The 68,862-nt window shown below is 39.8% G+C and overlaps 3 protein-coding genes across 3 annotated transcripts; all 3 read right to left on the reverse strand.

Annotated features, from left to right (window-relative positions):
* Positions 1-620: 620 nt before the first annotated feature.
* LOC138871702 (uncharacterized) lies at positions 621-1,545 on the reverse strand. The gene is made up of 2 exons (XM_070149599.1): positions 1,061-1,545; positions 621-681 (listed from the first exon to the last, which is right to left on the reverse strand). The coding sequence occupies exons 1-2, from the start codon at positions 1,543-1,545 to the stop codon at positions 621-623; spliced, it is 546 nt and encodes a 181-aa protein (XP_070005700.1).
* A 48,297-nt stretch (positions 1,546-49,842) lies between these two features.
* LOC138871703 (uncharacterized) lies at positions 49,843-50,421 on the reverse strand. Its single transcript, XM_070149600.1, has 2 exons — positions 50,071-50,421; positions 49,843-49,983 (listed from the first exon to the last, which is right to left on the reverse strand). Exons 1-2 carry the CDS (start codon positions 50,419-50,421, stop codon positions 49,843-49,845), a joined length of 492 nt encoding a protein of 163 aa, XP_070005701.1.
* Positions 50,422-50,661: 240 nt separating this feature from the next.
* LOC138871704 (uncharacterized) lies at positions 50,662-51,709 on the reverse strand. The gene is made up of 2 exons (XM_070149601.1): positions 51,205-51,709; positions 50,662-50,828 (listed from the first exon to the last, which is right to left on the reverse strand). Exons 1-2 carry the CDS (start codon positions 51,707-51,709, stop codon positions 50,662-50,664), a joined length of 672 nt encoding a protein of 223 aa, XP_070005702.1.
* Positions 51,710-68,862: the final 17,153 nt, after the last annotated feature.

A 68,862-nucleotide genomic window follows, 5' to 3' on the forward strand; every position in this document is an offset into this window, starting at 1 on the left:
CCTCGAACGGACATAGAAAAGTACTTGGGCTAGTGAAATGGTGTGGATATCTACTCCGCATGTCCGACTCAGACCCCCAAGTAACTGCCTCACCTCGATGGGCTGACCTCTCCACTATACTCGAATTGAAGGATAACTCTTTGACCTCAACTGATGAACTTTCTGGACTAGAATAGCCATCGGCTCGTCCTTGTAAGTCAAATCCTTGTCCAACTGGACAGAACTAAAATCTAACACGTGGGACGGATCATCGTGATACTTCCGGAGCATGGACACATGGAAAACCTAATGAACCGCTGATAAACTAGGTGGGAATGTGAGCTTGTAAGCCACCTCACCCACTCTTTGAAGAATCTTATCACACCTTACATGGGTGAAACCTGGAGCAACACTCTCTCTCCGACCATGAATGCAACATCATGAACTCTACAGTCGACATAACTCTTTTGCCTGGACTGAGCTGTGTGAAGTCGATCCTGAATAATGTTGACCTTATCTAGGGCATCTTGTACCAAATCTGTACCCAACAACTGAGCCTCCTAAGGCTCGAACCATCCAACTGGCGAACGACACCGCCTCTCCTATAATGCCTCATAGGATGCCATCTGAATGCTTGACTATTAGCTATTATTGTAGAAAACTCCGCAAGTGGCAAGAACTGATCCCAAGAATGTACGAAGTCTATAACACAAATGTAGAGCATATTCTCCAATATCTGAATAGTGCCCTCGGACTGTCCGTCCGTCTGAGGATGAAATATTGTGCTCAACTCAACCTGCGTGCCCAAATCACATTGTACTACTCTCCAGAAGTGCGAGCTGAACTGCGTACCTCGATCAGAAATGATAGACACGGGCACACCGTGAAGACGAACGATCTCGTGGATGTAAATCTCAGCCAACCACTTTGAAGAAAGGTAACTGCTACAGGAATGAAATGCGCTGACTTGGTCAGTTTATCCACTATGACCCAAACTGCATCGAACTTCCTCTGAGTCTATGGGAGTCCAACAATAAAATCCATAGTGATACGCTCCCACTTCCACTCAGGAATCTCTAACTTCTGAAGCAAACCACTAGATCTCTGATGCTCATACTTTACTTGCTGACAATTAAGATACCGAGTTACATATGCAACAATGTCCTTCTTTATCCTCCTACACCAATAATGCTGTTGCAAGACCTGATACATCTTAGCGGCACCCGGATGAATAGAATACCTGGAACTGTAGGCCTTCTCAAGAATCAACTCACGAAGTCCATCCACATTAGGCATGCAAACACGACCATGCATACTCAAAACTCCATCATCTCCAACAGTAGCCTGCTTGGCATCACTGTTCCACACTGTGTTCCTAAGGATAAGCAGATGAAGGTCATCATACTGCCACTCCCTAATGCGCTCAAACAAGGAAGACCGAGCGACTGTACAATCTAGAATACGACTGGGCTTAGAAACATCCAACCTCACAAACTGATTGGCCAAGGCCAGAATCTCTAATGCAAGCGGTTTCTTACCGACTAGAATGAACGCAAGGCTACCCATACTCACTGCCTTTCTACTCAAGGCATCGGTCACCACATTAGCCTTCTTGAGATGATACAAGATGGTGATATCATAGTCTTTCAATAGCTCCAACCACCTCCTCAGCCTCAAATGGAGCTCCTTCTATTTGAATAAATACTGCAAGATCCGATGATCCGTGAATACCTTACACGACATGTCGTAAAGATAATGCCTCCAAATCTTTAGCGCATGAACAATGACTGCCAACTCTAAGTCATGAACATGGTAATTCTTCTCATGAACCTTCAGCTTCCGCGACGCATATGCAATCACCCCGCCATCCTGTATCAACGCCGCACTAAGTCCAATATGAGATGCATAATAATATACCGTATAAGATCCTAAATCTGTGGGCAACACCAACACTTGTGCTGAAGTCAAAATAGTCTTGAGCTTCTAAAAGCTCGCCTCACACTCATCTAAACATATGAATAGGACACCCTTCTGGGTCAACCTGGTCAACGGGACTGCAATAGATGAGAATCCCTCCACAAACCGACGATAATAACCCGCTAATCCCAAGAAACTCCGAATCTCTGTAGCTGAAATGGGTCTAGGCCAGTTCCAAACTGCCTCAATCTTCTTAGGATCCACCTGAATGCACTCTACTAATACAACGTGCCCTAAGAAAGCGACTAAGTCCAACCAAAACTCACATTTTGAAAACTTAGCATATAATTGGCTATCTCTCAAAGTCTGAAGTACAATCCAGAGATGCTGCTCATGATCCTCTCGTCTACGGGAGTAGATCAGGATATCATCAATAAACACAATCACAAAGGAGTCCAAAGAGGGTTTGAACACCCGGTTCATCAAGTCCAGAAATGCTGCTGGGGCATTTGTCCGCCCAAATGACATCACTAGAAACTCATAATGACCATATCGAGTCCAAAAAGCTGTCTTAGGGATATTGGATGGCTTAATCCTCAACTGATGGTAGCCAGACCTCAAATCAATCTTTGAAAACACTTTAGCACCCTGAAGCTGATCAAATAAGTCATTAATCCTCGGTAATGGATGTGAGCACGTGATTTTTGCCCTATGTGAATTACTCCCATAAATTCAAGAAAAATAAAATTTTCCCATTATTTGCAATTTCGTAGATTTTTATAGCATTTTGTTAATTGTTTGCATTTGTCTGTGCATGTTTAATTTTATTTAATTCATGAAAATACAAAAAATACATTGCATTTGCATTTGGGATTTATCTTTTACTTTCAGATTAATTAGTAAATTAGTTTGTTTTATGAAATATGAAAAAAATCACAAAAATAGTTCATTTTGCATTTTTAAGTCTTTAATTTGGAATTTTATAGTTTTTCTTTAAATTTAGGATTTAATTAATTGTAAATACTATGTTAAGTAATTAATATAATTTGGTAGGTTAATTTAGTTTCAAGAGTTAATTTAGGTTTTAATTTTAATTTGAAAAGAAAAGATTTTGAAATTGAAAAAGAAAAAGAAAAGAAATTGAAAGAGAAGTTTGATTTTGGGATCTTTTTATTAGATCTCCCCCAGCCCAAATCATTTTTCCCTGAAACCCGTTCAACCTGGCCCAAACCCGCATCCCAACCCGGTCCGCTTTTTATTTATTCAAACAACGACGTTTTTGTCCCTCCTCATCTGAGCCGTCGATCTTACTTGATCGAACAGTTTGGAACTAGCTTACTTGAAAGTATTTAACTATCCAAATGGTTCCTACGCCCCCCCAATGTCATCTCTCTTTAGTCCTCACCTTCTTCTTTAGAGAACGGAACCCTAGCGCCGCCCTAACACTCCGGTGGCAGCGCCGCCTCCAATCCGTTCCAAAATCACACCCCAAAACCCCCATGGCCTCCTCATACCAAATCCAGTATCTCTTTCCTTCGAATCATCATAGAACCTTTCGAATCTTGAATCAAAGTTTGAAACCCTAAAATCCCAAAATCCCCAAATCATCAAATTTCACCGAAGGATTTGGGTCGAAATTGATGTTATTCGTGTGTTTCCAATGGGAACACATGATTAATGTCAATATCGGCTAAAATCAAAGGCGTTGAAGATCTTTTCAAATTTTTACTGTCCAACCGTCTCTTAGGTACTTGTTCTTTTTCCTTTTTTAGTTTGTTTATCTTTTCTTCACTTTTTATTTTTATTTCTAGTTCTTCATCTTCTTCTGCTTCTTCTCCTTTTCTTTCCTTTTTATTTTTAAAACCTTTTCCTGCATGTCTGTTAATTCTAGCTCATTAGTTAGTTTTAAAAAAAGAAATCAGTCATTTAGTTAGATTTTTGGTTTTGAAATCGTCCAAATTGCTTCTGCTTTTGTTTCTCCTTAATAACTAAATTGATGTCTAATTTTGGTTTGGGCCTTCGGTCATTTCTGACCCATTTTCAAGAGCAGCCCATTCATTTAGGTTTAAGTTATTGGGTCAACTTGACCCATACCTGGTAGGCTGGGGTAATTGACAGGGGTTTAAGGGGTAGTTTAGGGAATTTAGGTAAAAGAATCATTTGTAACTAACTCAGGAAGCTTCCTAGAAGGTGGGTTTGGAGTTGTTTTGAAAAGCTAATTTTTAAACCAAGGACATAGGAGCAAAAACGAAAATTTAAAAAGGAGTAAAAGGCAAAAATTGAAGTTTATTTTTGCTCCCTAAAACTTTACTACAAAGATCTGTTGCTTCACTCTCAAGTTAGGGTTTTAGAGATTGAAAAACACTGGAAAAAAACTTTAGAAACTACTGAGTTTTCAAATGCAACAATACTGAAAAATTGTTGAAAATTAGCTTGGTTTTTGGTTCTTTGGTTTCCTTCGGTTAATTAGAGCTTCTAAATTTCCAAATCGAGTATCTGGGGTTCTAAATTGGTTGAGTTAGTTTGAAAGTTTGATTGATTTGCTGCGTTGGTACTGTTACATTGCTGTTGTTCTGCTGCTGTTGCTAATTCTTCATTCTCTCTATTTTTATCTTTGATTTCCAGGTATTTCTTCAAACTATGAACAACATGTGAGGTGTGAATATGTGATTCAAATGCGAAACATGACTGAATACAAGCTACTTTTAAGTTTTACTGTCCTTGCTTCTTCCCTTTTAGTAATTTGTAATAGCTTAATCTTATGCTTGTTGTATTAGCTCCCTCATGTTATGGAAATGGTATAAGTTGAACTACTGCTGGTTCTTTCTGTTTGATTCTGTTGAGAGTATAATGTAGCTCTATAAAGGCTACAATTAATTAATTTGTGGTTCTTACCCCTTTTATATGTTTGATTTGGTACATGAACAAATTCAATAATATGTCGAGGTATTTTGATTTCCAGTTGGATGCTTAGAATATTACTATAAAAGTCGTTATGTAGGAAATTATGACATTAATTTCAGTTGTTTTAACGAGCAGTACTTCAATTTTAGTTTCTCTGCATAATTGCATTTTAACTAGACAATGCACTTCATGTTTGCCTTGCTGAAATTGTTCAAGTATAATTGGGTTTGGACCACTGAAAGTCAATTTAGAGCCCAAGGCTCCTGAGGTCCAAGTTTATTTGGTTCTATGGGGATTTGAACTTCAGTCCCATGCCTTTACATTGAATTCGAGATCTGTTTTGGCCTTAAATTTGAGGCCACTCAAAATGGAGATTTGCGGCCTGCAGTTTTCTTTGGGCTTATATTCGAGCCCAATTCCTCTCTTGCTTTGATGCGGATGCTTTGCAAAAACAATTAGGCTTGCTGCCAGATTGGTTTTTTTAAATAACCAAAGTGCTGATTTCTTTTAACACCAAGCCTTATTTTATTAGTTTAGTTTGGACATTAGCTTAAAAACAAATTAGAAATGCCCTTAGTCTTTTAATTAGTTAACTAGGTCCATTAATTAGTTGAGGTGTACCATAGTAAACAACACCAATAGTTTATGGCCCTCATGATTAAAATAAGAAATCATGTGAACAATTAGATTTGAGGCGTGCCATATAAAGTAAGATATAGTTTATGGCCCTCAAAAGATTAGTTCAGGCATTCTTTAAAATTTGGACTCGAGGTGTTCCATGTCGAATAAAATCCCAAAACTCATGGCCCTCACTTAATTAATTTTAACTCTTTAGAAACCGAGGTGTGCCATTAGTTGAATTTTTCATGGCCTTCGCAAACTTGAAAGTGCGTAGTTGCTTTAGGCACACTATTTAAATTAATTTTCTTAAACTCGGGTGTGCATTTCATGTGACCCAACTCCAATTCTCAACAACGTTAAATAAAATGTGTCGTGGACCGCGAGTGCATTTTATGTGGCGTGATTTAAGGCGTGTTTTAAATAACGTTGAATCTTCCTAAAAATGATTAAAAGCGGTTAATAAGTTAAAATATACCATAGGCTAAAACATGTATTAAAATCAGATAATAGGCCAATTATAATAGTTTAAGCGACCGTGCTAGAACCACGGAACCCGGGAATGGCAACACCTTTTCCCGGGTTAACAGAATTCCTTACCCAGATTTTTGTGTTCGCAGACCATAAATAAGAGTCAACTTCCTCAATTAGGGATTTAGACCGGTGATTTGGGACACCATAAATTATCCCAAGTGGTGACTCTGAATTTGAATAAATAATCCCATCTCGATTGTCACTTTAATTGGAAAAAACTCTCCTATCCCTATCTCGGGTGGTAAAAAGGAGGTGTGACAATGGATACTTGCTCTAGATAGCGACTTTGCTCAATTGCCGGTAATATATGCACATCCTCATCAATCCATCTTTCTTCTTCACAGACAACGCGGGCACACCCCAGGGCAAGACACTAGGTCTAATGAAGCCTTTATCAAGAAAATCTTGCAACTGCTCCTTCAATTCTTTCAATTCTGGCGGGGCCATACGATAGGACGAAATGGAAATGGTCAGAGTGCCCGGAGCCAAGTCAATACATAAGTCGATATCCCTGTTGGGTGGCATCCCCGACAGGTCTGAAGGAAGCACCTCTAGGAACTCACGAACAACTGGTACTGAATCCATGGAAGGAACCTCCGTGCTAGAATTGCGGACATAAGCCAAATCAGCTAGACACCCTTCTCAACCATATGTCGAGCCTTCACATAAGAGATAACCATACTGGTAGAATAGCCATAAATCCTTTTCCACTCTAATCGAGGAAACCCCGTCTTGGCATGACAATCCAATATAGCGTGATAAGGTGACAGCCAATCCATACCTAAGATAACATCGAAATCTACCATATCGAAAAGTAGAAGATCTACACTAGTCTCAAGACTCCTAATGGTAACCACACACAAACGATAAACACGATCTACAACAATAACATCTTCCACAGGTGTGGACATATACACAGGAGCTGGAGTGCTGAATGAAACAGCATGGGAGGATGGCCTATACCAAAAGTACCCCTGCCTCCAGATGAGGCACCACTAAACCCATCGGAATGACGAGGCCTCTTGTCAGACCCCTGACCTCCCCCATGCGAGAACCAACTCGACTCGCCTGGTGACATTAGCAGCCACTTAAAAAGAAATCTCACTCCCGGCCTCCTTCGCCATCTGCAACTTGATAGGCTGAGCAAGTTCCTCAATAAACCTCCTCACCCTCCTCTCTCTCTCTCTCTCTCTCTCTCTCTCTCGGTAGGAAGCAGACAAATAGAATGATGGGCTAGATCCACAAAATGGGTCTCATACAGAGTGATAGACATACTGCCTTGCTGAAGACGCTCAAACTACCTGCGATAATCCTCTCTCAGTATGACCGTAAGGAACTTCTCAAGATATATCTAAGATAACTGGTCCCAAGTAAGAGCAGGTGAACTAGGTGGTCTGGTCGATACAAAAATCCTTCCACCACCTCTTGGCGGAACCCATCATCTGAAACACTGCAAAATCGACCCTATTGGTCTCAACTATCTCCATGTTCCGCAGCACCTCATGGAAGTGGTCAAGATAATCATGTGGGTCCTCAGAAGGTGCACCACTGAAGTGAACTGGAAAGAGCTTGGTGAACTTGTCCAATCTTAATAACCCCTCAGAAGACATAGCCGGTCCATCACTAGCTTGTGCCGCAACAACCGGCTAAACTACCCCAACTGGCTGGGCTGCTGGAGTCTGATACTGGGGAGCCATCTGCTCCGGAGTATGAGTAGCGGGAGTCTGTGCTCCTCCCCAGCCTAATAGATGGCTAGTTCCATAGGAAATGTATCGGCCTGAGCCACAATCTCCATAAGGCCCACTAAACGGGCTAGAGCGTCCTGAAGCACTAGGGTGGCGATGAACACTTCCGGGACCTGAGTTGGTCCAACAGGCACAGTCTTGGCTGGAACCTCCTCATAAAACTCCACCTGAGGATGTACTGCTAGTTTTGCTGCTTAAGCTCTAGGCTGAGCTCTGCCCCTACCTCGGCCTTTGGCATGACCTCGACCTCTGCCCCTCGTAGGAGCTACCACTAGAGGCTGTGGCTGCTGCCCAGATGAAGATGTAGTGCGTGTTTCAACATCTATGAGAGAAAAGTACAGACATGTCTGTCCGATCCTCCAGACTCTACTAAGCCTGCTCGTGACTTGTGATACCTAGGCAACCTAGGGCTTTGATAGCAACTTGTCACAACCCGGAATTCCCACCTTTGGGACCGTGATGACGCTAAACATTTTACTTGCTAGGCAAGCCAACGTTAAAGGATTCCTCAGGCCAATTTTTGTCAATTTCAATAACACGATCAATTAAGCCAAACAGAAGCTAAATTTGAGTGCGGAATAACATAAAAGCCCATAATATCTAATACAATCCAAATCTGGTGTCACATCTCACGAGCTTCTAGAGTTTCTACAAACAGGGTCTGAAATAATTACAACTATTCTGAAAAAAAAGAAATAGCAAAATAGGGAAATAGGAAGGGACTTCAAGATCTGCGGATGTCAGCAGATCTACCTCGAGTCTCCAACAAGAAAATCCAAGCTGCTAGGCCTCACGAACAGCTAGGGCCAATACCAAAGTCTATACAAGAAGTGCAGAGTGTAGTATGAGTACAACCGACCCCATGTACTCCGTAAGTGTCGAGCCTAACCGCGAAGAAGTAATGACGAGGCTAAGACAAGACACCCATGTAATAAACCTATGCAGATAACATTATACGTACAAGATAATAATAAATAAAAGTTAAACATGTACTATTGGGAGGGGACATGCGAAAGGGGTACAAAGTATGATAATTGCAACAGAAATGATAACTAGAACAGTCAATATGCCTTCAACCAGTAAAATGAATAAACATAATGAATAAAACTGCACGGCATCACCCTTCGTGCTTTTACTCTCAACCTCACAGTGAAACAATAATAATGGCATGACATCACCCTTTATTCTTTTACACTCACTTTCATCACAAATCAATGGATATGGCACGATATCACCCTTCATGCATTAACTCTCAAAAATATGGCACGACATCACCCTTCGTGCATTAACTCTCATAATATGGCACAGAATCAACCTTCATGCATAAACACTCACATACGGCACGACATCACCCTACGTGCATTAACAATATCCCTTACTATATAACAATGGACAAGTAACAATAGGGAGATAAGAACAAGCCTTACGTCAACAATGGTTCCACAATACCAATCTCAATTTTAGAAACAATACTCAATTATCACAAAAGCCCATAAAACGTGGTAAGAAAGATCAATTTAATAAGTAACTAGTCTACGCATGGATAACATGGTCAAAATAAGCAATAAATTACAAGGAACAAGTCCCACCTGCATGCTTTAACCCGAAAACAACACATAAGTACTCGTCACCTCATATATATGTTTTAACCAACATCTAAACATGTAGAAAATAGACAAACAAATCCTAATCCCTCAAGTCAAGATTAACCACAACACTTATCTCGCTCCAAGGATCAACTCAAAGCTCAACCACAACTTTGCCTTTCAAACAAGACTCCGAACTAATAAAAGTCAACTCCCGGGCTCACTTGGTCCACACTCGAAATCCGGACCAACATCCGATTACCCATTCACCCCGAGCCCGGGTTTCAGAACCAAAATACAGACCCAATATCAATAAAGTCAAATATTGGTCAATTTTTCAAAGTCATTAAGCCTTTAAACCTTAAAATTTCAACAAAGTGCGATAACTCGGGTTAGGGACTTCTGAATTAGATTCCGGGAATACGCCCAAGTCCCAAATAATGATACGGACCCACCTAGACCGTCAAAATATGTATTTGGGTCTGTTTGCTCAAAATGTTGACCGATGTCAACTCTAATGGATTTTAAGGGAAAAATTTCATATTATCTCTGTTACATCTCACGTTTTTCGTACATAAAATTTCGTCTTCACTAGATTGACATAAACTAGGGGATGAGATGACATTGATGTTAGCATATTTATGCTATTTATACCAAGCAATAAGTAAGTGCCATGAAGGAAGGGTTACACGAATTAAAGAAAATGAGTTTCGTTGAAGGTTGTCGAATTGAGATAAACTATCAGTCGAGCGATAATACCCGATACTTATGGACTAGTATCATGCAAGGTACCATATGACCATGATAGTTGATGTATAAGGTATATTAAAAATAAGTAAAATTATAAGTAATTTGAGATAATTGTTAATTATGTTAGTTAATTATTGGGTAGCAGGATATTACCTAATTAGTAATTAAACTATGAGACTAGACAACCCAAAACGTGGCAATTAGTTAAAGAAATGACTAAGAGTCATTCTTGATTAGGTGGCTAATTCTTACAACAACACCTATTCTTAGTAGGTGGCATAACATGTTAGTTATACCTTTACTTAATTTTAAACATTTTCCATATCAACACACCACCATTAAGAAATGTGGAACGTTAGCTATCCTAAAAATTTTCAACAAGTTTCATTCAAAAATACTCCAGTCAGATCCTAAGCGTTATATTAAGCAACCTGATTCTCGCAACCAAAAGGGATCCAACAAGGATTATTAGCAACGTAAAATTTTGCGGTTCTAAAGCAGTACGGTGCAACCTTTTCCCAAAAATATTATACAAAATTTTTTCCTACTCCATGTATATTAAGGCTGAACTCTTCTTTCATTTTGGTATCATCTCGTCATTACATAAGTTTGATAATGAGGCATAAATAAAATTCATATCTCGAAATTTACATATATTTTGCTAGTCTCGTAAGTTACAATATTCTCTTTATCGGGACTTCATATTCATTTGAGTATTTCCTTCTTTCAGTCAAGAGAGTAGAGAGTTTATATATATAGTATTAAAGTATTTTCATTACCATCAAGCTATAATCGATGGGCAGGCCCCTATTGGGCAACCTATGATTAGATGGTAAGTTATATACCGAGTCTACTGTGGCCGAACACCTATGAACAAGCCCAATTGGTTGAGATACGGAGCTAAATGGCCAAGCGCCTATGAACGAGCCTACTACGGCAAAGCAAATATATATATATATATATCGAGCTTTATAGGGCTGGACAGTTATTTTACTCACTATATTGAGAGAGTTGATTCAGTATCAGCAGATGAGCATATCTTCAGATTTTCTTTGACTCTTAGTTGCTTTCAGTTATTATACTATCAGTTCAGTTTCAGCTTTCAGTATATACATACTCGGTACATTATTTTTTATTGGCGTCCCTTTTTGGGGGCGCTGCATTTCATGCGTACAGGTTTAGATAGACAGACGGGTAGACCTCCTCAGTAGGTGTTGCCTGAGTTCAGCTTTATCGGTAAACTTCCTGTCTTTCGGAGTTGCCGGGTCTAGCAGTTTGGTGTACATCTTGTGCATATAAGTAGATAGGTTATGGGTAGGTCGGGGCCTTGTTCCGATCACAGTACATCTATCAGTAGAGGCTTGTAGATCTATCTTGTCAGTTAGTGCAGTATGATAGGCTTGTAGGCCTTGTACGTATATTTTGTTGGCTTGTCAGTTGTAGTAATCATGACGGCACATTTAGTCAACGTTAGTCTCTATTCAGTTTTACATTTTGCATCGTACATTATCTTGTAATGTGGCTCATGGCCAAAGTGTGACATTACATGTTCAGAGTCTCTTAGTCGCAAGTGGTACATAAGGATAGGTGAGACACTGGGTGCCGGTCTTGCCCCCAGGCTTAGGGCTTGACAAAAGTGGTATCAGGGCAGTTCTGTCCTAGGGAGTCTACAAGCTGTGTCTAGTAGAGTCTTGTTTATAGATGTATGGTGCACCACATTATATAAGCAGGGTACTATAGGGACTTTAGGAGTTGGTTACCCTTCTTTCAAATCTAAATCGTATTGTAGCACTGAGTTATAGGAAATTTGAGTTAAACTTACATGTTGACATTTGCATGCACAAATGATGGTAACTAGGAACACTACGACTAGCTAGAGGAGGGAAACAACAGTAGGTGAGTGGACTAGTAGGGAACCCCCAGTAGATGGGGCCTAGTCGGAGTCCCAGGGAGAGACTCCTACCCAACTATTATCGGCTCCTCCGCTACCTGAGGAGATTCCTAGGAAGACCGCACATCCAGTTCCCCATCCGCTTCCATCAGATTAGGACATAAGGAGTGCGGTGCATTTTTTGGCACAGTTTGTAGCTATCGAACAAAAAGCTAGGGTACCCGCTAGTATAGGACCTTCCGAGGGATCTGGGAGTTTAAGGGTTCGAGAGTTTATTGCTTTGAGTCCCCTAGAGTTCACGGGGACAGATCAGAAGGAGGACCTGTAGGATTTCATAGATCAGCTTCACAAGATCTTTCGGGTTATGCATGCCACAGAGAAAAATGTAGTTGAGCTAGCAACTTTTTGACTCCGAGATATATCCATCCTTTGGTACGAGGGATGGGAAAGGTCGAGGGTACGTGATGCACATCCAGCTATTTAGGAGAATTTTTCAAATGCCTTTATTGACCAGTACATATCGTGGGAGATCCGATAGGCTCGAGTCAATCAGTTTCTAGCCCTCAAGCAGGGCAATATGAGTGTTCGAGAGTATAGTCTCCGTTTTGACTCATTGGCCAGATATGCACCATCTATAGTTGCTACTATGTGGGACATGATCCACATATTTATAGCAGGGTTGGCCCTAGAGTTGACTGAATCATGTGCCACCGCTACATTACAGGATAGTATGAATATCTCTCAGATTCAGGCATTTGCCCAGAATATAGAAAAGGGTAGGCATCGGCAGCAGGTACGGAGAGCAATGAGTCAGGGCAGCAGAAGAGGATGAAATTTGCGAGGTCTCAGGAGCAGTCTCAAGGCAATTACAGGCCCTAGTACTTCGAACGACCACCTATACCTCTGCCACATCAGCTATATGGTTATGGGTATGACCGCTATACTCAGTCAAGACTAGGTGAAAGCTCCCAGGCATCAGGTTTGCAGCGACAAAGAGGTTCGGGGCAAACATGGCCATTCCTGCCGCGATGTGCCATCTGTGGTAGAGGACACTTGGGCCAATGCTGAGACGGTTTCGATGCGTGATATACATGTAGACGTCTAGGGCATATGATACGAGATTGCCCAAATAGAGATTCTGGGGGTATGGTACAACTAGCGAATTTAGCAACAGGATCAACTATATCCGTGCATCCTTCAACAGGATCAGTCTTCGGCTGGTAGAGGTCGAGGCAGAGGTAGGGGATCCAATTCGGGTGGTAACCAGAATCATATCCATACGCTAGCAGATCAACAGAACTAAGAGTCCTCACCGGACGTTGTGACAGGTATGTTGACCATTTATTCTCACTATGTTTATGCCTTGATAGACCCATGATCTACTTTATCATGTATTACCCCATTTGTCGCGAGGAAATTTGGTATAGTGCCTGAAATACTAAGTTATCCTTTTGCGGTATTTACACTGGTCGAAGAATCGATTAACACTAGACGGATTTACCGAGTTTGTACAGTGATAGTTTGTGGTCGTCAGACCTCAGCTGACCTAGTTGAGCTATAGATGTTGGATTTTGATGCTATCATGGGCATGGACTGGTTGGTAGCTTGTTATGCCACAGTTGATTGTCGAGCAAAGATAGTCGGATTTTATTTTTCGGGTGGGCCAGTCCTTGAATGGGTAGGTAATATAGCGACACCCAAAGGTAGGTTTATTTCCTCTCTGAAAGCGAGAAAAATGATCGCAAATAGGTGAATTTATCATATTGTGCGAGTTAAAGATGCAGATGCTGAGATACCTACACTTCAGTCTATTCCAGTAGTCAAAGAGTACGCATATGTATTTCCAGATGAACTTCCAGGTATTCCTCCAGAGCAAGAGATTGATTTTGGCATCGATTTGCTTTCGAGAACGCAACCAATATCCATCCCTCTGTATAGAATGGCACCTCCCGAATTAAAAGAGTTGAAGGAGGAGTTAAAAGATTTACTGGAGAAAGGTTTTGTCACACCTCCTTTTTGCGCGCCTACCCCGAAGGATAAATGTGTGAGGGAGTTTTTCCAATTTAAGTGACAATATTCGAAATGGGATTATTTATTTAATTCAGAGTCGCTACTTGGGAAAGGTTTGGCTTTTGGTGTCCCAAAATCGAGGAAATTTTCGACTTTCCAAATGAAGTCTGCGAACCAGAAATTCTAAGTAAGGAATTCTGTTGACCCGAGGGAAGGTGTTAGGCACCCACGGATCCCGTGGTTCTAGCACGGTCGCTTAAATTGTTATAATGGCTAAATATTTGATTTTAATACATGTTATAACTTGTGTTCTTTTATTAGGTTTAAACCACTTTTATTATTATTTATTTTTTATGGAATTGCAACGTCATGAAAATGTATTTCGAACCACGTCGCAATCAATGCGCCCGTAGTTGTTAATTAATTCCGACTCCGTTGAGATTTGGATTTGGGTCACATAAATGCGCACCCGAATTTAAGAATAAAAATTTAATTAAATCGCGCCTAAAGAGTCTAACGCATTATTATCTTTGGGGAAGGCAGTGAAATTCACTAAACCGTCCATCCCAAATTCTAAGTATTTTATTATGACCAATTATTGAGGGCCCCGCAATTTACATTTTTGTTTGGCAAGGCATGCCTCATTTTTATTTTAGAAGGATCGACCTATAGTGACTACATTTTCTATTTCGTTCGTCTCTATAATGAAAGAAAAAGAGTTCTAACTTATTTACATGATCACGAGTTATTATAGTTGAGTTTCGAAAGTGAGTCGTTTAAAGAGTTTACATGGGCAGCGCATAAATGTTCTAAATACAGACAGTAAAAGAAAGAAAAGACTACATTAAACTACAGCTTCAAATCTTTCCCACTTTTTGCATTCATGCTTTGGGTAGCTTACAAGATGTACCAGTGTATCAGTTTGTGTACCTGGTATTTGGAAAGCAAGGAAAGAAGATGAAGATCAGTGAAAGCAGCAGTAACATAAATACACAGCAACAAACAGGTTCAGCAACACAGCAAAACCAGTAACGACCAGTAGAATAACCCAGTAACAGATTGAAAAACCAGCAGTACCAGAATGCAACCGCAGTCAAAGCAGAAGAGAGACGGATACAAGATGCAGTAGTTTACTGATTTTTAAATAACACTCAAGGAAAAAACAGCCTGAAATTATTCAAGTAAAAGTTCAACTTGTTTTTCTCTTTTGCTCTCAAATTCTGATTTCTCAAGATTCAGTCAACTCTCTCAACTTTCTTTTTTCTTCTTCTATCCTTCTTTCCTCTAAGTCTCTCCCCCAAAGTCTCTTCTTTCTCCTCCTAAAAGTCTCTCTTTTTGTGTCAAAGAATGACTCTATTTATAACAAGACTCTTGTCTTGAACCACTCAACCGAAATATTCCCATGATTGCATGCTTTGTTCCCCACTACCTTAAACAAATGAATTATTCCCCACTATTTTGTGTCTTGTCCCCCACTATATTAAACTAAAGAGTTATTCCCCACTCCATTATGTCTTGTCCCCCATTATATTAAATAAATATATCACCTCCCCACTAACTTATGTCTTGTCCCCCACTACGTATTATTTAAATATTATTTAAATATTATTTAATACTTAGTGGACAGAGCACTCATTAATTATTTTTAAGACTCCTTTAAAATCCCGAAAATGCCCTTGAAAATACTGAAATTACCATTCTACTCCTGAAAATACTGTAATTTACCATTCTACCCCCATCAGCTATATCCAATCCTCCTAAATCAATTAACCAAAATATAGAAACTATAACCAATTTTAATCAAATTCAATCAACAAATTCAAACTAAATCTAACAATATTACAGTCAAGACAAAGGATTCCAGTCATCAAACTAACATATTTCTATATTAAAAACTAAATCCTTTTAAATTAATAAGAACAAACTGAAGAAATAATTAATTGAACTTCAACTTAAAACTAACAACATTATAATTAAACTAACAATTTCTACATAAAAATAAACAAGAAAAAATGGAACAAACTGAAGAAAATAACAAAACGATAAACACGAAATTAATATCAAACATATATGATTTCAGATCCGAAAATATCAAACAAATTACGAACAGAAATGAAACTTAAACCAACTAACCGGATCGGAATGACGATGAACTCGAACGAACACAAATCTTCCCGGAAACAATTATCGCACCAAAATAACTCGACGCCGAAGACGACCACGAACGGACCATCGAAGAAGATGGTCATTTGGTGTCGTTTGAAAAAAGCAGTTGCGAGGAGCCTTGGTTTTGGATCAGATGCTCGACGAGGCAGCAACAATGCAGCAGAAGCAGATGCTTGACGAAACAGAAGAATGGTGGTGGTTTGGGCAGTGGTGAGCGGAGGCAGCCATGGGAGCTCGAGCTCGAGCTCGACGAAGACGAATAAAATGAAACAACAGCAGTGTTTGGATGGTGAAGCAGAAGAAGCAACAACGGTAGAGCTTGGGGCGGAGCGACGACGAGCGGACATGGCTGGAGATCGTCTGGAGGAGGAAGATGGTGGAGGGTGTTCATGGCTACTTGCTTGGTGGAGCAGCTGGTCGTGAGGAGGAAGATGATGGTGGTGGTTTGGTGTCGTCCATGGCTGGACGTAGCAGGAGGCAACTATGGAGGCGACGAACATGGAGCTCGACGAAGAAGGCAGCCATGGGAGCTCGAGCTCGAGCTCGACGACGAAGAAGAAAGTACCCTGCTTGGCTTTTGGTTTGGAGTTGTGTGTGTGTGTGCTTGTGTCAAAGAAGACGATGCAAGGGCAGCCATGGATGTGGCGTGAGGAAGCTTGGAGAAGATGGAGAGAAAGAGAGGGTGGGGGTAATGGTTTTTTGGTTTACGTTTAGGAAATGAAATGAAGATTAGGAGGGGTTAAGTCATTTGGGGTTATGGGGCGGACCGGGTCGACCTGGATTGAAATGGACCGGGTCATGGGGAAGGTTCGGTATCTTTGGGCCTGTGGTTTGAAATTGAAGAAGAGGCCCAATTCTGATTTTCTTTATATTTTTTGCTCTATTTTCTTTTAGTTTCTAATTAATAAAACTAAAATTCTAAATTAAGTTATAAACTAAATTAACTTATCAAAAATACTAACTAATTCCTAGCAACATTTATCATACATAATTAGACACCCATTAAAACAAAATTGCATAATTTGACATTGAATGCTAAAAATGCAAACGATGCATACTTCTAATTGTAAACTTAAATCCTAAATTCAAATGTGATGTATTTTTTGTATTTTTATTAATTTAACAAATAAACATGCACAGACAAATGCAAACAATACAAGAAAAATAACACAAAATTCACAACAATTGCAAACAAACAAAAAAAAAATTATTTTATCTTTTTTGGAATTTTTGGGAGTAATTCTTATATGGGGCAAAAATCACGTGGTTACAGCTGCCCCTCATTGTCCGAAAACACGAAGAGTTTTTGTGCAAAGATAAAGTGAGCGATTTTTGCCCATCCGAGTACTCCGTGTGAAGCATTCTTTGAAAAAGATTTAACCGAACCTTTGCTTCAAAGGTTTCCTACATATCCCTGGCTAAAGGGGAATCAGGTCAATGTAGTTCGGGAAGTTATGGTAGCTAGGACTACCATGGGACTGTAATGTTGCTGTTACTGTTGTTGCATGCTGTTACTACTGCTTTACCGACTTCCTTATTTCATCCAAAGAAAATTAAAACTAAGCTAGCTATGCCTATCAACTACTAGTTACAAGATTCCTATCTATAATTCTTTTGCAACTTGATCTTGAGTCTTAGCTGATTCTGCTTGTAGACTTTGATCTGAATCTTGATGCTTGCAAGTTGTAGGTGCTTGTTTATTTTTGCAGCATTGAGTGAAGCGGGATTGGCGGAGCTCGTGACTTCAATCAGATTTTGAGCGATCTGCACTTTGTTTGCTCCAGTATTTGGGCTCATCTTCTTTTGTTATTTTCTTCCTTTCTTTATTCTGGATTTGAGACTCACTCCGTAGGTCATCTCGATCCACGTGCCTCGAGGTCAGACCTGCTCAGACAACAAAACAGACAAACAAACGAAATTTTTCTTCCGCAGTTTCACTAGGAAAATTTCGTGGGTTAATTGTCATAAAAATCTACAGAATTGATTAGGGGATGGGAAACCTCACGTCTAAAAGGCGCAACTCAGGGACTGGAGCCCTAATGTTTGTAAAAGGCAAAAATGCTCAACTCAGGGATTGGAGCCCTAATATTGGCTAAAAGGGGAAAATCGTTCGACTCAGGGATTGGAGCCCTAATGTCGGCTAAAAGAAAATTGCTCGACTCAGGGATTGGAGCCCTAATATTGGCTAAAAGGGGAAAACCGTTCGACTTAGGGATTGGAGCCCTAATGTCGTCTAAAAGAAAATTGCTCAACTCAGGGATTGGAGCCCTAATGTCGGCTAAAGGAAAATTGCTCAACTCAGGGATTGGAGCCCTAATGTTGGCTAAAAGAAAATTCGCTCAACTCAGGGATTAGAGCCCTAATGTCGGCTAAAGGAAAATCGCTCAACTCAGGGATTGGAGCCCTAATGCCGGCTAAAGAAAAATCGCTCAACTCAGGGATTGGAGCCCTAATGTCGGCTAAAAGAAGATCGCTCAACTCAGGGATTGGAGCCCTAATGTCGGCTAAAGGAAAATCGCTCAACTCAGGTATTGGAGCCCTAATGTCAGCTAAAAGAAAATTCGCTCAACTCAGGGATTGGAGCCCTAATGTCGGCTAAAACAAAATCGCTCAACTCAGGGATTGGAGCCCTAATGTCGGCTAAAGGAAATTTCTCAACTCAGGGATTGGAGCCCTAATGTCGGCTAGAAGGAAATTGCTCAACTTAGGGATTGGAGCCCTAATGTCGGCTAGAAGAAAATCGCTCAACTCAGGGATTTGAGCCCTAATGTCGGTTAAAAGGAAATTGCTCAACTCAGGGATTGGAGCCCTATTGTCGGCTAAAAGGAAATTGCACAACTCAGGGATTGGAGCCCTAATGTCGGCTAAAGAAAATTGCTCAACTCAGGGATTGGAGCCCTAATGTCGGCTAAAAGAAAACTTGCTCAACTCAGGGATTGGAGCCCTAATGTCGGCTAAAGGAAAATTGCTCAACTCAGGGATTGGAGCCCAAATGTCGGCTAAAGGAAAAATTGCTCAACTCAGGGATTGGAGCCCTAATGTCGGCTAAAGGAAAAATTGCTCAACTCAGGGATTGGAGCCCTAATGTCGGCTAAAAGAAAATTGCTCAACTCAGGGATTGGAGCCCTAATGTTGGCAAAGGAAAAATCGCTCAACTCAGGGATTGGAGCCCTAATGTCGGCTAAAGGAAAAATTGCTCAACTCAGGGATTGGAGCCCTAATGTCGGCTAAAGGAAAATTGCTCAACTCAGGGATTGGGGCCCTAATGTTGGCAAAGTCGACTACGGAATGGAGGCCCTATGTCTAAAATTTCAACTTAGGGATTGGAGCCCTAATGTTGGCAAAGGCGACTAGGTAATGGAGGCCCTATGTCTAAAATTTCAACTTAGGGATTGGAGCCCTAATGTTGATAAAGGCGACTAGGGAATGGAGGCCCTATGTCTAAAATTTCAACTTAGAGATTGGAGCCCTAATGTTGGCAAAGGTGACTAGGGAATGGAGGCCCTGTGTCTAAAATCTCAACTTAGGGATTGGAGCCCTAATGTTGATAAAGGCGACTAGGGAGTGTAGGCCCTATGTCTAAAATCTCAACTTAGAGATTGGAGCCCTAATATTGATAAAGGCGACTAGGGAGTGAAGGCCCTATGTCTAAAATCTCAACTTAGGGATTGGAGCCCTAATATTGATAAAGGCGACTAGGGAATGGAGGCCCTATGTCTAAAATCTCAACTTAAGGATTGGAGCCCTAATATTGATAAAGATAGGTTGATACTAGGGATTTTAAACTAACCTTTTTTTTTTGGAATTTTCTTCTTATTTCTTTTTCGTTTTTTTTTGTTTTTTTTTGTGTTTTTTTTTATTATTTTGTTCAGTAAAAATGCAGGAAAGAATTCGGAGGAAACTTCCCTCTTGGGTTGATTCCTTGCTGCAAAGCTATTTCTTGCACCTGTGCATTTCTTTTCCTTTTTGGTCGCACCTGCTTTTTGCACGGTTGCTTTGGATTGTACCTGTTTCAATTCTCCAAACAAAGAACAATTGTCAGTTTGAAAACGGTGGTTGGTTCGGTGGCCTTGATCGTTCCAATTGCTTGGTCTCGGCCTCATTTCTGTTGAGAAGCTCCGTCATTGATTGGATTCACAGGCGACCCCCTTTCAAACTGATCAGACTTGGATTTCCGGATTTCATGATGATTTGCCCGTGTAAGGCTTTGGTTCTTCCATCTCATTCTGCTTGGGGATTTTCACTGGGGCAGACTCGTTGGGGATATATATATTTTTTGTCTTTACTTTGAAGGAAATCAACATCATGATCAGTCGGGATTGGACTGAAGCACTACTGAGGCGGGGTATTTTCTTCACTTCTTGCTAGACGGAGCTCTGTGAAACCGGTCCTGCCACCTTTTCTTTCTAACACATTTTTGAATTTAGGGTTAAAACGAAAGGGATTCAAGGAAAGGTAAACAAAGAGCCGAGAAACGAATTTGAAAGAGAAGCGTCCCTTTCGGGGAAATGAAAGACTTATCTGAGGCACATGCTGACTTTAAATTGACATGACATGCTTTTTGGACTGGATGCCCGACCCTCATAAACTTGCATTTCCTCATGAACCAAAAACGGATTTATGTTTCCAAACCAGGGAACCTTGCCAGAACTTTCTGAGGTGAAATCATCTTTTCGGCCGACAGCGCTCTTTGCGGGTTTTCGCTAGTCAACCTCTCTCATTTCTCTTCTCACTGTCGCCTGATAGCACTCTTTGCGAATTTTTACTAAACAAGCTCTCTCATTTTCGATTTCTCTACTCCCGTCGCCTTATGGTGCCCGAAGGTTTTCACCGACAAGACTCTCTAGTTTTATTTCTCTCAGTTTTAGAATGCATCAGCTTCCAATAATGATATTTCTTTTCCCCCGCCTTTGACGATTGATCCGAAGGACTTGCAGTCGGTTTTTGGTAAAAAGAATTGTGGATGAAATTACAACTTTGGAACCATTTGGTGGGCCCGTGGTCGAAACATTATAACATCTGCCCCAGTTTCAACTTCAAGGAAAATTGGATTTTTGTTTTGGTGTGACTGAACCCCAGAGAGAGGTTGCCTACGTATCCTTTCGGAATCAAGTCAAACGTAGTTCAAGACAATCATTTTTCTTTTCCGGAGCATCAGGGAATTTTTGATCCTCAAACCTAACTGCAGTGGCTAATCGCGTGGGACTTAACCTTTCCAACTTTATTTTGCCTTTGTAGGCCTTTCTTTTCTGTCTTCTTTCTTCCAACTTCAATTTTAGAGCATTTGGGGGTACCTTGGTTTCTTCAACTTCGCTGAGGCGATTAGCCATGTGAAACTCAACCCTTTCAACTTCAATTGCCTTTATAGGCACTTTAATTTGATTTTCTCCTTCCAAGAGTTTTGATTCCTGAGCATCGGCCGCCATGGCCAGTCGAGGTCGAGTTGATGCCCCTGCTGAGGCTGGGTGCCTTTTGCACATTAGCGTGTATCAAACGAAAGCCCTGTAAATCAGTCTTGCCATCCTTTCTTTGTCTTGGTTTTGGAACAGTGTTAGACCAAAAGGGATTCAAAGAGAAACAAATAATTGAATGGAGAATGAGTTTAAAACTAGAAGTCTCCCTTTCGGGGAAAGGAGAGAAGGACTTATCTGGAGTACATGCGGACTTCAATGAACATGACATGCCTTTTGGACTGGATGCCTGATATGTGTAAACCATCCGACTCTCAAAAATTTATCATAACTTTGCCTTGAATACCGAGGAACCTTGCCAGGACTCTGTTGATGCTGATGGCTGTGAGGATCTTATTTTCGATCATGGGCGCCCTTTATGGGTTTTCACGAGCTGACCCACCCCACTTCTTTTCTCACCATCGCCTTATAGTGCCCGTATGGGTTTTCACTAACAAGACTCTCATTTTGATTTTCTCTGCTTACAGTCGCCTTACGGTGCCCGTGTGGGTTTTCACCTATAAGACTCTCTCATTTTATTCCTCTCATTTTGTTGTATCAGATCCAGATAACTCCATCCTCCCATTTTGAACCGCTTTGCCGATTGATCAGAAGGACTTGAACAAGGTTTGGGTGAAAAGAATTTGGATTGAACTACAACTTTGGAACCTTTTGGGCGGGATCATTGCCGAACTACTATAACTTTTGCCCCAGTTTCACTTTTGGGGGACTTTGGATTTTTGTTTTGGTGTGACTGAACCCTAGAGAGGTTGCCTACGTATCCTTTCGGAATCAAGTCAAACGTAGTTCAAGAAAACATTTTGTTTTTGATTTTCTTTTGTTTTTCTGATTTTCTTTGTTTTTCACTTTCTTCTTCCCTTCCGTTTCCCCTTTTTTCATTTTCATTGCCTTTTCTTCCCCTTTTTGTATATATATTTTCTTATTTTTCCAATTCTTTCTTTTTTTTTTCTTCATTTTTCTTTTTCATTTCAATTTCTTTTTTTTTCATTTTATTTTTCAATAATACTTTCAGGTTCCAAAGAGGGTAATCAAAGAAGAGTAACCAGCTCAAATGGGTTTGCAAAGGGTTGATAGTGTTTGGGTAGCGAGAATGAAAGCCTTTGTCATCTCAACCGGAAAATATTAGAACTATATGTAGGATCCAACATAGTACCTTTTGACTGCATTTGCATTGACAGTTATTTCAAGGGCATTTCCTTCGATGTGTCCCAAGTACAACACACTCTTTTGGCACTACTCTTGTTGCAATGTATGTACCTTTCCAATCTGGACCCAATTTTCTTTCAGCTTTTCCAAATCTTTGTGTTGTTTCCTTAAGCTATTCTTCATTGCGACCCAATTCTTGATTTATTATTTCGAGGTCTGACAGAGTTTTAAGATCCGAGCATGAAGTCCGCAAGCATGTCATATTATTGAAATCTGCATTTAACAGAACTAAAAGAGAATGAGAAAATTGACAAGATTTAAGAAAAGAGACATTCATGAAAAATGAAATATCAATTTCATTTGATTTTTTGATGATTTTTTTTGTTTTTTTTTTAATTTTTGAAGATAGAAGGGTATACATCGGAAAGTAAGACAATAAAGTAAAACATCCGGATCACACCCTGAGATAATCCGGACGCAGAAAGGATAGCAAGACTGGCTACCGAGACTCCCGTCTAATGGGGAACTTTCATGTTTGGCGATTATTTTCTGGCTTTTATCCTGCCTCAGCAATGGCTGCAATGGCCTTCAATGCCGGATCAAATTCCTCAGCTTCACAAATCATTCCGACTATTGGCCCGATGTTGTAGGCAGGCCACAAATTGTTCATCACATCAGGAGCTTTTTCATCCCGAAAAACGATTCTTTCAGCTTCAATCGAATCTTCAACTGCCCTTTTGAGGGTCCAACAGCCCTTTGTACTGTGCCTCACTGCTCTAGAGTGGTATTCACATATAGTGTCAGCTCAGTGCGGTGGGAACTCGGGGTTCAGCCGAATTTGGTCTACTGGCTGCAATAGATCTAGCCTAATCAGCTTTTGGAACAAGCTGGAATACGATTCACCAATAGGGGTGAACTGATTCTTTCTGAAAGGCTCTCTTGGGCGAGGATTGTACCGGGGAACATCTGATTGAGGATTATATGGAGCTTGGTAAGGATGGACATCTCTGGGAAGTGGAGCTCAGTTTTGTGGATAATATTTGTGGCCGCGTGTAAGGTTGCGCATTCATCGACGCATACCAACAGAACCAATCACCTGAACAGAACCTGGCTAATTTACTCACACACACAACCTTATTAGTTTTGAGGCATTTAACATATAGGAAATCGCACGTTGGGATGCAATGCACCTAAACAGTTAAACGCTTCTACCATGTGTTTGAACGAGTTGCATGTTTTATCCCGGCCTTAAACTAGCCCTTTTCACTATGTACCTCTTTTCTTTTATTTCTGCCTCTCTTTAACCACTTTTGATCTTGTTTTTGCCGCTCTTTTTTGTTTTTGGCACTTTTTTTTTACTCTTTTATTTTTTGTCAATCTCTCTTTTTTTCTTTTTTTTCACTATTTTTTTCTTTTTCTCTTTTTACTTAATTTTCTTTCTCTTTTTTTTCAGTTTATTTTTTCACTCAATTTATTTTATAGCTATGATCGAATCCGATGGGGATTGCCTACGTATCATGACCCCGCATGAATCAGATCTTGCGTAGTTCGAGAGATCGTGAATAGAGTAAGTAAACTAACTCTTTTTTTGGAATAATATTTTTTTAAAAAAATAAATGCTTTAAAAGAATAAAGGTTTTTTTTTTTGGATTTTTGTTTCTTTAGAATTTTTCTAAAAAAAAATGTGTTAAAAGAAGAAAAGGATATTTTTTGAATTTGACTCTATTTTTATTTTTTTGAAAGAAAGACTTCTAAAAATTCCTTTTCTTTTGATTGGAACTTTGAGAATTTTAGAAGTAAAAAAAAAAAATATTTTTGTTTGAATTTTCATTTGTTCTCTCTTTTTCTAAATAAGAAAGAAAATATTTTCTTTCGATTTTGGTTGTCGCCTCTTAATTTTCGAAAGAGGCACTTTTAAGAAAATATTTTGGATTTTTGAGTTGTTTTTATTTATTTACAAAAGCACTTCTAAAGAAAAGCGAAAATATTTTTGGACTCATATTTTCAAAGTTTTTATGGATATTTACAAAATAAAGACAGCTAAAGAGCAATTTTTTCTGGATTTTTGTTTCTGATACTTTTTTGGAGTTTTTGAAAAATACTTCAGAATGAAGGAATCCCGTATTTTAGATTTTGATTTTTATTGATTTTTTTTTGTATGAAAGATATTAGAAAGAAGGAAACCATTTTTTTTGAGTTTAAAAACTACTTTTTTTGTTCTTTAAAAATTTTTAAGGAAATATTTCAAAGAAGGGACTAGAAGAAAAATATTTTTTGGATTATTTTTTGAAAATTGGGGTTAAAAAACAACTTTTCTAGAGAGGAAGTAAAGGAAAATATTTTTTGATTTTTTGAAAATTATAGGCCGGAACCGATGAGGTTTGCCTACGTATCTCACATCCGGTGAGAATCAGACCCGCGTAGTTCGGTCCATAAAACAAACTTGTTTTGAAAAACAGGACTCTTTTTCCATTGGCAAACAAAACCATTTTTCGTAAACAAAACTCTTTTTTTTTTCTTCAAAAATTCGGCAGAGTTTTAACACTATTTGGACGTTGATTTTTTTTTCAAAGCAGGCGATTAACTACCTCTATCTCCCTTTCCTCAAGACATTCAAAGACCGGTCGGCATGCAAGTCCAAAACAAACAAATGCACAAATAGCAAGTTGGATGCATCAGGATGGTCTTTTGTCATTTTGGTACATCTGTCCTAGACAGACCCAACCCCTGTGTTGAGCCTCCAAAGTCAAATGCACATGATGCAAACAAACGTTCCTACTAGGGATCCGGCATGAAGCTGAGTTATTCTAGGTTCGTAACCTGGGTATTTGTTCTAGACTGTGTACCCGAGCGGACAACTCGAGTCGAGGAGGGGGCTACGTACCGGGGACCCGCGAGATCGTCCGGCTTTGTAACTTGTCCGGCCTCTTTCTTATTTCAGGTATTGACACTAACAGAATAGGGAGTCTCGACCAGCGAGCTTCTCCCCGGAGGTAAGAAGAGAAGGGTTTCGGCACAGTTTATATACAGTTCAGATAATATCAAAGCGGTAAAAGACAACATTTAGCACGTTATGCCAAAACATGTAATAAAGATCAGATAATAAAGCCAAATATAACAATTATTCTAAGCTCGAATTCTTGAACCCTGAACCAGAGATTCTGGGTTCGTCCCCAGCAGAGTCGCCAGAGCTGTCACACCTCCTTTTTGCGCGCCTACCCCGAAGGATAAATGCGTGAGGTAGTTTTTCCAATTTAAGTGACAATATTCGAAATGAGATTATTTATTTAATTCAGAGTCGCCACTTGGGAAAGGTTTGACTTTTGGTATCCCAAGTCACCGGTTTATCTTGAATCCCAATTCGAGGAAAATATTCGACTTTCCAAATGAAGTCTGCGAACCAGAAATTCTAAGTAAGGAATTCTGTTGACCCGAGGGAAGGTGTTAGGCACCCACGGATCCCGTGGTTCTAGCACGGTCGCTTAAATTGTTATAATGGCTAAATATCTGATTTTAATACATGTTATAACTTGTGTGCTTTTATTAGGTTTAAACCGCTTTTATTATTATTTATTTTTTATGGAATTGCAACGTCGTGAAAATGCATTTCGAACCACGTCGCAATCAATGCGCCCGTGGTTGTTAATACATTCCGACTCCGTTGAGATTTGGATTTGGGTCACATAAATACGCACCCGAATTTAAGAATGTAATTTAATTAAATCGAACCTAAAGAGTCTAATGCGTTATTATCTTTGGGGAAGGCAGTGAAATTCACTAAACCGTCCATCCCAAATTCTAAGTATTTTATTATGACCAATTATTGAGGGCCCCACAATTTGCATTTTTGTTTGGCAAGGCATGCCTCATTTTTATTTTAAAAGGATCGACCTATAGTGACTACGTTTTCTATTTCGTTCGTCTCTATAATGAAAGAAAAAGAGTTCTAACTTATTTACATGCTCACGAGTTATTATAGTTGAGTTTCGAAAGTGAGTCGTTTAAAGAGTTTACATGGGCAGCGCATAGAATGTTCTAAATACAAACAGTAAAGGAAAGAAAAGACTACATTAAACTACAGCTTCAAATCTTTCCCACTTTTTGCATTCATGCTTCGGGTAGCTTACAAGATGTACCAGTGTATCAGTTTGTGTACCTGGTATTTGGAAAGCAAGGAAAGAAGATGAAGATTAGTGGAAGCAGCAGTAGCGTAAATACACAACAACAAACAGGTTCAGCAACACAGCAAAACCAGTAACGACTAGTAGAATAACCCAGTAACAGATTAAAAAACCAGCAGTACTAGAATGCAATCGTAGTCAAAGCAGAAGAGAGACGGATACAAGATGCAATAGTTTACTGATTTTTAAATAACACTCAAGGAAAAAACAGCCTGAAATTATTCAAGCAAAAGTTCAACTTGTTTTTTCTCTTTTGCTCTCAAATTCTGATTTCTCAAGATTCAGTCAACTCTCTCAACTTTCTTTTTTCTTCTTCTATCCTTCTATCCTCTAAGTCTCTCCCCAAAAGTCTCTTTTTTCTCCACCTAAAAGTCTCTCTTTTTGTGTCAAAGAATGACTCTATTTATAACAAGACTCTTGTCTTGAACCACTCAACCGAAATATTCTCATGATTGCATGCTTTGTTCCCCACTACCTTAAACAAATGAATTATTCCCCACTATTTTGTGTCTTGTCCCCCACTATATTAAACTAAAGAGTTATTCCCCCACTCCATTATGTCTTGTCCCCCATTATATTAAATAAATATATCACCTCCCCACTAACTTATGTCTTGTCCCTCACTACATATTATTTAAATATTATTTAATACTTAGTGGACATAACACTCATTAATTATTTTTAAGACTCCTTTAAAATCCCGAAAATGCCCTTGAAAATACTGAAATTACCATTCTACTCCTGAAAATACTGCAATTTATCATTCTACCCCCATCAGCTATATTCAATCCTCCTAAATCAATTAACCAAAATATATCAACTATAATCAATTTTAATCAAATTCAATCAACAAATTCAAACTAAATCTAACAATATTACAGTCAAGACAAAAGATTCCAGTCATCAAACTAACATATTTCTATATTAAAAACTAAATCCTTTTAAATTAATAAGAACAAACTGAAGAAATAATTAATTGAACTTCAACTTAAAACTAACAACATTATAATTAAACTAACAATTTCTACATAAAAATAAACAAGAAAAAATTAAACAAACTGAAGAAAATAACAAAACGATAAACACGAAATTAATATCAAACATATCTGATTTCAGATCCGAAAATATCAAACAAATTACGGACAAAAACGAAACTTAAACCAACTAACCGGATCGGAACGATGATGAACTCGAACGAACACAAATCTGCCCGGAAACAATTATCGCACTAAAATAACTCGACGCCGAAGACGATCACGAACGGACCATCGAAGAAGATGGTCATTTGGTGTCGTTTGAAAAAAGCAGTTGCGAGGAGCCTTGGTTTTGGATTAGATGCTCGACGAGGAAGCAACAACGCAGCAGAAGCAGATGCTGGACGAAGCTGGATGAAGCAGAAGAATGGTGGTGGTTTGGGCAGTGGTGAGCGGAGGCAGCCATGGGAGCTCGAGCTCGAGCTCGACGAAGACGAAGAAGATGAAACAACAGCAGTGTTTGGATGGTGAAGCAGAAGAAGCAACAGCGGTAGAGCTTGGGGCAGAGCGACGACGAACTGCTTCACGTCTTTGCTGCTGCGATAGGCGGACATGGATGGAGCTCATCTGGAGGAGGAAGATGGTGGAGGGTGTTCATGGCTGCTTGCTTGGTGGAGCAGCTGGTCGTGAGGAGGAAGATGATGGTGGTGGTTTGGTGTCGTCCATGGCTAGACGTAGCAGGAGGCAGTTGTGGAGGCAGCGAACATGGAGCTCGACGAAGAAGGCAGCCATGGGAGCTCGAGCTCGAGCTCGACGACGAAGAAGAAAGCAGCCTGCTTGGCTTTTGGTTTGGAGCTGTGTGTGTGTGTGCTTGTGTCGAAGAAAACGATGCAAGGGCAGCCATGGATGGGGCGTGAGGAAGCTTGGAGAAGATGGAGAGAAAGAGAGGGGGCGCAGATGGTTTTTTGGTTTAGGTTTAGGAAATGAAATGAATATTAGGAGGGGTTAGGTCATTTGGGGTTATGGGGCGGACCGGGTAGACCCAAGTTGAAATGGACCGGGTCATGGGGAAGGTTGGGTATCTTTGGGCCTGTGGTTTGAAATTGAAGAAGAGGCTCAATTCTGATTTTCTTTATATTTTTTGCTCTATTTTCTTTTACTTTCTAATTAATAAAACTAAAATTCTAAATTAAGTTATAAACTAAATTAACTTATCAAAAATACTAACTAATTCCTAGCAACATTTATCATACATAATTAAACACCCATTAAAATAAAATTGCACAATTTGACATTGAATGCTAAAAATGCAAACGATGCATACTTCTAATTGTAAACTTAAATCCTAAATGCAAATGTGATGTATTTTTTGTATTTTTATTAATTTAACAAATAAACATGCACAGACAAATGCAAACAATACAAGAAAAATAACACAAAATTCACAACAATAGCAAAAAACAAAAAAAAAATTGTTTTATCTTTTTTGGAATTTTTGGGAGTAATTCTTATATGGGGCAAAAATCACATGCTTACAGGTTTCATTATACCCAATACCTCACCTTGGGGTGCACCGGTATTATTTGTATGGAAGAAAGACGGCTTGCTAAGGATGTGTATCGATTATAGGCAACTGAACAAGGTAACTATTAAGAATAAGTATCCACTTCCAAGGATAGACAACTTGTTTGATCAGTTGCAGGGAGCTAGATGATTTTCAAAGATAGATTTGTGGTCGGGTACCACCAGGTCAGAGTTTGGGAATAAGATATTCCCAAGACAGCACCACTAATAAAGTTGACGTAGAAAACAACTAAGTTTTAGTGGACAGAGGCTTGTGAGGAAAGTTTTTAGGAGCTTAAGAACAGGTTGACCTTAGCGCTAATTCTAGCACTTTAAGAGGGCCCGGATAGCTATGCTATGTATTGCGATGACTCAAGTGTTGGTTAGGATGTGTCCTGATGCAACATGGGAAGGTAATCACGTATGTTTCAAGGTAGTTAAGGAAGCACGAACGGAATTATCTGACCCACGACCTTGAGTTAGCTGCGATTGTCCATGCACTTAAGATATGGCGGGATTATTTTTATGGTGTTCATGTTGATATATTCACAGATCATAAAAGCTTGCAATATATCTTGAAGCAAAAAGAGTTGAATTTGCGACATAGGTGATGGCTTGAGTTATTGAAAGATTACGATGTTAACATTCTCTGCCATCCAGGGAGATACACAATGAATAAAACTGCACGGAATCACCCTTCATGCTTTTACTCTCAACCTCATAGTGAAATAATAATAACTGTACAACATCACCCTTCATGCTTTTACACTCACTTTCATCACAAATCAATAGATACGACACGACATCACACTTCGTGAATTAAAAATAATATGGCACGACATTACCCTTCGTGCATTAACTCTCATAATATGGCACGACATCACCCTTCGTGCATTAACACTCACATACGGCATGGCATCACCCTTCGTTCATTAACACTCTCCCTTACCATATATTACTGAACAAGTAATAAGAGGGAGATAGAATCAACAAGAACAAGGCTTACGTCAACAATGGTTCGATAATAACAACAGGGAGATAGAATCAACAAGAATTACCCACGATTGCAAAGGATTCAATTTAGGTCATTATTGAAAAAGTCAACAAAAATCAACTCATGGCCCCCTTGGTCCAAACTCAAAATCCGGACCAAAACCTGATTACCCATTTACCCCTGAGCCCAGTTATGTAATTTGTTTTGGAATCCGACCTCAATTTGAGGTCTAAATCCGAATTTTACAAAAATACCTAATTCTACCCTAACCCCTAATTTCCACCATGAAAACACTAGGTTTTAGGTTGACAACTTATGAAATGTGGTGAAAGATTAAAAGAAAATAGATTAGAATCACTTACCAATGGATTGGTTTAAAAAATCCCCTCTAGGGTTTTCTAGTTTTAAAAATTTGAAGAATGAACAAAACTCTCGTCTAACTCCTATTTGTTTAGTTGAAGATATTGCATTTGCCACCAGGGGTTCGCAATTGCGAACCCCCGCAAATGCGAAGAACACCTTGCAATTTCAAAGTTTGCGCACCTCTGCTTTCATCGCATTTGCAATGAAATGTTCGCAAATGCGAACCCTGGCGTCCCCGCAATTGTGACCTCCTGATCGCAAATGCGAACTCTTAATGACTTAGGTACTCTTCGCAAATGCAAAGAAGTTGCTCGCATTTGCGAGCATGACAGGATTTTGGATGTTCGCAAATGCAAACACTAATCTCGTTATTGCGAGGTCAGAGACCAGTACCAGAAATTGCAGAACACCGGCGGAGCTTCCTAAGGCTAAACCACTCCATAGCCTATTTGAAACTCACCCGAGCCCTCGAGGCTCTAAACCAAATATGCACATGATCACGTCCAAATGCACACCTCTAATGAGGTATGACATAGTCGTTTGCAATAATAAAATCCTACAAGGAGTCGAGATCGAATCCACAGGGAGATGAGATGGGATAAAGTAGTATATATTTGGATTGAACACGTGATATATCTAGATTGCACTTCCACAAATATTTTTTTGTTTTTACTTCTAAAATTTATGCTAAGGATTGCAATTCTAAAGATATAAAACTTGAGAATATTGTTTTTAGATGTTTTTCAAAGATATAAAAAGGCCTAGGGCTGTGACCATGACCAAGGTGTTTGCCTAATGGGATAAAAACTTTTATGCTGTTTTGTTGACTGGAGTGTATTATAGCTCACAAGACTAGGTTGCCCACTCAATACCTATCAGTCAGAGAGTGATTTTGCCCAATTTGACTTTCTCAAGACCAAATGGGTATCTACCAAATCGGTTAATAAGAGCTCAAGTCGGGTTGTTACTATCTTTTGGTTGAACTCTTTAATTGAGTTAATCAATCTCTCAATTGACCCAATTCCTTATTAGCTAGGTTAACCTAGACTAGGTCTCTCTTTCTCAAAAAAAGAATAAGTCAAATAGGCATAAATCAATATTTGCAGCCATTAATTTCACAATTAAAGCATAAACCTAGCTAAATAACAAACAACCATTCATAAACAAGCATAGAATTAATCACTCATAAGGTTTATATAGTAGAGTTGGGTCACAACCTTAGTTAAAAATCTAGCTACTCATAGTGGGTACATAAGAAAATACAACAAAACTCATATTGAAAGATTAAAATATGAAAATCCAATGTTAAATCACCAAAATAAGATAAAGTTGCCTAAAGAAGTAAGAAGAAACCGCTACAACACTTTGAATATTCAAAACTTGACCTAATTTCTTAAAACTATTCTATTATACAAAGCTGTATTTTTGGACAAAAATGCCCTTTCACAGGTTCTGCGGCCGCAAAAGTCCATGTGCAGTCCGCACTTTGCTTTAGTCTTGACAAGAGTTGAATTAGCGGCCCCACAAATCTAGAATGCGGTCGCATCTCTCATATTCTGCGGTCCACACAATTCTTGGTGCGACTGCACAGGGCTCTTCTGCGGACCACACTTTTTTGAGTGCACCTACGTAGCTGACTTCTACGACCGCATAATAATTGTGTGGTCAGCATTTTCTTTGATCCAGAAATGATGACATTCTGAACTTCTGCTCTTGGTTAGCTTCTACGGCTGCACATTTCATGTGTGGTCCACACTTTGCACTAGGACTATGATAGATTTTCCTTCGTATTTTGCGGGCGCGAGTGGGATTTCATCTTAGTGGCTCATTTTCCAATACTCTTGCAATTAAGCATATTTCATCAATTTTCGAGAATATAATTTAATACTTTTGGACAAAACGAAAGCTAAAAGGAGCTAATAAGCAGTCAAAATCGCCACTTATCAACTCCTCCAAACTTAAGCTTTTACTCATCCTCAGGAAAATAAGGTAATTTCCACCTCCGCAAGTTAAGATCTATTCCAGCTAATATAAGGTGAATCAATCACACATCAATTGGGACCAACAATTACCCACAATATTTATGAATTATCAACAAGGCAATGATTTGAAGTTTTAAGCACAGATAGTTATAATGGGACACTTGAGCATCAAGAATTGACTTTATTCATCAAGGAAGCTCGCTCTTTCATGTAGGTCATTGTGGATCCCAAACTCCTTATCCTCTAATCTCTATTAGCATATCTCACTTAAGAATGTAGCACTCTATTCAAATATTTATGGAAAGTTCGCTCATCTCTCTCAAAAGAAAGTCACAAGTACAGCTCTAAGTATCATATGCTTCCCCCTCATGTAAATCACAACTAATGTAAGTTCACTCGGCTTGAAATCAGGTAGGTATTTTTTGGAATATAATGAAGGCTTTTGGACTAAGGTAGGATATGTTGGAATAGAACGAGTTCATCTTTCCTTAAGCACTCCATTTTCTTTTTGTGGCTCATCTTTTGCCAACTCTTTAAGGAATTTTCTTTCTCCTTAGGGTAACTAGAGAGACTTAACATCACTCTTTCTTGGTAATGATATTCATTTTCTCCTTCTTTGGTTTTTCATGTTTTGCATCGTTGCTTTACTTTGAATCCCTTCAACTCTTCAACTTATTCACTTTCTTTTTGCATTTTTCTTTTGTTCTTTATTTCTTTTTTCTTTTTCTTTTCCTTTCCTTTTCTTCATTTATTTTCTCTTTTTGTGCCTTGATACCACTTTCAACCTCCTCGTCTCTCCTCCAAACTTATGTTTTAGCCAATTATTCTCAAGGGTGTTAAGGAAAGCTCGAGTGCCAAGAGAGAATCACTACAAAACAAGTAAAGGCTTGTAATATGTCTATCAAATGAGAAAGGTTTAGGCTCAAATGGGTTGACTAGGGATAACAGCATTGGTGGGACATGAAAATTTTTCTAGCAGGTCAAGGAGAGCCTACAATCACTTCTCAAGCCAAGCAAAACTTAGAATTTCGCCTAGAAACACAATCAGGGCAAGTTCTATACCATTCGCATGAGTACTTTGACTTGCAATAAAATATCTCACCTCTCACACAACTGGATTGCTAAAGAGTATTGAGTCGAGGGCCCACAACAACCATATTCAAGAATGAAAATCACTAATGGTTCGACTAAACCACTCGATGATTGCTTAAGTCAACACAAGAGTCGAAAGATCACTAACTAGAGCTATTTCTTTCCAAGAACTTGTTTTTAATCATAAGCATGTAGTTAAGTATGTTGGTACCAAGTGAAGCATGCTTGACTCTTCTAGTCTGACTCAATTAGGTCCTCTTATTCATTATTACTACTATTCTTACCTAAACATCAAAAATGGACTCAATCCCTTAAGAAGGCTGTCACGCCATCCATCGTTGGGAAGAGTCACCCGGTTCACACAAAAACCACCTTTGGAAAGAATCGTGGCATTAAGAGAAAAACGCTATTTAAGTAAATAATAAGCTATTAGACTAAACATTGACTATTAAGAAAACAAAATAAAGAAGCTATAAAGTAATCTAATGAAAGCATAAATGAATATACAAAAATGAGAGAGAATATATACATCAATATAGAGAGAGAAGAATATGTACATAATGAAAAGAAAAAGAAAAATATTATCAGTTATTACAAGCCAATGTCAAATAACAAATCAAATAAACTCCCCCCGATTAAGAATAAGTATTGTCCCCAATACTTAATAAAATAAAAACAAGGAAAGGAAAGAGTAAAGAGGACTCCATATGTGGTCTTCGTGTCCATAGCAGCGTCACCGCCCTCAGGCTCCTCCAACTGAATCTCATCATCCTCTACTTGTGGAGTAGCAGGGTTGGCGAACATCTATTGCACTGCCTCAACAGTGTGGGCAGCGAGGTCTGGCTCCTCATATGACCAACTGGTGCCACTGGTGCTGAGGGTGCTGCTGGGTTTACTAGTACTGTTGGAGCTATCTACATCAGCAAGTCAAACGGAAGGTCTCCAGCGGCTACTATCTTGGTCACCTCTCATCTCAACCTGTCAATTAATTTCTTTGAAACCTGGGATTTCCTCATCTTCTTCACCTTCTTACCAAGCTCCTCAATTGCTCCCCCATGTGCCACCAAAGTGTCCATGGTGGTCTTCTGGTTCTGCAATATCTTCTTCAAAGTGTCCTTCACTGTCGGAGGAATCTAGGGTACCGGGGTATATGTTTGTGCTGCAACAACACTGGATAGGTCAGAATGCTTTACAGTAGCTGTCTGCATCCAGTTATTGAGGCTTGATAGTGTCTGGGAGACTCACAACATAGAAAGTGGATAAGCAGGCATATGCGCTTTCTTCAGAGTAGAAGTGAATGGAACTGATGCTGACGGCCCAAAAGATGGAAGTGGAGGCATGACAATTGTAATTGTAGAAGGGCCGACTACAGTGATAGGAATGTCAGCTGAATCTGTAACTACCACCGAAGGCTCATCAGACTGGCCCACGGTAGTAGTCGGCTGACCCTTGTTCTTCAGGTTCTTAGGGTCCTTCAAAGAGTACCATGTGAAGGGCTTCTTCACCCGAACCTTTGTATCAAAACCCTATCAAAACCCTTGGACTCTACTCTCGCATCCGTAGGATACTCTGTGATAGTGTTTGGATAAGGTTAAGAGTTGTCACCCCACCTACCAACCAGAGACATGTTGGCCGAGATGACGGAAGCCACATTGATTAGGTACCCGGCCATGATGGAAGCCACTAGAATTGCCCTTGAGATTGGGATATTGTTTTCATTCTAACACGGGTCTAGTCGGCTGCACACAAAGGTTTGCCACCCTTTTGCTTCAAAGTTCAGCATGTTCCGTTGAATAGGAACCCCTGCTGTTATCCATGGTGGTAGTGGTCTTGGAGCTGCCAAAATCTCAACTAGCCAAGGGCGAGCTGCATCACGCAGTGGGAACTTCTCCAAATATTGCACCGGCTCCACATCTTCGAGCCCCAAATATGTGTTCTAGGTTCTCTAATCAAATCTAACTTTTAAGTTCCTCACTTTAGTCACCTTGATCCCCTTTTTGATATGTGCCACATTGGCGTAGAATTCCCGAACCAAGTGCTCCTTGGCATCCACCACACTCTAAGTGAACCATGTCTACCCTTTTCTCTCTCGAAATTGTCTTGCCACATTTGAGTTGTACCTATTCAAGTATTTCAATACAACTGATGCTCAAGAATGAGCGATATCTAAGGCCACCACTCTCAGAACTTGTTTAATGTAGTCAGACTCACAAATTTATCTTCCCAAATTTCCTTGTTCTTCGACCTCTTAAGGCCAGAAACTCTGGTATCACCCCCTCGACCATCATCCAGAATATCATCATCATCAACTGTAGCTAGTGCATCGGGGGCATGAGTAAATGAGGACTTTGAACCCTGAATATCATCTTCAGGACCCTCAGAAGTGCTTGCTGAGGTGGAAGGCTCATCTCGGAGCTGAAATCCCCTTAAGACTGTCATGGTTGTGATTGAACATCAGGCTGATCTTGAACGAAGTTGCCCTTCGATGCTTCCCTAGACGAGACATACGAACTAGATTAATAAGGCTCTAGATCTCTCCCAGCTGTCGCCTTCTTGGCTATAACTCTTTGCACGGAGAGTGGTAAGCTACCCCTGCCTCGGCCTTGGGAGGGTTCACCCCTCCCCTTTGAAGTATCACCACGACTCCGAGATCTAACCATTATCCGCAATAGATAGCAATAGGACTTAGTTGTAGATCAATCTCAAAATAGCAGACAGCTGCAGAACAAAACAATGTGCAGGGTAGGGAAGTGCGGTCCGCACATATTTGGGTGCGGCCGCAGATAGGTTTGTGCGGACCGCACAATTTGGAAGTGCGGCTGCAGTGGTGATTATGCGGTCCGCAATATTTTTAGTACGACCGCACAATTAAAATGTTGTCCAGACAATTTTGAGTGCGGCCGCATATTGGGACCTCTAAAACGACAACTCTCTGAAAACGGAGAATTGCTTGGTTTGTGGACGCACACACTTTTCTGCGGCCGCAGTTGAATTTCTGCGGACCTCACATTTTTAAGTGTGGTCCGCACAATCATGCTACACCAATGCCCTAGCCTACTATCTGCGGACCACATAATTTCTTGTGCGGTTGCACAATTCAAAAATTAATCGGACAGTAAACTTGGGGTTTCTAATTTTGCACACAAATTTGACATGGTAGTAGCAATTAATCATGAAAAACCAAATACCCATCCCCATATAGCAGATAGGACGTTACCCAACACCAATTACAGCCCACTTGATTATGAATTTGATAATTGGTCTAAAAATAACTAAACTAATTTTCAACAAAATTAAGAAAACTGAAAATTTTTAAAGTTGAATTGAACATATCAGTGATGAACTGGTGTTAAGGAAGGATCAAAGATGAAGAACTAAGTGTCAGGTGAGTCAATCAGTTGAGTGCAGTGTGTTTGCCTTTGTGTTAATTTCTTAGAGTGTGTAAAGTCTCAACATTAGGGTGAAGAGCACTATTTATACTTAACGAGTTAGGCGAGGGTTCAAGAGATAAATGCGGCCGCACAATTTCATGTGCGGTCATCGCTCATTTACCCGTTACACATTTACCCTTTGATGATCTGCGGGCCGCACACTTTTGAGTGCGGCAATAGATTTTGGTGTGGACCGTACATTTTATTGTGCGGTCGTACTTTGGCCATTTCTCTGACAGGAAAACTCAAAGAGTGTGCAATTCTTGATTACCAGTTGTGCAGTCCGCACAAGAATCATGCGGATGCAGATCCTCTTTTGTTGTGGCAGTCCAAATTGTGTGGTTCTCACAATAAATGTGCAGTCCGCACTTTTTTCATACTTAGGCAATTTTTCTGAGCACTGTCCCTATAAAGCATACTCATTCCTATAACACACTTCAAAATCAGTTAGCACAAAACAATACCTATCTAAAGAAGTAAAAAAAGAAAAAGAAAAAGAAATAGAAATAGAAATATGGGGTTGCCTCCCAAGAAGCGCCTGATTTAATGTCGCGACACAATGCAGGTTACCATCATCACTGGAAATGAATCACTGCCAGGACATGGCCATCACCAACTTGTCCCAGATAATACTTCACTTGGTCACCATTGACTCTAAAACCCTCATCATTTTTCTTCTTCAAGTCCAATGCACCAAAAGGCGTCACACCCACAACTTTGAATGGGCCTTTCCATTTAGACATCAACTTTCCCGGAAACATCAGTAACTGAGAATTGAACAACAATACATGATCACCTTCTTTAAACTCCTTATTCTGAATGTACTTGTCATGGAGGTACTTTATCTTCTCCTTGTATAAGGATGAACTTGTGTATGCATGGTATCAGAACTCATCTAACTCATTCAACTGTGCCACCCTTAAGTTGGCGGCGACATCCCACTCAAGATTTAACTTCTTTAAAGCCCACATGGCTTTGTTCTCAAGTTCCACCGGAAGATGACAAGTTTTTCCGAATACCAACCGGTATGGAGACATTCCGATAGGTGTTTTGTAAGCCGTCCTATAAGCCTATAAAGCATCATTGAGTTTCTTTGACCAATCTGTCTGGTGCATTCACTATTTTGGATAAAATGCTCTTTATCTCCCGGTTGGAGACTTCCACTTGACCGCTTGCTTGAGGATGATAAGGGGTCATGACTTTATGAGTGACACCATACTTGGTGAGTAAGGTGTCAAAAGCGTTTTTGCAAGAATGCAATCCCCCATCACTTATTATATCCCTTGGAGTACCAAATCCTGTAAAAATGTTCTTCTTCAAAAACGGCACCACACTTCTCTCTTCATTATTGGGCAAAACAACGACCTCAACCCATTTGGACACATAATCAACCGCGACCGAGATGTAGGTGTTTTCACAAGAACTCACAAAAGGACCCATGAAGTCAATACCCCACACATCGAAAATATCAATCTCCAACATGGTTGTCAGGGGCATTTCATTTTTCTTTGAGATTCCACCGACCCTTTGACATTCATCACAATGCTTGACAAGATCACTTGAATCCTTGTAGAGAGTGGGCCAATAGAAACTGCAACTTAACACTTTGGCCGTCGTTCTTACTCCACCATAGTGACCACCATATGACGAAGAATGACAAGCCCCTAGAATTTCACTTTGTTCCTCCTTTGGTACACATCTTCTAATAACTCCATTTGTACAAATCCGGAAAAGGTACGGTTCATCCCAATAGTAGTCTTGACAATCCCGTTTGAGCTTCTTCCTTTGATTTGAAGATGTGATGCCCCAAAATCTCACCTATCGTGATGGCGCCTATCGTGGAACTAGGAAAGCCTCAACTCGATATCTCAACACAATAGAACTTTTAAATAAAGGCGGAAGCAGTTAATATTAAAGAAATCTTTATTTAAAAAATAGAATATAACTCCAAAATTACTATACAATCCATCCCCAAAACCTGGTGTCACTAAGTGCATGAGCATCTAAATGATAACAACATACGACTGATAAAACACTGTCTGAAGATATAGAACAATACAACATGAAAGGAAAGGAGAGGCAAGGTCAGCGAACGCCATGTAGCTACCTCAATAGTCTCTTGAGCCTGACTCCTCAATCAGCAACCGCCGTGACCAGAAGTGTCTGGATCTGTACACGAGGTACAGGGGTAACGTGAGTACACCAACTCAATAAGTAACAGAAATAAATAAGGAACTGAGAGTAGTGAGGAGCTATGCAAATACAGTTATCTCAATAACTTTCAAATAAGAGTAGTCTTACTTTCAATTTAACAATTTAAGTCTCATCAGTGCATACTCAAATAAACCAGATATCAAATATTCCAGAAATATGTACGACAGAGACAAATAGCAACTAAGTGTTGCAATTAACTAAAAACAGATATGGCCTCTCTAAGGCAATAGTCACTCAGCTCATCTCAACACCTCAATCACTCGGCTCTCAGCCCTCAATAATCATACTCAATATGTACCTGCACTCACTGGGGGGTGTGCAGACTCCAGAGGGGATCCTTCAGTCCAAACGCTATAAACTGCACGGACAACTCATGTGCTGCACGGACAACTCACAAGCTATCATATACCTGCGCTCACTTGCGGTGTGCAGACTCCTGGAGGGGCATCTTCAGCCCAATCGCTATAATCTGCACGGACAACTCACATGCTGCACGAACAACTCACATGCTATAATATAGTATCTCGATCCGCACGGACAACTCATGTGCTGTATGGAAAACTCACGTGCTATAGTATCAATATCTGGATCCACACGAATAACTCACATGCTGCACAGACAACTCACGTGCTATAGCATCAATATCTCACAACTAGGCCCTCGGCCTTACTCAGTCATCAATATCTCCAATCTCTCGGACTCTCAAAAATCATATAAACAGCTCAAATAAGAGTGATCACATAAGGCCTATGACTGAGTACAAAACAACAATTAGCAGCTAATTCAACAAGTACACGACCTCTCAGGTCTCAACAGTGATCACATAAGGCCTAAACATGATTTCTAACATGAAGTATAGTCAATTTCTATGAAAACAAAGGAAACATGTAAACATGCATGAAAACGCGGGACGGACCAAGTCATAGTCCCTACGGTGCATGCCCACATGCCCATTACCTAGCATGTGTGTCACCTCCAAAATAGTCATACAACACAATGTCCGGGGTTTCATACCCTCAGGACCAAATTTATAACCGTTACTTACCTCAATCCGAGCAAAATCCTACTCCGCAATGCCTTTGCCTCTCAAATCAGCCTCCGAATGCCTCGAATCTAGCCATAAACAATTCGATTCAATCAATACCATTTATATGAATTAATTCCCTATAAAATTCTATATTTTCCATTAAAAATCCGAAATTGCACTCAAAATTCGCCCGTAGGGCCCACGTCTCGGAATCCGGCGAAAATCATAAAATCCGACAACCCATTCCGATACGAGTTAACCATACCAAAATTACCAAATTCCGACAACAACTCGACCTCCAAATCGTAATTTTTTATTTTTGAAAAGTTTTGCAAAAATTCCAATTTCTTACATTTAAATACGAATTAAATGATGAATATTAATGTAGATTCTTGAAATGTAATCACTTTCAGAGATAGAACACTTACCCAAGTCGAAATCTTGAAAACCCCCTTTGGAATCGCCCAAATCCGTGCTTGAATGACCAAAAATGGAAGAAGTTTTGGATCCCTTCGGTTTATACACTGTCCAGGGGTATTACAACAATTTTATGAGCGCGGTCACGCTCCGGCCGTGCTCCGGCTGCGCTCACAAGGCAGAAACTTTCGAATATGCACGGTCGTCGCTCACCTGGGCGCGCATATGACACAGGTCTATTAAAATAGTCATAACTTTCTGTATGCACCTCCAAATGACAAACGGTTTGATGAGTTGGAAACTAGACTCAAAGAGCTTTAATTTGATAGGTTGTGGATCATACAACTCCTTATATCAATATAAATATGCTCGTTCAAAGTGAGGACTTGCGCGTACTTATTTGCAACTTTAGTCTATTATGTAATTTTGCAACTTGGCTTAGACTTAGGACCTTCCTTAGACCTCATATCACTTATAGTATGTTTCGTACACTTGATATCATATCCAATTGGTATCCATCATGTTAATAGTCCTCGGATGAGAAGTAGAGTCCTCCCCCAAACGCATAACATAACTTATCTTTTCTTTCGCATATTTCAATTTCCCGAATTTTACTAACTCCCAAAATTTCCAAAAATTTCGCCAGAATTCCCTTTGTAACTAGGCCTATCCTCCTGTCAGAGAATCCCAGAAACTAATCCTAAAACATCATAAGAATTTAGTCGAAACCTCAAATCATATAAAATAATGCTAAAACCGTGAATCACAACCCAATTCAAGCCTAACGAAACTAAGAACTTTCAACTTCTATATTCGATACTGAAGCCTATCAAATCAAGTCCGAATGACTTCAAATTTTGCACAGAAGTCATAAATGACATAACGAAACTATGAAAATTTTCAGAACGGGATTCCGACCCCGATATCAAAAAGTCAACCCCTCGATCAAATTTCCAAACTTAAATTTCTTATTTTCGCCATTTCAAGCCTAATTTAACTATAGACTTCCAAAACTAATTCCGGACACGCTCCTAAATCCAAAATCACCATACAGAGCTATTGGAATCATCAAAAATCTATTCCGGGGTAATTTACACATATTTTACCATCTGGTCCTTTTATTCAACTTAAGCTTCCAAAACATGGATTGTTCTTTCAGTTAATTTTTGAATCATCTGAAAACAAAACTTGACCACTCTCGCAAGAACTAATACACAAAAGGACGCTAATTAAGACTTCAAATAGCTGAATGGGATGGAAATGCTAAAAATGACAGGTCAGGTCGTTACATCTTCCCTCACTTAAACACGTGTTCGTCCTCGAATGTACCAAGAGTTGTTCCCAATGCCATAAAACCGACGTGTAGCCTTACCATGTACATACCCGAGGGTGATCCCACATCACCCTATCATATCTAGGTCTGATAAATCCACATAACTAAATTTATTAATTCAACCTGCCCTATAAGCCTTAGAATCCAAATTTCCAACCTCCAAAATTTCCTACAAGATTTGAACCTCACATCTATACACTGTATAATTTTGAACAAGTTGTACCAAGTTGTAACCATAACTCAAATACTCCAACTCAAATACCACATATCTCAATGCTCGTAGCAATGCTTTTTTTTTAATTACAGTAGTTGCTCAAATTAACCCGATGCCGGCAATAAACCTCATATCAACGACGACCTCGTTCTAAAACCTTCTTACATCACCGAAAATGAAAGAAACATACAGGTCCTCATAACCCTTCACTAGATCAACATGTCATGGAGCTTTCTCTCACTTAACAAGTACCATAGCCAATTGTTTATGCTGAATTCTAATTTTTTTTTAGTACGTTGTAATCAAACATCATAGTACCCATTCTAGGTCCATTGATCTTATATCACCAAACACAACTATTCCAGCTATTTTGGTGTAATCCTGCCTTTCCAGCACAGAAAATTATTTAAAACTAACAAATCAATTTATGTGAGAAGACCATATGTGTGTGCATGCACATATTTTTTCTCAAATTGCCCTGATCAGAAAATATCATAGCATGTAGAGGAAGGAAGAAATTAATCTGATAGACGGTCAATGAGATGCGATTTCCACACCATTATAACTCAAGCCTTAACTGTGTAATTCGAGCACCCAAAAATGGAAAATGTCTCAAAGAAGAGAAACGTTTTGCAATTCATCACCACAACCGCAATGTTATGAGCTCATCATTCATAGTATAACCAAGACATATGAATCTAATAATAGTAACGAGCTCTCCTATTGATCACATTAATAACAACCGTACGAGTAACTCAGTTGCCAATAATATAATCCACATGTCATGGTCATAGGCCTCCCGTCCAAGTATATCATATAGGAGCAATCCAAAAAGTACGCACGTACATGCTAAATGAAATAAGATTCTCATGCTCCTAGATTGGCATAAATAACAAGCTATACTGTAGGCATGAGCAAATTGAGCTATCACAACTCAAATCAGCAAGTTAACGTAGAATTAGCAACAACCAAGTTTATTCTATAAATTAGCCTCAAGTATAGCCAAGATAGTTCTCAACAAAGGTACGAGTGCGAGAAACATTATAACTTTAAGCTTAACAGTTAACTCTAGGCATATCATAGCCTAAGCTTCTTCCCGAGCATGAATAATTACCTCGATTCTTGCACATGGGTTCAAACTTCACGTATGTGCGCACTCACAACGAGTAGCTATAACAATCAATTAGCGGAACTAGTGCCTCCGCTGGGTTTAAATAAACTACTTACATCAAGCATGCTGCAATTCCCGAAATAGTATACTTCTGGGGACTCCTAGTCTCCAAATTCATAGAACACTTGAATCACCGTAATTGATCCCAACTCCAATACTCAAATCACTAAAACATCCCTCATACATGATCATCCCACTAAAATACTTCTAAAATTATTCCGTTCCACATAGCAATAATTTGAATATCTGCAGTCTATCATCCAAGTGAGTACTACAATAACAATGAAACATCTGTAAGTCAAAATAGAATGTCCCTTCTGAAATGCACACCCATTCTCAGGAAATATCAATCAGTAATAACATTGATCTATATATCTAAAATTGTCCATAATGTCCAAAATTTGTGTCTTTTTCTTCAAAACCGAACTACCACCTTATACATGCAATTCTCAATCCCACATGACACACCACCCCTATTAGGCCATCATACGAAAAGTACGAGCATTTCATATCAACTCTGAGTCACCAGTAGAATACATACTCGATTAGTTAAAAATATTCCATCTGCTCCCTTCCAGGAGGAAACCACAATACACCACGCGTTCCTCATACCGGTAGAAAATATCCGGCTTAAACACTTTGAAATCTATTTGCACATAATCAAGATATCAAAAATAACTTCCTCTAACTCGACCAAGCCACATAGGTTACCAAACCCAAGAATATTGCCACCAAAACATCTGTAAAAACCCACCGCATCATAAGCACGCAAGAACCGATCATATCCATCATCATTCCGATCCAACCTACTACCAAGCTGTCCTAATTCTCTGAGTTCCCTTCGAATTACCTCTAAATTTATATGTTTCCCTTCTAGTACACTAATATCCTTAACTAAAAATTTCCCCACAAACTTTAGAATAAACCACACCGCCCTAAGGCTCATAAACCATTGTATTCTTCTTAAGCACCCCCGTAAGTATCGCAACTGAAACGCCCACTCTGAAAGTACCTTATGTGAATTTAAAATCATTCTCTTACCTCCCTTACACTGGAATGTAGAACCCGGAGTCATACATAATTACCGCAAGTTTCAATACCATCCAATGCAAAAAATTGATTCTAGCGGTATATGAATCCAAAAAATTTTCAATTGCTACATATACATTTCTGAATCCATAAGAATTCTTTCAAGAGTCATTTACTCTGCTCAAATCTAAATTGCACCGCCTAAACAAGTCAAATGACACATATCCCATTAGCACAACAACACTCAAGGGAGTAACCCTGCCTTAGCACCACTGGTCGCATTCACGTTCCATGCGCATTACATTCTTCACAATTAATAACTTACTCATCCCATGATTTTAATATACTCATAAAGCGCAATATGACCCGTATTCAGGAATTTCATTATTCTAGTCTTTCCCGATCTCAACCTCTACAGGTCATAACTAACCCACGAGTATGTTTCGAACCAAAACCTAAATTTAACATATAACTATCAAAATCGAATTGTCAATATCAAGCTCCCCCACTTGGCTCAAAGTCATAGATCAAAACTTTAAATAATATTCTATACCCATATTCATTTACTGTCATAACACCACGGTGAGACTTAACTAAATTCTTCACATGCTCATGCAACACAACCTATATGTTTTCTCAAATCGTCCACAAAGCTCACCTTCATTCTTGTAATAGTTAGGTCAACTTTCTTGACTAATTCAAGTTCAAATCCCAATACCACTACCCTACCGGTAATAAAGAAAAAAAATTCTCCACACAAAATTGTAAAGATCACACCTCTATAGGTTATTCTGTGAGTGATAACTCGCCTGCTTAGCCTCAAGTTGGCATTTTTCTATACTCTTTTAGCAAACACAATTACTACGCATTATTTAATGTCCCTAAGTCTGAACTCATTTACAATTCATGAGAATTAATTTGTTCCACACGTACATCCCGTGAAAGATCCTTCAATAGACCCATAACTCAAGACGGTAAATCAATCAATACATTTCAAGCAACTCCTCTCATCACACTCCAACCATTTGAACACATCCCGTATTCACCTCCTACTCATCATATAGCCATTTAACCGCTCATCGAGCCACAATTTCAACTCATAAGAACACTATCGACACATAAGTCCAATGCACAAGTTTTCATACTGAAACTACCGAACCCTAGCTGCGGTCTACACCTGGACTCAAGTCTCCCAGACTGGACCATCATCATACACTAATCACCTTTCGTGTATCATTCATGGAATCCCAAACCGTCAAAAGTCGATACCGAGCGCTCATGTGCGCACACGAATGCATGGAAGGAGTTCAAGGAATTATGTTTCAAGTTTAATCAATGTCGCGCGATAAGAATTCAAGAATGTGGAATTTCCTAAAGGGTTTTGCAGCCTCTTGAAGATAAGTACAGACGTCTTCGTACTGATCCGCAAGACTCTACTAAACCTGCTCATGACTCGTGAGACCTATGTAACCTAGTGCTCTGATACCAGCTTGTCACGACCCAAAATCTCACCTGTTGTGATGGCGCCTATCGTGGAACTAGGCAAGCCTCAACTCGACATCTCAACATAGTAGAACTTTTGAATAAAGGTAGAAGCAGTTAATATTAAAGAAATCTTTTTTTAAAAAATAGACTATAACTCCAAAATGACTATACAATCCATCCCCAAAACCCGGTGTCACTGAGTGCATGAGCATCTAAATGATAACAACATTCGACTGATAAAACACTATCTGAAGATATAGAACAATACAATATGAAAAGAAAGGAGAGTCAAGGTCAGAGAACGCCATGCAACTACCTCAATAGTTTCCTGAGTCTGACTCCTCAATCAGTAACTGCCGTGAACAGAAGTGTCTGGATCTGCACACGAGGTACAAGGGGGTAACGTGAGTACACCAACTCAGTAAGTAACAGAAATAAATAAGGAACTGAGAGTAGTGGCGAGCTATGCAAATACAGTTCTCTCAATAACTTTCAAATAAGAGTAGTCATACTTTCAAATAACAGTTTGTCTCATCAGTGTGTACTCAAATAAACCAGATATCAAATATTCTAAAAATATGTACGACAAGGACAAATAGCAACTAAGTGTAGCAATTAACTGAAAATAGATATGGCCTCTCAAGGCAACAGTCACTCAGCTCATCTCAACACCTCAATCACTAGGCTCTCAACCCTCAATAATCATACTCAATAGGTACCTGCGCTTACTGGGGGTGTGCAGACTCCGGAGGGGCTCCTTCTACCCAAGCGCTATAAACTGCAACGGACAACTCCCATGCTATACGGACAACTCACATGCTATCATATACCTGCGCTCACTAGGGGTGTACAGACTCTTGGAGGGGCTCCTTCAGCCCAAGCGCTATAATCTGGATGGACAACTCACGTGCTATAATATAATATCTGGATTCGCACGGAAAACTCACGTGCTAGAGTATCAATATCTGGATCCGCACGGACAACTCACGTGCTATAGTGTCAATATCTCACAACTAGGCCCTTGGCCTTACTCAGTCATCAATATCTCTAGTCTCTCGGACTCTCAGAAATCATATAAATAGCTCAAATAGAAGTAATATGATGTATCAACAATGAACAGCAAGAGACAGAGGCATAATGAGCAAGAAAAGCTATGACTGAGTACAAAACAACAATTAGCAGCTAATTCAGCAAGTACACGACCTCTCAGGTCTCAACAGTGATCACATAAGTCCTAAACATGATTTCTAACATGAAGTACAATCAATTTCTATGAAAACATAGGGAACATGTATTAAACAGTAGGCCAATTGATTCCATAGTCTCGGGGGACGGACCAAGTCACAATCCCTACGGTGCACGCCCACAAGCCCGTCACCTAGCATGTGCGTCACCTCCAAAATAGTCATACGACACAACGTCCGGGGTTTCATACCCTTAGGACCAAATTTATAACCGTTACTTGCCTCAATCCGAGCAAAATCCTACTCCGCAATGCCTTTGACTCTCAAATCGGCCTCTGAATGCCTCAAATCTAGCCATAAATAATTTGATTCAATCAATACCATTTGTAGGAATTAATACCCTATGAAACTCTACATTTTTCATTAAAAATCTGAAATTGCACTCAAAATTCGCCCTTGGGGCCCACGTCTCGGAATCCAGCGAAACTCATAAAATTCGACAACCCATTCCGATACGAGTTCAGCCATACCAAAATTATAAAATTCCGACAAAAACTCGATCTCCAAATCTTAATTTTTCATTTTTGAATTTGCAAAAATTCCAATTTCTTCCATTTATATCCTTATTAAACGATGAATATTGATGTAGATTCATGAAATGTAATCACTTCCGGAGATAGAACACTTATCCAAGTCGAAATCGTGAAAACCCCTTTTGGAATCGCCCAAATTAGTGCTTGAATGACCAAAAATGGAAGAAGTTTCGGATCCCTTCGGTTTATACACTGTCCATGGGTATTATAGAGATTTTACGAGTGCGGTCGCGCTCAGGCCGCGCTCACAAGGCAGAAACTTTCGAATATGCGCGGCCGCCGCGCACCTGGGCGCGCATATGTCACAGGTCCAGTAAAATAGTCATAACTTTCTGTATACACCTCCAAATGACAAACGGTTTGATACGTTGGAAACTAGACTCAAAGATATTTAATTTGATAGGATGTGAATCATACAACCCATTATATCCATGTAGATATGCTCGTCCAAAGTGATGTCTTTCGCGTACTCATTTGCAACTTTAGTCTATTATGTAATTTTCCAACTTGGCTTAGACTTAGGACCCTGCTAAGACCTCATATCACTTATAGTATGTTTCGTACACTTGATATCATATCCAATTGGTATCCGTCATGTTAATAGTCCGTGGATGAGAAGTAGAGTCCGCCCCCAAACGCATAACATAACTTATCTTTTCTTTCGCATATTTCAATTTCCCTAATTTTACTAACTCCCACAATTTTCAAAAATTTCGCCAGAGTTTCCTTTGTAACTAGGCCTATTCTCCTGTCAGAAAATCCCAAAAACCAATCCTAAAACATCATACGAATTTAGTCGAAACCTCAAATCATATCAAATAATGCTAATACCGTGAATCACACCTCAATTCAATCCTAACGAAACTAAAAACTTTCAACTTCTATATTTGATGCCGAAGCCTATCAAATCAAGTCCGAATGACCTCAAATTTTGCACACAAGTCATAAATGACATAACGAAGCTATTAAAATTTTCAGAACGGGATTCCGACCTCGATATCAAAAAGTCAACCCCCGGTCAAACTTTCAAACTTAAATTTCTTATTTTCGCCATTTCAAGTCTAATTTAACTATAGACTTCCAAAACGAATTCCGGACCCGCTCCTAAGTCCAAAATCACCAAACGGAGCTATTGGAATCATCAAAAATCTATTATGAGGGTAATTTACACATATTTGACCATCCGGTCCATTTATTCAACTTAAGCTTCAAAAATATGGATTGTTCTTTTAGTTAAATTTTGAATCATCTAAAAACAAAACTTGACCCCTCTCGCAAGTAATAATACACAAAACGACACTACTTAAGACTTCAGATAGCTGAATGGGATGGAAATGCTAAAAACGACAGGTCGGGTCGTTACAGAAGAGAACTCAACCGGAATGATACCACTCACAAGATAGTCAGCTAGATTCACGAACTATGGCACCTATTTGATAGAAATAGCCAAGAGTTGTTCATCGAGGAAAAAGTCATTGATTTCAAGGCCATCATGCAACCTCCCTCCTCCTCCAAACGCGACAAGTGGTCTGCCACTTGGTTTTCACTCCCTTTTCGATCTTGGATGTCTATATCAAACTCTTGCAACAAAAGTACCCATCTCATCAACCGGGCTTTGGAATCTTTCTTGCTCATAAGATAGCGGAATGTCGCATGATCCTGAACAATCACTTTTGCACCCATCAAGTATGGGCGAAATTTCTCATTAGCAAACGCAATGGCAAGAAACTCTTTCTTTGTAACGGTGTAGTTGACTTAGGCACTATTCATGGTCTTGCTTGCATAATAAACTGGATGAAAGATCTTGTTGATGCATTGCTCCAAAACAACCCCTACCACTACATCACTTGCATCGCACATGAGCTCAAAAGAAACACTTCAATTTGGAGTGGTGATGATGGGAGTAGTAGTCAACTTGAGCTTTTGCAACTCAAAGGCTCTCATGAAATCATCATTGAAATGAAACTTGGCATCTTTCTCCAGAAGCTTGCACAACGGGTTCACCACTTTAGAGAAATCCTAAATGAAACACCGGTAAAATCCCGTGTGGTCTAAGAAACTCTGCACACCTTTCACCGAAGTTGGAGGTGGAAGTTTAGAAATCACCTCAATCTTTGCCTTGTCGAGTTCAATGCCATTCTTTGAGATCTTTTGGCGAAGGACAATGCCTTCCTCAACCATGAAATAATACTTCTCCCAATTGAACACCAAGATTGTTTCTTTATATCTTGCCAACACTTTGTCCAAGTTTGCTAAACAATAATCAGAAGAAATTCCGACCACCAAAAAGTCATCCATGAAGACTTCAAGGTAATACTCCACCATGTCCGTGAAGATAGCCATCATACATGTGAAAGTAGTTTTCTCTTGATCCTCTAGAGCAATAAGAATTTTATTGTAGTCGGAATACCCATCAAGAAAATAATAGAAAACATGGCCGGCCAATCTATCAAGCATTTGATCTAGGAAGGGAAGTGGGAAATGATCCTTCCTTGTGACTTTGTTGAGCTTGCGATAGTCCATACACACTCTCCACTTGGTCACCGTTCTTGTAAGAATCAACTCATTCTTATCATTGGTGACAACCTTCATGCCTTCTTTCTTTGGGACACATTGAACTAGAGAAGTCCACGAACTATCAAAAATGGGGTACACAACCCCGGCATCCAACCACTTGATGATCTCTTTTTTAATAACCTATTGCATGGCTTCATTGAGTCTCCTTTGATGTTCAATATATGGTTTGGCACCTTCCTCCGAGTTAATCTGTGCATGCAAAATGTGGGGCTTATTCCCCGGATATCTTCCAATGTCCATCAAATATACTTCTTCTTCTTTTGCAGCACCGCCAATATGGAATCTACCTGCACATTAGTCAAACAAGAGGAAAGAATAATCGGTAAAGTAGAAGAAGGGCTAAGAAATTCATACCGAAGATGTGGAGGAAATGGATTCAACTCCAAGATGGGAGGCTCCTCAATTGAAGGTTTTGTTGGAAGAGTGGTTCTATTCTCAAGATCCAAGGACAATTTGCGGGGCTCATAAGTGTACGACCCCATCCCTTGCAAAGAGTTCACACATTTCACGTAATCCTCTATTTCTTCATCATTACCATTGAGCAAGACGGCCTCCAATGTAGCATCAACATTCATCACAACACTTGTTTCATCCAAAATCACATCGGTCACCAAATCCACGAAATAACACACCTCATTGCTATTGGGTGCCTCATAGACTTACACACATGGAAAACCACATTTTCAACACCAACCCGAAAGGTATGTTCTCTGGATTCAACATCAACTAGAGCCTTCCCCGTAGCAAGTAAAGATATCCCAAGAATAATTGGCACCTCATAATCGACCTCACAATCAAGAATGACAAAATCCGCCGGAAGAATGAGTTTATCAACACGAACCAACACATCATCAACTATACCCAATAGTCTCTTCATTGTACAATCGGCTATTTGTAATCTCATAGATGTGGGTCTTGGTTGCCCAATTCCTAAAGTCTTGAACACCGAACAGGGCATCAAACTGATACTTGCCCCAAGATCACAAAGAGCTTTAGCAAATTCTGCACTTCCAATGGTACAAGGGATTGTGAAAGTGTTGGGATCTTCCAATTTAGGAGCCATTGAATGCACAATTGCACTCACTTGATGAGTCGTCTTTATAGCTTCGCATTTCATCGACCGCTTCTTTGTCATCAAGTCCTTCATGAACTTTGCATAACCGGGCATTTACTCCAAAGCCTCAACCAATGGCACATTAATAGATAGACTCTTCATCATGTCAATGAACTTTTTTAATCGATTCTCGCCATTTTGCTTTGCAAGCATTTGAGGATATGAAGGAGGAGGCCTAGGCATTGGTGCATTATCCTATTGCACTACCGGTTCCGGTATGTCAACAATGTGCTCCCTAGATGGGTTCACTTACTCTTGATATTCCTCCATATTTTCATCAATATCAATCCTCACTTCATCATTTGCTTGCACCTCATTGTTCGGAATCTCATCTTCTTGTACCTCTTGCTCATCATCCACAAGTTTTCTTTGACTTGAGGTGGGTGCATCCCCGCCTTTTCCACTCCTTATAGTAATAGCCATGGCATGACCCGTGTTTTTCCCACCCATTGGGTTCACCACTGTGTCACTTGGTAGTGCCCCCGTAGGACGAGTGTTAAAAGCTTGGGAGATTTGCCCCAATTGAACTTCCAAATTGCGAATTGAAGTGTTGTGAGAGGCTAGTTGGGCATCGGAGTCGGCATTCTTCTCCATCATTTGTTTGAACATATTCTCAATTTGTCCTACCTCATTGTTGGAAGATCTTGTACCATGTGAAGGATAAGGAGGTAGGTTGCTTAGTTGTTGATACATCGGGGGCCTTTGAAAGCTTGACCCCTGATTGCCTTGGACATTGTTCCATCCCCATTGGTTGTTGCCTCCCCAATATCCTTGACTATTGCCAACTCTAATTGCCCTGGTTATTTTGACCATTCCAGATTCCTTGATTGTTTTGATTGTTCCAATTCCCTTGGTTGCTACCATCATTCCAATTACCTTGGTTCCTAAAATTCCAATTCCCTTGGTTACCTTGAGGTTGCCATTGTTGTTGATTCAGAACTTGAGAGTTGTTTCTTTGCTCTTGAAATTTGTTCACATATTGTACTTCCTCCTCTTGTTCAATGTAACATTCATCTTGATCAAACCCACTATCATCTTGTACATAATTTTTCACACGGTTTTGCACGTGAGGACCCTTTTTCCTTCTCTTATTTACCATCATACTAACTCCGTCCATTGCGTTGACTTGCTTAGGACATTGCACTTGTTGAAGTTGAGCCTTGGCTAATTGATTCATTGTGGTGGTCAACTTGGCAATTGCTTTCCCATGATCATGAAATTCTTTACTAGGTGAATCACTTTTAGATCACCTTGAGGAACATTTGGTCTACTTTGCCATGCCGATAATGTATCCGCAATTTCATCCAAGATCTTACAAACTTACGCATATGGCGTTGTCATGAAATTTCCACCGGCAAATTGGTTGATCGCGCATTGGTTAGTAGTATTGATCCTGTTACGACCCGGATTTCCCACCCTCGGGATTTGTGATGACGCCTACCAGTGAAATCTAGGCAAGCCAACTAACTGAACTATTTACCTTGTTTGTATTTTTAATCCGATAACAGTTAAGAGCCAACAATTAGATAACAACAGAATTGAATAAGCGGAAGGTTGCATTGTAAAGTTTTAATAATACTGCTAATACCAATTCATAACAAATCTACCCAAGACTAGTGTCACAACTTCATAGACTATCTAGGAGTACTACAATTAAAGGTCTGAATGAAATAAATACAATACTGTCTCTGGAAATACATGAAAGAAATAGGAATAGTAGATAGAAGTAGACGCCAAGGCCTGCGAACGCCTGCAGGACTACCTCGGGTCGCCTGGTGAACAAAAAATAGCAATCTTACTGCGGTCTGAAGTCTACAACACTGGGATCTGCACAAAAGAGTGCAGAGTGTAATATCAGCACAATCGACCCCATGTGCTGGTAAGCGCCTAGCTTAACCTCAGCGAAGTAGTGACGAGGCTAGGACCAGACTACCAAATAAACCTGTGTAGTTAAATCATATACATCGGAAATAGAAGCAGATATTTACAACTAAAGTTGGGCGGGGGAAACATGTTGCGGGGAGTATCAGATAACAACAGAATACCAGAGAGGAATGCAAAGAAACTAAAATTTAATTACTAATAGAGTAAGAAAAACAAACACAGTATTCACTTTCACCTCTTTCTTGTTGCAGGCGTGCAACCCGATCCCATTTAAAATATTACTGTGTCGGCGTACCACCCGACCCCATTTCATATATCTTGTTGCAAGCGTACAACCCGATCTCATTTCATATATCTCGTTGCAGGCATGCAACCCGATCCCAGTTCATATATCTCATTGCTGGTGTGTAACCCGCTCCCATTTCATATATCTCGTTGCAGGCGTGCAACCCGCTCCCATTTCATATATCTTGTTGCAGGCGTGCAACCCGCTCCCATTTCATATGTCTCGTTGCAGGCATGTAACCCACTCCCATTTCATATGTCTTTGTGGCGGTGTGCCACCCGCTCCCATTTACAAATCAACATCGATTACAAAAGGATCCTGGCAAGGGCACAAAAGTACACAACAATATCCCAGCAAGGGAGACAATATCGTAAACAATAACATCAAGGCAAGGAAGACAATGTCATAACAATAACATCCCGGTAAGGGAGACAGTATTATAAACCATAACATCCCGGTAAGGGAACCAACAATGATAATCAACATTCTAGGCATGAACAAATCAAAACGGAGTCACAACAATTACAATACAAGACTCACGGGCATGCTTGACACTGATGTATAGATACTCGTCACCATGCCTATACGTCGTACTCTACAATTAACACATAGTAAATAAGACACAACTCCTAATCCCTCAAGCTAAGGTTAGACCAAGCACTTACCTCGATGCCACAAACACAATTCAAGCCTCAACTATCGCTTTACCTTTTGATTCCACCACCAACTCGCTCATATCTAGCCACAAGTTACTTAATAATATTAATAAGTGCTAAATGAATCAATTGTAATGTATGGAAATAAGTTTTCTAAAGTTTTTCCCAAAAAATTAAAAATCGACCCCGGACCCGCTTGGTCCAAACCCGAAATTCGAACAAAAACCCGATTACCCATTCACCCCCGAGCCCGGATATATAATTGGTTTTGGAATCCGACCTCAATATGAGGCCTAAATCCCTAAATTTTAATATTCTTAGGTTTTACTCAAAATTTTCAATTCCACCATGAAAACCCTAGATTCTAGGATGAAATCTTGTAAAAAGAAGTTAAGGAGTAAAGAAAATGAGTTAGTAATCACTTACTAATATTTTGGAGAAGAAAGGTTGTTTGAAAAATTGCCTCTTATGTTTTTGGGGTTTTGAAAAATGAAAAATAACTGAAAATCCCGTTTAAATATACCCCTCTCAGACCTCCTCCGCGGACCGCACAAAAAGGAGTGCGGCCGCAGAGCTCACTTCGAAGACTGTAGTGACATGCTTTAGTATTTTGGTCATACCTTTCTCTACTGATGTCCAAATTGTGATTTCTTTAACTTTCTGAAAACTAGACACGAAGGGCTACGACTAACGTTTTTGAAGTATCTCACAATTCCTTATAGATCAAAAGATATAGGCTTCCAAAGTCAGACCAGTGAACCTGCAGATTCTTCCTCGCCGCGGACCGCACAAAATCGAGTGCGGCCGCAAAGGCCCTCCGCGGCAGCACAAAATCAATGCAGACTGCACTGGCAGGTTCTGAGATCTACAACTTCTCTTAACCTGCGACATCTATGTTTTAAGCCTAAAACATCCTGGAACCTACCCGAAACTCACCCGAGCCCTCGGGACCTCAAACCAAATGTGCATACTAATTCAAAAACATCATATGGACCTACTCGTGTGATCACATCATCAAAATAACATGTAAAACCATGAATTAAACCTCAAAACTCAACATTTTCATCAAGAACACTCAAAGTTCATAACTCTTCAATCGGAAGTCCAACTCACATCAAATAAACTTCGTTTTTCACCAAATTTCACAGTTATCTTTTAAATACTATAACAAGTTTGTACTGGGCTCCAGAACCAAAATACGAGCCCGATACCAATGGTTTCAAGTATTAATTCTTTTCTTCATTTCTTAGATAATTTAGCAAAATAATTTCTTTCAAAAATTGATTTCTAAGGCTTGAGACCTCAAAATTCATTTCCGGGTATATGTCCAAGTTCCATATTTTACTGCGGACCTCCCGGGATTGTTGGAACACAGATCCGGGTCCATTTGCTCAAAATATTGACCAAAGTCAACCAAAATTAATTTTCTTTTAACTATAGAAATTTCTATTTCTCATCTTTTCACATAGAAGGCTTTCCGAATATAGGTCTGGACCACGCACGCAAATCAAGGTAAGGTAAAAAGGAGGTATTTAGGCCTCGGAACACTGGATTTGTTTCTAAAACAAGTGATGACCTTTTGGGTCATCACATCTTCCACCTCTAAAACAATTGTTCGTCCTCGAACGGACATAAGAAGGAAGTACCTGAGTTGGGAAAAATATGGGGATAACGACTTCGCATATCGGACTCTGACTCCCAGGTCGATGCCTCAGCAGGCTGACCTCTCCACTGAACATGAACAAAAGGGAAACTCTTCGAACTCAACTGACGAACCTGCTGGTCTAGAATAGCTACCGGCTCCTCCTCGTATGACAAGTCCTTGTCCAACTGGATATTGCTGAAGTCTAACACGTGGGATGGATCGTTGTGACACTTCCGAAGCATGGACACATGAAACACTGGATGCACGGTTGATAAGCTCGGTGGCAACACAAGTCTATAAGCCACCTCCCCCACTTGATCAAGAATCTCAAACGGGCCAATGAACCTAGGGCTAAGCTTGCCCTTCTTCCCAAATCTCATCACGCCCTTTATAGGCGACACCTGAAGTAATACCCGTTCACCGACCATGAATGCGAAATCACGAACCTTATGGTCGGCATAACTCTTTTGCCTGGACTGAGCTGTACAAAGCCTATCCTGAATGATCCTGACCTTGTCCAAGGCATCCTGCACTAGATCCGTACCCAACAGTCAAGCCTCTCCCAGCTCAAACCATCCAACCGGAGACTGACACCGCCTACCATACAAAGCCTCATAAGGAGCCATCTGGATACTCAACTGTTAGCTGTTGTTGTAGGCAAACTCCGCTAAAAACAAAAACTGATCCCACGAGCCTCCAAAGTCAATGACACAAGCTCGGAGCACATCCTCCAAAATCTGAATAAGGCGCTCAGACTGTCCGTCCGTTTGAGGATGAAATGTTGTGCTCAACTCAACACGCGTGCCCAACTTACGCTGAACTGCTCTCTCGAAATGTGAGGTAAACTGCGTACCTCGATCAGATATGATAGACACGGGCACACCATTAAGACGAACGATCTCCTAGATATAGATCTCAGCTAGCCTCTCGGAAGAATAGGAGACTGTCACAGGAATGAAATGCGTTGACTTGGTCAACCCATCAACAATAACCCACACTGCATCGAACTTTCTCTGAGTCTGTGGGAGTCCAACAACGAAGTCCATAGTGATACACTCCCACTTCCACTCAGGAATATCAATCTTCTGGAACAGACCACTAGGTCTATGATTCTAGTACTTAACCTGCTGACAATTCAAACACCGAGCCACATATGCAACAATGTCCTTATTTATTTTGCTCCACCAATAATGTTGTCACAAATCATGATTCATCTTGGTGGCGCCCGGTTGAATAGAGTACCGGGAACTATGGGCCTCCTCTAAAATCAACTCCCGGAGCCCATCCATATTAGGCACACATACTCGACCTTACAGCCTCAAAACTCCATCATCTCCTAATGTAACCTGCTTGGCACCTCTGTGCTGCACTGTGTCTCTAAGGACACACAAATGAGGATCATCATACTACCGATCTCGGATACGCTCCAATACAGAAGAGCGAGCAACTATGCAAGCTAATACACGGCTAGGCTCAGAAACATCTAACCTCATGAACTGATTGGCCAAAGCCTGAACATCCAGAGCAAGTGGTTTCTCACCGACCAGAATATATGCAAGACTGCCCATACTGGCTGACTTCCTACTCAAAGCATCGGCCACCACATTGGCCTTTCCCGGATGATATAAGATGGTGATGTCATAATCTTTTAAAAGCTCCAACCACCTTCTCTGTCTCAAATTTAGCTCCTTCTGCTTGAATAAGTATTGCAAACTCTTGCGATCCATGAACACCTCACATGCCACGCCATACAGATAATGCCTCCAATCAGCGCATGAACAATGGCGGCTAACTCCAAATCATGGACCGGGTAGTTCTTCTCATTAATCTACAACTAAAGCAAAGGATAAGCAATGACCTTGTCATCCTGCATTAATACCATACCAAGTCCAATACGAGATGTATTACAATAAATTGTATATGGCCCTGAACCTGTGGACAAAACCAACACTGGCGTCGTAGTCAGAGTTTTCTTGAGCTTCTGAAAGCTTGCCTCACACTCGTCCGACCACCTAAACTGAGCACCCTTCTAGGTTAACCTGGTCATCGGGGCTGCGATAGATGAAAACCCCTCCACAAACCGACGATAATAGCCTGCTAACCCCAAGAAACTCCGGATCTCTGTAGTTGATGCGGGTCTAGGTCAGTCCTTGACTGCCTATATCTTCTTTGGATCTACCTGAATACCCTCTGTTGAAACAACATGACCCAAGAAAGCATCTGAACTCAACCCGAACTCACACTTCGAAAACTTCGCATACGACTGACTATCTCTCAAAGTCTGAAGAACCACTCTCAGATGTTGCTCGTGATCCTCTAAGCTGTGGGAATAGATCAAAATATCATCAATGAAGACTATCACAAACAAATACAAGTAAGGCCTGAACACTCGGTTCATCAAATCCATAAAAGTTGCTAGGGCATTTGTCAACCCGAGTGACATCACTAATAACTCATAATGCCTGTACCGAGTGCGGAAAGCTGCTTATGGACATCGGATGCCCTAATCCTCAACTGATGATAGCCAGATCACAAGTCAATCTTCGAAAATACCTTGGCACCCTGAAGCTGATCAAACAAATCATCAATCCTCGGCAATGGATACTTATTCATGATTGTAACCTTGTTCAACTAACAGTAATCTATACACATTCGCATCGATCGGTCCTTCTTCTTAACAAACAACACTGGCGCACCCCAATGCAAGACACTAGGTCTAATGAAGCCTTTTTCAAACAAGTCCTGCAACTACTCCTGTGAGCACGTGATTTTTGCTTCACAAAGAACTACTCCAAAAGAAATCAAGATAAAATAATTTTTCCTTTATACGAAATTTTGAGAGTTTTTTTTGTGGCATGTTGTTAATTATCTGTATTTGTCTGTGCATGTTTGTTTTCATTTTATTAAAGGAAAAATACAAAATATATGTTGCATGCACATTTAGGATTAATTTTGCAATTAGGAATTAATTGAATCATATTTGGTTTTTAAAAGAACGAAAATCACAAAAAATATGTATTTTAGTCCAATTGTGTGATTTTGTTTGTAATTGATGTTTAATTGTGTTAATAGTTGTAATAGAAGTTAATTTGTGTTTTTAACAAGTTAATTTAAGTTCTATAATTTAATTTAAGATTTTTTGGAATTTAATTTTTGGTAATTAGGAATTAAAAAGAAGTTAAAAGAAAAGGAAGAAATGAAAAATCCAAAGAAATCGGAACTGGGCCGTTTTATTTTGACCAAAACCAGGCCCAAATTTCACCCCTTTACCCGGTCCAATCACCAGCCCAGTTTGCACCCCTGATCTAATTTGGACCGTCAATCTTCATTGATCCAACGGACCACATTAATCTCACCATCTCAATATACCAAACTCCTAAACCCCTTACCCCCCACCCTCATTTCTCGACCCCTCTTCTTCATCTCCCAAACCACAGACCAAACGATCCCTCGAAACCCTAGAGCCGCCACCCCACACCTTCGCCTGAAACCCGGCGGCAACGATGCCGCCGGCCACCTAAATAACACCGCTGAACCTCCATGCCTTCCTCTTTCCGAATCCATACCCTTTAACCTCGAATCATGACAGAGCTCTTCGAATCTTAGATCGAAAAATCCGACCAAAAAACCTAGTTTACCCAACCCCAAACTTACACCCGTTGACCACTAGACCTCCCCAGTCCCAAATCATACCCCAGTTTTGTTCGAATCTCATCGGAACTATTAAAATCCAAAACCGAACAAACAACCCATAACACCAAATCTAGAGGCAGTCCGAGGAAAGATTGGGGGTTCTAATCGACTTTAGTCGAGTGTTCTCAGTTGAGAACACTCGATTAAAGTCCGTTTTTACCCCAAAAGGCTCAAGTCGGAGTTACGAGCAGAGTGAGTGAGAGATAGGTCTGAGTTCAGAGGTATTTCTTCTGTTTCTCTGTTTGTTTTTCATGTTTTGTTGTTTGTTTGTTTAAGATGAGTTCAAATTCATCTTTTATCAATTACTCTTTTCTTTCTCCATCAGACCTTTTATTTGGTCCAATTTTATCATTGCTTCTGTTTGTTGTCGATTGTTATATGTTATAATTTGTGTAATCGATTGAATAAGTGTCGTCGATTAGTCTGTTATGCTTGAATGTTAGATTAGCATGATAATAGTTTAATTTTTGGTTCATTCCAGTAGGTTTACCCTCCTGTTTCTTTTCTGTTCTAATTTTGTGTTGAAATAAGCCTGTTGGTATCATTTGTTTCAAATTGTTCCAATTTCCCTTTCTCATTGTTATTCACCATGTTTTTTCATATGAGTTCAGTTTGTTTCGTTTAGTGTTCATTTGTTCTTGTTTAGGTTAGAATTGGTTAGCTTATTCATTGTATCTGTGTGAATCAATCTGAACTTAATAGTTCAATATATGTTGCCCGAAATCATTGGTTTCATTCTGATGATATTTGATCTAAACTAAGTTTCTAGCTTGATTCGTTAACTGATTCTGATAAGTTTAAATTGGTTATAGCTGATGTGTTTATTGGTTTAGAGTCAGTTCATTTGTTTTCAGTCATTAATTAAGGATTAGTTTAGGTTAATCAGTGATTAGGTTTCTTATTTAGGAAATGGTTATAGCTGATGTGGTCGCAGGGGTTTGAGGTAGAATAGTTGTTCAGGGCATCACAGGGGTAATTTGGGGTGTCAAAACTTGAAAAATGCTTTAGTTTGAATGGCTGTCAGTAAGGTACTAATGGATCATTAAACTATTGTATTTGTTTAAGAGTAGTGGGGAACAAGACATAGTGATGTAAATAAAGGAAAAAGGGGCTGGAAAGTAAAAAGAGGGGAATAATAATGAAAAAGCTAAAAGGGTTCACATGGGGAGGAATATTAAAAAGCTGGAAAGCAAAAGAAACTTAGGGGTAATAATAAAAGATCCTTCTTACAGCTGTAAATAAAGGAGGAGGTTTGAAAAGGGTTGAAGAGTTTGAGTTTAAATATAGAGATGAGTAGAGACATAAAAGGAGGGGGGAACGGGCAGAAGAAGAAAAAAGAGTTAAAAGTTTGAATACAAAAACAGAGTGTTGAGAGTTTGGGGAATATTTCTAAAAGCATTGAAAGAGAGTCTGAAGAGTTCTTAGACAACATTTTGAGAATTCTTAAGAGCATTTTTTATAAGTTCAGAGAGAGTTCAAAAGCCGTCAAGCATTTTAATTTTGGAGAGTGAGGAAAGGTCATTCTTACCTTAAAAAGAAGAGCTGGTTGCTTGCATTTCAGTCCCTGTGTTCAAACTTGAGTTTTGGTATTATTTTGGGGCTATTTTATCGAGCCTGTTTGGTTTTCTTCAAATCTTTCGGGGCTTCGAGTTTGGTTTGAATCGCTGCTGTTGGGTTGCTGTTGTATTGTTGTGTTATTACTGTTGCTGACTGCTCCTTCATCTTCTTGTATTTCCATTATCCAGGTACACGTTCTAAAGCTCTCAAATTTAATGGAAAGGAAGTAAAGAGTTGTTGGAATGGATTTCTGAATTTCCCCTGTTTCTTTGTGTTTAATTTAATGTATAAGCAGCAGTTCACTTGATATTTCCTAGTATGTATTAGAATGACTTTGGAATGCATAAACTGGACTGATTAAATCTATTTCTACAAACATGTGAATATCAATTGTAATTAATCTTAGTTGGTGATTACTAGTTATGAAATATACTATATTTAATTCTTTTTCAGTAGTCGTGAAATAGTTTCAAATAGTTTATGTCACAAAACAGGTTCAAATAGTTTATGGAAATCAGCATGTTGGTTTAATAGGTCTAATTCTGAAATTGCGAGTTCACTTGAGTAAATAACATCATTTTAAATAGCAATGTAAATAATGTTAGTAACTAATGTTAGCTCTCAAATGTTAGTGATTAATGTTAGCCTGATGTCAGTTTTTAAGCATTGATGCATTTTTCAACAAGTCGTAAAAAGAGTTCAAAAAATGGCTTTGTATTACACATAGTTAATTCCAATAGTCCAATTCATCTAATAAAGCTAAAGTTGAACTGGATCGAAATGGTAGCTGGTTTGTTAATATTTACAATGGCAGGCGACGGATCTTAAGTTAGGTAGCGGGTTCAAACTAGAAGGTGTTTCCTTTTGTTTGGACCCGGACTTGAACTTGAAGCCCGAACTTTTAATGCTAATTGATTAGGATTTTTCATTATTCTTCGAGACAAATAAATAGAAAATCATAGTCGCTTTAGGATATCCTTGAATAAAAATGAGATGAGCCTCGCCAAATAAAAATGCAACTTTGCGGGGCCCTCAATAAATGGGTAAAATAAAACATTTAGAATTCGGGATGGGCCGTTTAGTGAATTTTACGGCCTTCCCCAAAATAATAATGCGTTAGTCTCTTTAGGCACGTATTTTAATAATACTACCTCCCTAAACTCGGGTGCACATTTATGTGACCCAAATCCAATTCTCAACGGAGTCGAGATGTGTCAACAACCACCGGTACATTGATGTGACGTGGTTCGAGACGCGTTTTTACGATGTTGCAATTCTCTTTTTAAATAATAATAAAGCAGTAAAAAGTTAAAATTTGCACATAGGTTCAACATGTATTAAAATCAGATAAATAAGCTGAATATGACAGTGAGCGACCGTGCTAGAACCACGGAACTCGGGAATGCCCAACACCTTCTCCCGGGTTAACAGAATTCCTTACTCGGATTTCTGGTTCGCGGACTATAATACAGAGTCGATCTTTTCCTCGATTCGGGATTTAACCGGTGACTTGGGAAACCATAAATCTCCCAAGTGGCGACTCTGAATCTTTAAATAAAATCCCGTTTCGATTTGTCCTTTAATTGGAAAAACTCTTTTACGCCCCTGCGGGCATAGGCAAAAAGGAGGTGTGACAGCTCTGGCGACTCTGCTGGGGATAACACCCAGAATCTCTAGTTCAGGGTTTAAGAATTCGAGCTTAGAATAATTGTTATGTTTGGCTTTATCTGATTTTGCTACATATTTCACGCTAAATGTGCTAAATGCTTTATCGCTTTGATATTATCTGAACTGTATATAAACTGTGTCGAAACTCTTTTCTTCTCACCTCCGGGGATGTGCTTACTGGTTGAGACTCCCTATTCTGTTAGTGTCATACCCTGAAATAAGAAAGAGGTTGGACAAGTTACAAAGCCGGACGATCTCGCGGGTCCCCGGTACGTTGCCCTCTCCTCGACTCGAGTTGTCCGCTCAGGTACACCGTCTATAAAAAATACCTAGGGTTTGAACCTAAAATAACGTGACTTCATGCCGGATCCCTAGTAGGAACGCTTATTTGCATCATGTTGCATTTGACTTAGGGGACTCAACACAGGGGTTGAGTCCGTCTAGGACTAGCAACTTGAAATAAAAAAGACCATCCTGATGCATCTTACTTGCTACTTGTGCATTTATTTGCTTCGGACTTGCATGTTGACCGGCTTTTTGAAACGTTGAGGAAAGAGAATAACAATATGAGGGTAAAGAGAATTAATCGCCTGTTTTGAAAATGGTGTCGAAACTCTACCAAATTTTTGAGAAAGTGAAAAAAAAAAAAAGGGTTTTTGTTCACAAAAATAGTTTGTTTTATTTGCCAATAAAAAAAAGGGGAAAAGAGTCTTGTTTTCAAAAATAGTTTGTTTTATCGGGCCGAACTACGCTGGTTTGATTCTCACAGGGCGTGAGATACGTAGGCAACCCTCATCGGGTCCAACCTCTCCCTTTTGCAAAAATAGCCAAAAAAATAAATGTGTCAAAATTTTAAATCTTTCGTCATAAATAAGTCAGGTGATGCCATTCTTGTAAAAAATAGCCGAATGTCCCTAAAAAGACGCCAGAAGGCTGTTTTTGCGAGAACAGCCACCTTTGGTCATTTTCAAGGTTTTTGTTTGACACAGCCTTTAAATCCTCTTCGAAGTGTTGAAAGGTCGTATTATCAAGACCGGAGTTTTATTTAAAGGTGTGTCAATTTTAGTTTATTCTTTCTTTAGTCCAATGAGTCTTAATCACCCCAAACAAACATGTAGAATGAGCACGGGTCCAAGTCTGCCGGTAACAGTTAGGAGCAAGATCCCTTTAGAGTTGCGCTTGTGGCGGGAGGATTTGGAAAAATCAGAGCGAGATAAGATCAAACTACATCTGGGAGGTCTCACCAGTTTGTTAAATGGCAGACCCAAATGTGACATCATAAAGTCTTTGGTTACATTTTGGGGCCCGACCCACAATTTATTCCACTTCTCAGAATTTGAACTCACCCCAACCTTAGAAGAGGTAGCAGGTTATATGGACATTACTGAGGGGCTAAGGCACAAATATATGATTGCTCCAAGAACCGTCAATGCGCACAAGTTCATGGATCTATTGAAGATAAGCAAGGGAGTCCTGTACTCTGAGTTGGATAGGGGTTTTTCTACTCTGCAGTTCATATACCAGAGGTATGGGCATATAGGAGGGTTCGACGATCCAAAAAGCGGAGTTTGAAGAAAAGGGAATCGGACAAAATGGAATGAACATAGGCGGTTCGCCTTCATGGTAGCGTTCTTAGGCATTGTGGTGTTTCCCCGGAAAGACAGAAAATGGGCCAAGAAAATGGGTCGCTGAAGGCCCAAATCCGACAAATAAGAAAATATGCTGACAACCAACAAAGGAGTCGGTCGGACAAAAGGTTGATAAATGGGCTAAAAAATCAAATCACCGAATGTCAAAAAGGTTTAAGATCGGAAGCTAGCGTGGCGAGAATCCGAGCCAAATGGGCAAGGGGTACAGAAGCGCGAGTAAAGCATATGCGGCAAATAAAGAGGGACTACGAAGGGAACATCGCTATATTGAGAGAAATAATATCCACTCTCAAAGAGCGGATCTTCAGACAAGCCCGATATGCCAGAAAAGATAGGAAACGCTGCTATGATCTGATGGCCCGAACGGAGAAATAGATGAATGAGTTTCAGGATCAACTCTTTTACAACACCCAAGTGCTGGGGATGTGGAATCAACAAATAGAGCGATTGCTTATGGAAAGGGACAGAATCAGGAAGAATCGACGATATCGGGCACTACATCACCATAAAGTGCCTAGCTTGTGAGGATATATCCCGTACCACCTTCTTTGCTTCAATAATGATTTATGTCCACCAGATCATGGAATATTTGAAAGATCTGCAGAGGGGCCTTGCACCAAAGCCCGCGGCGAGGCCGAACGACGCCCCGCAGGCACCAAAATTCAAAACTCTGAGACATTCATAGTTTGAGTCTGTATTTTCCTTGTCTTCAGAGTCTGTTGTCCATTGGAGTTTGTATTTCCCTTTTTGTATAAAGTCTGTAATCTGTATCAAGTCTGTTAGTTTCCTTTCAAAATGTTTTGCCTTGTAATAGAACGTTTTGCTAATAAAGATTGAAAAATCCAAAAATGGTGTCTTTATTTTTCGCACTTGTGGTTAGAACTACGCACGGTCTGATTCATGCGGGAACATGATACGTAGGCAATCCACATAATATTCGACCACCATCAAAAATATATATATATATATATATATAAAAGAGAAAAAATGAGAAAACAAAGAAAATAAAGGAAGGCGTTCAAAAGGAGCACAATTATAAGAAGCCGGAATGACACACGTAACTGAAGCAAATGCATGATAGAAAGGGTTAACTGCCTAGTTGCATTGCATCCTCAATGTGTGTTTTCCTATCTGTTGAAAACCCTAACGCTAACAGGTTGCTCCCATTTTGTTCTCTTTCAATCTCCAGAAAGGTGGTTGGTTGTGGTTCTAAAGTAACGCTTCCCTGCAACACAAAGGCAAAAGACAATGGCAGAGAACAATAGAACTGAGTGGGTTGGTACCGATGCCTGAAAACAGCTGGTTGAACAGGACTACGGGTTGGTAGAAGAGGTAAAAATATTGAGACAACATGTGGCAGACATGTATCGGGCATGGATGACTGGGAAAGCGCCACCCCCGCCACCGCCTAGCTTCCTGAACTCTATCCTTACCCAAACACCTAACACAATAATGGATGATCCTCCATACTCTCCATATCTACCCACTTATGACAGCTTTCCCAACCACCCGAGTAGCTCCATCACTTGTAGTCCAACTATATTTTCCCAACGCTACTCCCCTCCCCAATGCTACTTCTCTCCACGGGACTCCCAAAGACATGCTTCACTTTCCAAGTACACAGCTCCACAAAATGCCTATCCACTCCCACGAGCATACCAGAAATCCCCTGGATCAGGTTTTAGGCCAAATCAGGCATTTAGGAACGAGAGGTTGCTGAAACGAGAAAAGGCTCTCACCCCTATTGGAGAATCTTATGCAAGTTTGTTTGAAAGGTTAAAGCATGCTGGCCTGATTGAGCCGCTCCCCCCGGATATACTCCAGATCCACGTGCAAGAAGCTTTGATCCTAATGCACGATGCGCATACCACTCCAATGTCCCACAACATAGCATTGAGAGTTGTCGTTCGTTGAAAAGGGAAATAGAAAGAATGATTCACGAAGGAGTGATTGCGATCGACGACAGTAATAAAGAGCATGTTAACCCTCTTCGGATATTAACTAAAGCTGAAGATGTTGAAGCGGATAGTGGTCTTGGAAATATTTATGCGAAGCTCAGTGGCTAAGATGTCGTGCTTGGTAATTGGGAAGACGCTCCATTCCTTGGTCAGCCGGAGTAGAGTTTTTGGTGGTTTATTTTGTTGTCGTTTATGTTATCCGGGTTATTCTAGGGTTGTGATACGGATATTTTCTTGTGTCAAACCCTCTTATCCTTCCATTTTGTCATAGCGGTTTGTTTAGTTTTGTCCAGGTTTGTTTCAGGTTTGTTCCAAGATTGTACTCTAGTTGCTTTACTTGTCTTGTTGTGCGAACCATTTCACTGATTGTCTAATGCAAATTCTGGTCTTTTGTTACCTCCAGTCATCTTCTTTGTTTAGTTCTTTTTTATCCTTTTGTGTTTTCTTTTGTTCAAACGTCGATTCTAGTGACATGACATGCGCGCACAGTTTAGGCCTAATCTTAAAAGTTAATTATAATGCCATTGGGAGATGATCGGGACACTTAAGGGAAATAGGAACATCTTGAGATCATTTGAAGCCCGAGCCGCGTGAAACTGGGGCAAGTAAAACATAAAGAAAACCGTAAAAGCAAGTTAGCCATATTGACAAGGGGGCCGTTCGTGGTAACGAAAGTGAGAGTGTTGCCCAACGGTGCTTTAAAAATGACAAATGAAAAGGCGAATGTGTGGATATGGTTATCAAGTCTGGCACAATCATAAGATGTGGCGAATGTTTAATTGTGTTGTTTGTGTTTGGCATGTTTTGAAGATTGGAATGACGAAGACATTTTATTCTTCTATCTAAACACATTATCCTTAGTTAACCCTTTGAGCCTTATTGGTTTTCTTTCATACCCCTCGTTCTGAATCAGTAGCAAAGATTAGAAAACACAAGCATGGAAGATAAAGAAAAAGAAAAAAAAGAAAAGAAAACAACAGAAACAACAAAACAACAAAAGAGAAAAAAGAAAGGAGAAATGAGAAAAGAAAAGAAAAAGAAAAAGAAAAGAAAATAATAAATAAGTGAAAAGGAAAACAAAAAAGGAATTGGGAACTACGTTTGACCTGATTCCTCAAAGAGGATATGTAGGCGCTTCACGACTCGGTCATAGTGTAACAAAAAATCAAAAATCCCCAAGCAAGAAACTGGGGCAGAAGTTGTGTTTAATGTAAAGAAATCGGGTTCCGAAGGTTGTAAATTTTGAACCCAAATTGATTCGTTTTGAGCCGCTAATACCTTTTCTTTCTAGCCCTATCCAAAATCCCACGTTACGATCCAAAGAAAGACCTTTTGACCAGTCTTCGAAAGATGCCAAGTCATGCAAATGGAAGTCGATAATAACACTATGATCCCCGACAGAAAAGTAATAAAATGAGAGAGTCTTATCGGTGAAAACCTTCACGGGCACCTTGAGACGGCTATAAGTTAAGAGAAAAGCCAAAATGAGAGAGGCTTGATAGTGAAAACCCTTCGGGCACTACAAGTCGAATAAAGATTGAGAATCTGATAGGAAAGCACCAGACAAAGATTGTGAAAGGCAATTAACGACGGAGGATAGGCCACATGTGCATGTTATGGCTAATAGAGTTGGTATCCACATCTGATAGGTTTTACTTTGTAGTTTTTTTTGTTAGGAGTCATTTCTTTCTTTTGTCTTTTACTCTGTTCCTTTTACCTTTGTCATTTCCTCTTCTTGAGTCTCTTTGGTCAGAACAAGTGAGAAATGATTTAAAAATGTGCCATCAGCTTTCCAATTATACAAGACGAGATCTGACTAGTACATCAAAGTGGTATAAGTCAGGAAAGAACAAACGCAATGAGCTGGTAATAGTCAACATGCTTTGAAGTTCGCGCAAAATACCCCAAGATTGGTCCATATCAATTCAGGGACAGTGCAACAAAAGGAGGGCCAGGGTGATTGAACCAAGGGTATATTCGAGGATGAGATTGACAAAAGGGTGGACCAGTGTCAAGAAGGATATCCCCAGCAGAAATCGAAGGTTATAAGGCCAAGGCTAGTGGAAAAATCAAGAAAGAACAACGCGGAGAGCGATGGACATAATTTGGAAATTCATAGGAGACTCAAATGTTGGGGAAATGCCAGTTCACAAACAGTACCACAAAAGAAGATATTGGGTCTGCACGGGAAAAAGGTATTTCAGTAACACA

Source organism: Nicotiana sylvestris, chromosome 6, assembly GCF_000393655.2.
Source record: "Nicotiana sylvestris chromosome 6, ASM39365v2, whole genome shotgun sequence".
In the NCBI taxonomy this organism is placed as follows: domain Eukaryota; kingdom Viridiplantae; phylum Streptophyta; class Magnoliopsida; order Solanales; family Solanaceae; genus Nicotiana; species Nicotiana sylvestris.

Excerpts from the sequence above, each read along its gene's own strand:
- LOC138871704 (XM_070149601.1), bottom strand. The coding sequence starts at position 51,709 with ATGCCCGGTTATGCAAAGTTCATGAAGGACTTGATGACAAAGAAGCGG. Across the intron at positions 50,829-51,204 it reads AAATGTGGTTTTCCATGTGT|GTAGATTCCATATTGGCGGT; the intron begins GTAAGTCTATGA and ends ACTAATGTGCAG.
- LOC138871702 (XM_070149599.1), bottom strand. The coding sequence starts at position 1,545 with ATGGGTAGCCTTGCGTTCATTCTAGTCGGTAAGAAACCGCTTGCATTA. Across the intron at positions 682-1,060 it reads TCTAGTGGTTTGCTTCAGAA|ACTTCGTACATTCTTGGGAT; the intron begins GTTAGAGATTCC and ends TTTGTGTTATAG.
- LOC138871703 (XM_070149600.1), bottom strand. The coding sequence starts at position 50,421 with ATGCTTGATAGATTGGCCGGCCATGTTTTCTATTATTTTCTTGATGGG. Across the intron at positions 49,984-50,070 it reads TCGACAAGGCAAAGATTGAG|GATTTCTCTAAAGTGGTGAA; the intron begins GTGATTTCTAAA and ends TGTTTCATTTAG.